This window comes from Aethalodelphis obliquidens, unplaced genomic scaffold, assembly GCF_003676395.1.
Source record: "Aethalodelphis obliquidens isolate GAN/ISIS:26980383/991018 unplaced genomic scaffold, ASM367639v1 scaffold12, whole genome shotgun sequence".
Classification (NCBI taxonomy): Eukaryota; Metazoa; Chordata; class Mammalia; order Artiodactyla; family Delphinidae; genus Aethalodelphis; species Aethalodelphis obliquidens.
In genome coordinates, this window is record NW_020837956.1 from 15,806,922 (window position 1) to 15,879,010 (window position 72,089).

General features: G+C 36.7%; 1 pseudogene; it reads right to left on the minus strand.

Annotated features, from left to right (window-relative positions):
• Positions 1–14,145: 14,145 nt before the first annotated feature.
• On the minus strand, positions 14,146–17,175 carry LOC113623856 (splicing factor, proline- and glutamine-rich pseudogene; annotated as a pseudogene).
• Between the last annotated feature and the right edge of the window lie 54,914 nt (positions 17,176–72,089).

The following is a 72,089-nucleotide window of genomic DNA, read 5'->3' on the forward strand; positions in this document are numbered from 1 at the left end:
TGATCTAATTAAATCCGTTTCCTAATAAGTTTCCCAGGATAGAGTGCATGGAAAACATGAACAAGGAAGTTGATTTGTAGTATCATTTAATATGGTATAATAACATGAAACAGCCTAAAAAGGGGAATGGCTCAATAAACTCTATTGTGATTAATATTACAGAATACTTTGCAACAATTAAAAAGAATAAAGAAGATTTACATGTTACCAAATATTTCCAAAATACATATTTTTGGGAAAAAAGAAAGTTTTAGAAAAATGTATATGATATAAAATCATTTATGTAAAATATAAACAACCACAGTGATAAAATATGTTCTATGGCTATATGTGTAAATATATAGAAAGCACATAGAAAATATGTATAACCTTTGTAACTAATTAAGGATTTGAAGGAGAAGTTTGGAAGAAAGTGAGGACTTGAGCTTATCTGACATAGCTTAGATTTTTATAAGGAAAACATATTAACATACTTCTATACAATTTAATTTGAAACTACTACAGAAGAATAAATACTGTTTAATCCATAAAATCAGTATATTAAATGGCATAATGTGGTTAACATGTAGCATTGACAATGCCTGGCTGACATGAGTATGTGATAATTGCATATGGCATGTATTAATATATGATAGTGTATATATATATATAATGGCATATGATAGTAGGCATATGATTGTTGAAAGATATGTTACAAAAATACTAATAATATTTTAGCCTTTGTATCAGAAAAAACAAAGTCTTTTGATATCTAAGAATGGAAAGATACACCTCTAATGATAAAAATAAATGGTTTTCTAAAACAAAATTATCACATCTTCCTTAAAAATCATCTCTACTCAAATCAAGACAAGATAAAGTTTCCCTATAATCACTATGCTTATATAACATTGTTCAAAAATTCTGGCCAATGCAGAGAGAAATAAATTGAATTGAAGCAATGAAAAAAAAGATTATAGGGGCTTCCCTCGTGGCGCAGTGGTTGAGAGTCCGCCTGCCGATGCAGGGGACACGGGTTCGTGCCCCGGTCTGGGAAGATCCCACATGCCGCGGAGCGGCTGGGCCCGTGAGCCATGGCCGCTGAGCCTGCGCGTCTGGAGCCTGTGTTTCGCAAGGGAGAGGCCACAACAGTGAGAGGCCCGTGTACCGCAAAAAAAAAAAAAAAAAAAATTATAGTCATATAACCACAGAAGAAGAGGCCCACATTTTATCTTTATCATTTAGTATGATTTTTTTTTTTTTTTGGAGTGGAAAATAAATGGGTAGAATTACAGGCACTGTTCTAAACACTGAGTCTAACCCTGACTGCTACCATCCCAGTATGTTATGTATGTGAATACCATCAATGATGACTTCTCTATAGGAAAACAAAGTTTAAAAGATTTAAAAGCCATTAATTAAATAATTCCATAAAACTTCCATGTAAGTACAAAGAATCTGTAAACATCATACAGATGTTTGTTTAGACATACAGATGTCTAAAATGTCCTGTATGTTCTTTCCCTCAGATACCACATGGATCGCACTGACTGTTGACATATTCCCTGAAATCCTTGTGCATTTTGTTTGAACCATTTTAAGTATAATACACAACCAGAAAAGAGCATACACATCTTGACATCTTCTGACATTTCCCAGTGTCTAACCTTATATCTGTCCCAACCCTGACTCTTGCAGACTGTATTTATATAAATAAGAGTGAGTCCAAGGTCTCTGACCTCAACCCTATAATTTCTCTTTCTGTAGTAGGAATGGATTCAGATTTTATGGGGTATTTATACTTTTTGGAGGGTCCTCTTTAAGAAAAATAATTTAACATTACAGATACCAAATTTAGTATGTAAATAAGTATGTATTTAGAAGGAGAAAAGAAACTGAACAAATTATAAATGTTGAAAAGCGGACAAACACTATGAACATCACCAAGTGAAACAAAGTTATTACTAATTAACTGCCTGGTACACATCTATATTATTTTCTATATTTTTGGATGCATTCTAATGATCATGTTCTCCTAAGGCAAATATTTTGTAAACTTTCCTCTGGAGAAAATCAACAGTTAATTCAGGCTTCCCTTTAGGTTGGCGAATAGAAATTTACTTTTTATTACTACAAGTTTAGAAAAGTATTTTTCAGCTTCACATCTGGTTATTGGTAAGGCCACACGCATGACTTTCTCAGCAGTTTTTTTCTTAGATAGTACGTCTTAGGGGTGGAGGAGCTTTCTGGGAACTACAACACTTTGCCAGTTTGACAGACTCCAAAGCCCCTCATGCAACAGCTGGTCCAGCTTAGCCAAGAAGCTTGGGTTGGAGTTGAACCCCCTCCCAGCAGGCGGCAGAGCAGAGCCTTCTCCAGGTCTCTTAGATCATTGCCAAGTTGTAGCTGGTCCTTTTCTCGTGTAATATGATTTATTATTTGGAGTGTGGGAGTATAGTAAAGGAGAATCTCAAATTTACCTTAGACCTTGGTCTTATAAGCATCGATTGAATTCAAAAAGTCTTGATATAAATAAATGCATGCTCATTATACAAAAAATTTAAAGTATAGAAAATATAATAAACAGGATGCTATTGCCTAGAGGCAATCACAGTTAATATTTTTATTTATTTCCTTCCAATTTTCTTTCTATTCAGTTTATATAGTCATGAAGATGCTGAACAAATATTTATCATTTGGTTTTATCACTTACCATTTTGTTATAAACTTGTTCCCAAGTTGTTAGAATTTCCTAAGTAATATTTATTTTATTATTTATCATACTATTTTATTAACTGGATGCATCATAATTTACTGTTTCTCTATTGTTGGATATTTCAGTTATTTTGTTATGTTAGCCTGTCATCTTTGTGCTTCAACATTTGTCTATATCTCTGATTATTTATTGCATAGACTTTTAAATATAGAACTATAGGTTTTAGAAATGGCAATTTTTCTAAGGTTCTAGGTGTATATTGTCAAGAGTCTTTCCAATACATTTTCTCTTCCACCTTCAGTATATAAGATTACCCATTTCATAACACCCTTTCCAGCACGACTTATTAATTAAAACACAGATTAATTTGAGAAACATAAAGTGACACTTCCTTAAATTTAGAGTATTTGATGATTTTTCATGTTTTCCTATGTTTTGTTTTCAACTGCATATAACTTTGCTTTAATACTTTGTTTTATGATGGGCTGATCACGGTGTACAGTAGATATCATCAAACTGTATCTTTTGCTATCAGTCATTCATTACAGAGATAAATATTACATCTGTCCAGACTTCCTTACTTCTATTTTCCATTTCAAAAAATATGCCCACTCCTGCTAGTCTAATCTTAATTAAAATATCAGTACCATAAATTTTGTTTTGTTTTGTTTTGTGGTACACGGGCCTCTCACTGTTATGGCCTCTCCCGTTGCGGAGCACAGGCTCCGGATGTGCAGGCTCAGCGGCCATGGCTCACGGGCCCAGCCGCTCCGCGGCATGTGGGATCTTCCTGGACCAGGGCACGAACCCGTGTCCCCTGCATCGGCAGGCGGACTCTCAACCACTGCACCACCAGGGAAGCCCAGTACCATAATTTTTAAACACTTTTTATATTGATGTTTTTTTGAATCTTAGGCTTACAAATAACTAAGAGATGCATTGCCAGCCTTCAAAGCAGCGGGAAATTAAATGTAGAGATAGGGTCTATCTATCTATCTATCATCTATCATATCTATCATCTATTATCTCTCTATCATTTTTACATGTATTAACGCAAAGTAGCACATGCTCCAAGTGAATCGCATGCAGCAAATACAGGTTTGAGAGGAGGAAGTTATCATTAAGGCTTCTATGGCCTCAGTCAGTTTCATAGAGGAGGAAAGTTGTGACTCTTGGCGAAAAGGTAGGTCAGAGAGTAAGAGAAAGGATTAAAAAGAAAAAGAATCAGAGAAATGAGCAAAAGTTTTCAGGTGGGTAAGTACCAGGCATGTATAGGTAAGAAGAGGTGAAATGGATTTGACTAGACATGTAACTTTAGTTGTTTTCAAATTCTGCTCCTTAGGGACCACATAGCATATTCTCTCTCCTACCCCCCTGGCGAACTATAGTGGAAAGGAGGGCTATAAGTGAGAGGCTGGTTACCAACGCTCTCCCTACCTCATCCCCCACCTTATTCACAGCAACTATTTTCATCTGTTAGCCTATAGCAACCCTGTGTAGGATTTCCTGTGAACATAGGTGTGCTTTGGTAAAAGAATTTTAAAAGCTCTGTTGAAGAGGACGAAGTATGGAAAGAAGCATGTAGAATAAGTGTAGAGCAATATACTGATAGGAGAAATCCAACAGAACAGCACAGGATAGATTTAACTGGAGGGAGCTTGTCTTAAAGAGGTGAACTTGAAGATTATTGCAAGTGTTCAACATTTACAATCACTGATTGTTGACAAGACATCGTTAGTCTAACAGTAAAATGAAAAGCTCACTCTAGAGTAACAGCAGTTTGAATTAAAAGAAATATATGAGACATTAACATAGATAGAAGTCCTAGATTTGATGACAGAAAAGGAAAATTTAAAAAGGACCTTAAACTTTTCATACCAGGGGATTGAGGAAAAATGTAAATAGAAAGAGGAAAAAAAGAGGAATATTGATAGGAATTTCTTGCATAATTAAAATGTTATGTTTGTATTTCCACAGTCTGAATTTGTTAGTTTGAAATTTATTAGTTTGAAGGAATGTCAGGATATTTAAATGGATTTGTTCAGCTGCAGCTAGAGATACAGGGCTGCTGCATATCTACCATCCAGGAGAATGGTTTTTGCAAATCTTTGTAAAGATAATAATAGAAGACTTTGGTGGATGTGTCTCCTAATCAGAGAGTTTAAAATGAAAAAGGGAGGTTATAATATATTGAGCCTTGAGATATTTCTTACTGAACACTGAGACATAAATAGATCCATTCAGGTAAAGGAGAGTAGGATGGATTCAACAACAATCACCCCTCTGCCCCTACCCCCTACACAAGTCTAGGCTTTCTTCTTCAAAAGCTTGGGTTTTTTGCTTGTTTCAGAGTAGAGGACAGGAGGCTAATTGCATCAAATCCTAACTCCTTTGCCTGACCTTCAAGTTATTGCATAACATGCTCATTACTCTAATCGAACACTTCCTAATTCCTTGGAGGTCTGACTCCTTCCTGTCCCTTCAGCACTGTGGAAATGTTCTAGTGTTCTCCTCTAAGTGAGGGCAATGTCTGTTAATTCTCTCCTGTGATTTTTGCCACAGTAGAGTCTGCTTAAGTGGCTGCTGGGCCGTGGTGAACTTCCTACCTCATCACTTCCCATGTGTCTCTCTTTTTGAAGATGATGGCCCGCCAAATAGAGGAAGACCCTTCCTTACTCAGGTTCACATCTATGAAACATCAGAGAAGCTCACCAAGATCTACTTATAGCATAATATGGGACAGTAAAATCTACATGTTCCAGTTTTACTAGGATGCTGTTTTTAGATACAGTCGTTGGACTTGCCTTCACTTTATTGCCTACCTAATCCTCGCTGAGCCCCAGTTCCAAGAGTATGCAAAAACACTATTATATCTAAGCAAATCAAATCTCTTTATTAGTTCTTACTGCATTTCATAATTAGTATCACATAGTTGAGCTCTCATTCTCCAAAGTCTGTGGGTCTCTAATGGCAAGAACTTTGTCTTAATCCCTTTTTATATTCTTCACAATGCCTGTTGTGGGTTTATGCATGTAGGATGTTTTTCATAAACACTTGTTCATTTAGGCATTTATTTAACGTGGGTTGAAATATCAGATAACTTAGAAAAAACTGAATCCAAAGATTTTTAATAAAATAGAAACTGCTGCTTTCTGAAACCTTTGGAAATGTAAATATGAAAAATTAATGATACTAGTATGTTATTATTTCTGCTTTTAATTTTAAAAACCTCTTACCTAGGTCTGTGTTTCTTACCACTTAGAGATTAGCCAGCAGTCTAGGGGATGAAAGTCAGCTGCAAGAGTTCTAAGCCACCAGATAATCCCTCTCCCTGTTCTCAGCTCTTCATTCTGCCCTTCTGCACTCTTATAATCTGCAGAATTCAGTGTCCCTGACTCTTCTGTTCCCCTTCTGCTACCCTGGGCTCCCAGGCTCCTTGATTCAGGCTCTTGTTCATGCCCAGATCCTGGATTATGGTTGCTCCATTTGTTCCACCGTTTTACACCAGTTTTTCTGATTCTGGGCTATGTCCTGACTATAATTAATCTTGTTGTGCTATCTTTGAAAGAGGAACCCAAGATTCTTTCATGGACTTATTTATATGTAACATTTGGACTGATTGTGACATTGCGAAATGATGGGATTGAGTTGTTACAAAATTAATCTATTTTTGTTCTCAAGGCAGGTGAAAAAAATGGCCACATGCAGCTATTTTAACCCTACTATTCTCTAAGTTTGATTGGCAGAGCATTGATAGCAGCGAGAAAGGCATCAACTGGAAAACTAATGGTTTGATGCCATATATAGATATAACATAAGATACTACAGCTAAATTGATTCAGGATGAAAAAAAAATCCTAGTGTACTACCTAATATTTCTCTTTATATTTTAAACTCAGCAAGATGAGACAGACCTTAGTTCTCTGAACACAAACTTAGGATATTCAGTATAATGTGGTAGAAAGGAGAGGAAATTTGGTCCAAAAGACCCAAATTGAACGTGCGTTCTGTCACTTAACGAGCTGAGTGACCTTAGGTAAGTCATTCATTTCTCTGAGTTTCAGGGTATTCTGTAAAATTCACATGATAAATAATAGAACCTTCCTCCCTCCCTCCCTCTCTCTCTCCCTCTCTCCCTCCTTCCCTCCCTCTCTTTCTGTCTCTCTCTCTCTACTTTTTCTTTTTTATTGTGATGCAATATTTTTAGCTTTTGAAGAGTTACCAGAATTACCATCCCATTAGCACGAAGAAATTCTCAATCCTAGAACCTTTTAGTTCTTTCCTCAAACCATAGATTTGCCTCAAATTTATCCTTTTTTAGGATCCTATATCCACACTGTGTCTGGATCTCCGTTATGCCATGTACTCTGCTTTGTGATTCAGCTGAGTACTGTCATGTACTAGGCTATCTCAGAGAAAAAGCAAAAAACAGCTTGGTGAATAAATTTTTTTTTTTCTGAGTCACAGAACAGAGTTAAAAGTTCACAGGATGCTGTCCTCCATAATGTGCCCATCTGTGCTTGCTGATTTATGAACTGTCTTAAGATAGGGTACCAATACTCTTCAGTTTATGTTAACATGGAATTAAATAATACAGCTGTTTAGAAATCTCTATGGTTTCAATTTCTTAGTAAATTATTGTTAAATCTATAATAGCAAAAGCACAGGGGACTACCCACTGTTCTTATACTAAGTTATATATGCACACATACACACACATGTACATGCACATACACATGCACTTACTTTGCATCTATACTGTATTAACAATGAAAGAAAACTTAATATTGCTAATAATTACTTGTAGAATCTCAAAGTATAAGATTTAATGTTTTAGACTTGTCAGCAGGTACTCTGTTAATGCTGAACTGAACAGTTATTCTGCAAAATCTTGCTGTGCCCTTTGGAAGAAAACCAAAAATAATGGAAAGGAAAATTAACTATTAAGAAACCTTGTGCAGATGTTCTTAAGATTCTGAATCTTAGCATTTTCTATTCTCTTTCCCTTGCCAAAGATTACACTTTGTACCAAGTTAAGAACTGACTGAAAAAGCAGTAAGTGACACATATTTTCTAAAGCTCCCTTGTGATTTTACTCAGCTCTCAAAATGAAGAACTGAAGCCAGAATTCTGTGCTTAATAAAATATTACCTATTTTTTAAAAGTAGCTATCCTCAAATAACTGACCTTTTTCTTTTATTTTTCTGCACTTTTTGAAAGTTCTCTTCCTTAAGAAGTATGTGGTTGGTTTTTTCTTTTTTTTTTCACTTTAGGTAGGATGCAGACAAAAGCAGTTTTCAGGGAAAATTCCCTCTAGAAATATTAACTATTGTTGAAGCATATTTATTTTTCTGTTTTGGCAATACTTTAAGATTAGTAGCAAGGACAATACTATCCATTGAAAAAGAGAACTGATTCATTCTAGGGGAGAATTTCTAAGCAGTTTCTAATTTATTGTCTTTGAAATTGAGAATTCTTCCCCTGGAAATGTCATCCAATTAAATACAAACAAAGTGAGATAAATGGAATATTATCATGGCATGATTATCTTGAGTCTGAGAACATAGATGGACCAGAATAAAAAAATTAAAAATAAGTTACCACCTCATTTTTGGCTGCTGGATACATTCCCCTTCCCCAACACCCAAAAATATGTATTGTGAAGTAGTCATTTAAAAATGGTGGTGAGGGATAGAGTAGACATTGAAAGTTCTTTCCTGGAAATATTTCATTTGATATACCTGTTAGATATCCAAGTGCAGTTGTCCAAAAGCAAGTTAGATATGTGAGTGTGGAACTTATGGTAGTGATTGTAATTACAGATACTATTATGGAGATAATCTTCAGATAAATAAATAACATATAATGATATAATGGATTCAATTAGAGAGCTTGTTTTAAGAAAGTCTTAGGAAGAGATAGAAATCAAGGATAGAGCCCTGGTAGACTACCATATTTTGAGTTCAATAGGGGAAGATGATTGACAAGGACATTTATCAATATTATGGACTGGAATGCTATATTAATTTTACAGTGATTTCATAAATCACCAAGATCAACCATTACATTCTGAAGATATTCCAGAGGACTTGGTCTTCCTGAGTCCTGTTAGCTTCTTTAACATCCAAGGGTTTTCATGCCAACAAAGGAACATTCATGATTATTTATGCACTGCTTAGTGCTCAACATATTAATCTCACAAAACTAGTAAAAATTTAAGACTTCTTTAAACATTAAATAAATGATTTTCTTCTAAATATTGAAATGCTTTTTTACTTGTAGTGCAAGACAAATGCAAAAACTTCATGTTTTCCCAAATATTAAAAAAAATTATAATTTTATTTAATTTCTTCTGAAAACTGAACTGAAATTACAAGTCTAACGTACTGATGGCCTAAATAGTTCAAATATCTTAAAAATCTGTTAAAACACATGCACTTATTGCAATGATTACAAACCATATTACTGTATTCTTCTTGAAAGCTATAACAATAAAGGTTGTTATTATTTTTTTCAACCTACTATTTTTTTTTTTTTTTTTTTTTTTTTCGGTACGCAGGCCTCTCACTGTTGCGGCCTCTCCTGTAGCAGAGCACAGGCTCCGGACGCGCAGGCTCAGCGGCCATGGCTCACGGGCCCAGCCACTCCGCGGCATGTGGGATCTTCCCAGACAGGGACACGAACCCGTGTCCCCTGCATCGGCAGGTGGACTCTCAACCACTGTGCCACCAGGGAAGCCCCGTGGCTACTTTTTATTATCATCATCACATCATAAAATAGTCATCATCATTTTTTACTCTTTTTGATATCTGTATATCTTACAGTTTTGGTAAGCTTTATAGGCGACAAGAATAAAGAATAAGAGAGTTGTAATCATTCCTTTCCCAAAGGAAAACTGGACTATATTTGTCCTTAAAGAAAATGTTGAGGCAGATACCAATAAAATGATTTTCTCCTTCTAAATTTAGGATTCAGTCTAGTAATATAATGGGCTAAACGTCTGTATTGTCCCATTGACATCGACTAACATCTAGAATACAAATTTTAAAAATCTTCATGAATTAATGAGCTAGCGGGAATGAAAGTAATTCTCAGATTAAAAGAGTAAGCGAAGGTGGGAACATAGTCAGATAAGAGAGCCTTGTGTCAGGTTTCTCAGTCTAAAGACGTTTGCTAAACAATGTGACCTTGAGTTTGGTTTGCACAGTCTCAGAGTACATAGGAAGCAAGAGGGCCCACACAAGTTGGATGATGTATAAAGAGTCTTGATCCATGAAGCTGGGAATAGAAAGTCTACAAAATTAGTACAAAAGGGAAAACAAAGGTGAAACCATTCTACCACAAACAGAAATACAAGAATAATCTGTTATTTCCAGTCTATTTATTAAGAACAGGAGGAAGAGGATGGGGGGAAGTCTCTGAGAAGTTGGAACTAGTGAGTCTCAGCCAGTTTTTTGGACCAAATATATACCATGTGGTGCTCTAAAAACACTCATGGGAAGAAATTAGTTTAAATGATCCAGCATTGGTATTCTCTGTCTCCTAGAAGAAGAAATGCAGTTCTCTGCAGGAAACCAACTTTGTCCCATACCTCAAAGATTTTTCATAAATAGAGTTTTATGGAAAAATGATCATCTCATACTAAAAAAATAAGGAAAGAAAGAAACAAAAAAGTAAGCAAACAGAAAAAGGGGAACACAGAGAATGAACAGTGTATGGTGTAGGGGAGGAAGTTTCAGGATGAGAAACTCCAGACAAGCCTTTGATTTCAAGAAGTGGCCAAAACTCCATTCTCCCCTGTCTCTGAGGTCCTTTAAATCCCCAATCTCCCTTCTAGAGATCAGATCACAGCCCCTTCTGCCTAATTCTGGTCTAAAGCTCATCAAGATCATGCATTAGCCATTTTTCCTCTTTGCTTTTCTATCCTTTTATCATTGAAAAATGTGTTCATCTTTTTACTTTTTTTTCTTTTACTCATTGTTATGGATTGAAGATTTGCCTCTCCTCAAAATTCATATGTTGAAGGCATAATACCCAATGCAATGATATTTAGAAACGAGGCCTTTGGGAAGTAATTAGGGTTAGATTAGGTCATAAGGATGGGCCCTCATGATGGGATTAATGGCCTTATACAAAGAGGAAGAGAGAGAGAACTCTCCCTTTCCAAGTGAGAACACCGAAGAAAGGCCCTGGTGAGGAGGTGAGGACATAGAAGTTGGCCATCTACAAGCCAGGAAGAGATTTCTCACCAGGAACTGAATCAGCTAACAGCTTGATCTTAGACTTCCCAGCATCCAGAACTGTGAGAAATAAATTTCTGTTGCGTAAGTCATCCAGTTTATGGTATTTTGATATGTTAGCCTGAGATGACTAAGACATATATGATTACACATTTGCTGAGTGTTTATAGTAAAGGAAGTATCCTCATCACCTATTGTCTTAATGAATAACTCTTCCTTGTTAATTTAGTGATAAATGAGCAAAAACAAGAACAATAAAACCAAGTCCTGGCTAAGGTACAGAAAGAAGTGAGTGCTCTCCTACTAGGACTATAAATTGAAATTTCTTTTGTGAAAATCATATTGGCAGTGTGCTCAAAACAATTTCACTTTCTAATCCCATCTCTCAGACTGTATCCTAAGGCTAGAGTCAGAGATGTAAATGATTCACTTCCTGCTCATGATCCAGGCAGATTCCCTTATATGTTGTTAAAACAAACTCTTGGCCAGCATCTAAAAACATAAAACCGGCAACATAAAATCCCCTCTAGCCAGCAGTAGCATGGCACATAGCTATGTTATTATTTGCTATCCAATACTGGATAAGTTACTACAGAATTAACTTATCCCTATATGGATATTTACTCACTGATTCAATAAACATATGTGAAATCTGGCTGTGTGCCAAACTTATATCTCTAGTCCAGACCACTTCTCTCATAGCCAGACTTGTGTAACTTTGGCCTATTAGACATTTCAATTTGAAAGTCTAATAAACATCTCAACTTAATATGCCCTGAACTGATCCCTTCCCTTCCCACGACTTCAAGTTGCTCAGGCTAAAATGCCGAATCATCCTTCATCCCCAGCATTATTTCACACTTGACATTCAGTATTTTGACAAGTGCTGTCAGCTCCACCCTCACTATTTAACCATCTCTGCTGCTACCAGACTTTTAGATGCTCCCAGTATATTTCACCTGGAGTAGTGCAGAAGCCTAACTGACTTCCTTATACATGCTTGGCACCTGTAGTTTATTTTCAGCACAGTCCACAGAGTGATAATTTTAAAACAAATCAGGAGAGGTTACTTCATATGTTGAAACCCTCCAAATAGCTCCCCAACCTCCTCAGCACAAAAGCCACTGTACTTTCAGAGGCATATGAGTCCTACATGATTGGGCTCAACAGCACTTCTGCCCTTTTCTCCCAAAACTTTCCCCTATGCCTTTTATGTTCAAAGCTATACTTGCTTCCTTGATATTCTTTGACTATCTTAAACACAGACCTGCCTTAGGGCCTTTTATTCTTACTTCCCCTCTAGCCAGAATCCTCTTCTTGATATCTACAAGACTTATTCCTTCACATCTTCTAGTCTCTGCTCAAATATCATCTTTTCTGTAAGATCTTTCTTTTCCACCCTATATATAATTGCACACACTCCCAGCTCTCCTTTTCTCCTTGCGGTTCTTTATATTTTTTTCATAATTTATACACCTTTATATATACTGTATATTTTTCTTTCTTTTTTTTTTTTTTTGTGGTACTTGGGCCTCTCACTGTTGTGGCCTCTCCCGTTGCGGAGCACAGGCTCCGGACGCGCAGGCTCAGCGGCCATGGCTCACGGGCCCAGCCGCTCCGCGGCATGTGGGATCTTCCCGGACCGTGTCCGTGTCCCCTGCATCGGCAGGCGGACTCTCAACCACTGCACCACCAGGGAAGCCCAAATCATTTTTTTTTTCTTATGTAATTGCTTAATGATTGGGTTTTTTCTGCTTCTACTGACTAAACAGAAAATCCATTTGTGCAAGGATTTTTTTTTCCTGCTTGCAACAAAACAGGTGTGTGCTAATTATTGGTTAGTGAATAAATGTGCCATGCACCAAGTAAAATAGTGGCTTATTTGAAGCATCTACTTTTTTTATAATGTCCTACTAAAAAACTTAATTCAGGAGGAAAACACACTGAAAATATAAAGGAATATTTTCAAACATTTTTATTACAGTCTTCCTTGTTTATACTTGATATGGAAGTTGATAGCCTTTGGCTTCAAAGGGATGATACAGACTTTGACAAGGAAAAATCACCTGGAAGCTGGTGGCTCCATTGCTTCAAAAACCTGGGACATCATTCTTGGTCCAAGACTTAAAAAGCCTTTAATTTCCCAGGGGGTGGTGATGGAGGAAATAGTGACTGAGATTCCCTTTCCACCAGTCTATAAAGAATGGAACTCAGGTTTAAATTTTGACTGATCATAGAAAATTAGTGTGACATACCTTGTACCATGTTTTGTTGTCACATATTTATACAGCTTATTATATTATTACATATTTATATTAGGATCTAAATTAAGAATTATATTAAGCACAGAAAGAATCCACGTAGCTAGCCATTTGCATTTCTTGAACTTCCAGAACTCCAGAAGAGCTATGGCTCTGGAAGCAACCTCTCAATCATTAGATCCATTTCAACTCTCTGAAAACATTCTTGATCTTGATGTGTATTTTCCAAAAATAAAATGTCTTGTCATAATCACTAACAAATTTCTAAATTTAACCAACTTCGTATATAAATTTGGAAGAAAAATAATGCTCTATTTGGTTGTAGGCATGTATAAAATTGAACCATCTCTCAGGTGAAATTATTCTGAGGTTAAAAAAAATAGTGTTGTTTCCATAACTGAGCCCTTAGAAAGAAGACATAAAGACAAATCTTCACATTACCCACATTTATATTTTTGTCAGCATCAGCTGTTTCAAGAATAGAGACCCTTTCTGGGGCCACGGGGAGGGTTCGCTGATAAATTTTCAGCACTAAGTCTAATGTTTGGCCCAGAAATATATGTTTATTAAATGAGTGAATGAGACCCATATGCTCTTTTACTCTGATGGTTTATCATCATAACACATTCAAGGAGGAGCTGAGCGGCAGGTTGCATCCTAATTAGATGTTGCCAAGAAATTGAATTCTCATGATCCTTATATGCAGTGCTGAAAAACTTCGTTTGTTTTCTTTGCCATATGTTATAATTAGTCCCATTTATTGATTAAGCTCCAACCTGTGATAGAAGGGTTTACCATTTTTTTTATTGGAATATGTCATGTGTAGCATTTCTTTTTTTAAAAATAATTTTTATTGAAGTATAGCTGCTTTACAGTGTTGTGTTAGTTTCTGCGATACAGCACAGTGAATCGGTTATATGAAGGGTTGACTTTTTTTTTTTTTTTTCATGTTTAACAATCTTTAATTCAGATGTGAATGTTCAATACAAGCCGTTCGTAGGGCTTGGGACTCGTTCTTTAAAAAACAAGAATGGAGGAATGCAACAAAATGATCTTTCCACTTGTTCTTCAGAAACTTTCAAGGAAAGGATAGATCATAGGGTGGTAAAAGATCCATTTAAGTCATACCCACTTTCTCCCCCTACCAATAGTCTTACACCCATTCCATAATCTTAATACACATTCCTGAATGAAGATTTATAGTTCAGCTTTGCTTACATAGCCATTTGAAAATACTGGCACCGGCTTGCTTCCTATAATGCCAAACAAATCAAATCATGAAACTATTCAATATGCATTTCTTCTTTTTAAAACAAGGGGGTACTTAAATGTAGAAGGCAATACTTAGCCTACAAATACATTTCCCAGAAATGGCATATGCCACTCAAAGGCCTAGACACTCTTATGCTTTCCAAGTGGAACACCTAGCCTAATGTGCATAGAAGCATGAATGGCAAAGTTGAAGATCAAAATCTTAACTATTTTTTCTATTTATTTGAAGCACAGTAAAAAAAAAAAATTGGTACACTTTGGAAATCAGTGGCACAAGGTACACTGCCATAAATTGAGGGACATTATACAGTTAAAAAAAAAAAAAAGGAAAAAAAGGAAAAAAAAATTCCCCTGTTTCAAACACTGCATTACATAATTTTACCTGCCCAAACAGACCATTTACAAATATTAGGTCAATAAACTGCTAACATCCATAAAAAGGTAGCTTTCTTACTAAAATGCAAGAATTTAAAAGATTGCTATCTAAACAAGAAAAGACAAAAACAAACTGGAATGAAAGCCTAGATATCACATCTAAAATCGGGATTTCTTGTTTGGGCCTTCATACTCTTCTCTCCCTCTACCATATCCTGCCGGAGTTCCAGGCCCCATTCCTCTAGGACCCTGTCCACCCACAGGTCCCGCACCTCCCTGCCCAAAGCGCTCAGTACGCATGTCGCTTCCCATCATGGAACCACTCATTGTTGCCGGTGGAACTCCAGGATTAGCTTCATAACCTATGCCACCACCACCACCTAGAGGTGGAAATTTCTGGCCTCCTGAACCATAGGGATCTCCCATGTTCATTGCTCCTCCACCGCCCATTCTCATGTCTCTTTCTCTCGGATCCATGTAGCCCATCCGGCTGTAACTTTCCTCTCTTTGGCGTGTCATTTGTTCTTCCATCTCACGTTGACGAATCATCATCTCTTCTTCCCTCCTACGTCGTTCCTCCTCTTGCCTCAATTGCATCTCTTCACGTTTCTGCATTTCTTGATTGTGAAGTTCTTCCATGCGTCTTAATTCTTCCTGGCGTCTCATCAGATCTTGACGCAAAAGATTTGCCTGATGCTCATGATAGGCATCTTCCATTTCACTTTCCAATTTGTCCTTTGCATCTTTCATGTTTTTTTCAACTTGTTCCCGCTGCTGTTTTTCCATTTCATCCAGGGACTTCCACCTCTGAGAATACTCATACTCAAATGTGCCATGCTGGGCAAAACGAGGAGGGGTTTCTCTCTCCTTTTGATACATTGGATTCTTCTGTGCAAGTTTTTCAGGAAGACCATCTTCATCATCTAACTGTTCAAGGGGTTCCACAATGACTGGACGAGGAGTTGTTGTTAGTAAGAAAACACCTTCACTGCATCTTTCAAATGCTTTTCTTGCTGCTGGTTTAGAAGCAAATTCAACAATGCCTTTCCCTGTAGATCTTCCACGATCATCCACAATTACAACAGCCCTTTCAATAGGACCAAACTGACTAAAGGCTTCTTCCAACAGTTCATTGGAAACATAAGGTGAAAGATTTCGAACAGAAAGGGCAGCAGCATGTGTGGCAAATCGAACCCGAAGCTGTCTACCTCTCATGGGTGTATCATCAAGTTCAGCTTTAGCAATTTCAGCTAATGCTCTAGATTCAAGCTTAATAAATCCAAATCCTTTGCCTTTGTTGATAAAAACTTCTCCTGGTTCTCCATATTTAGCAAATAATCTTTTGAATTCATCCTCCGTGATATCAGCAGGTAGATTACCAACAAACAACCGACAACGCTGCGTGTAAGTTTTCTCTCCAGGCCTCCTCAAGAGAGACAAGTTGGCTTTAAACCCCTCGGAGTCAGAGATCTTCTCCTCGCTGCGGCCCCCGGGCCCGCCGGGCGGCGGCCCTTGGTGGTGCTGCTGGTGGTAGGGCGGGTGGTGTTGCCGGCCCCCGCGGGGCTCCCCGCCGCCTCGGTGCGGCGGCTTGGGGTGGCCGCCAGGAGTGCTTAGGCCCGGGCCGCCGCCGGGCTTCGGCCCGCCTGGCATTTTGCCGCCTTTGGGGCCGCCGGCTCTTGGGCCCTGCTTAGGCCCGGGGCCCGGGACCCCCGCGGGTGGAGGCGGCGGGCCGCCAGCCTGAGGGGGGGTGGTGGGGACCCCGCTGCTCGGCGGCGCGGGCGGGGGCACCCCGGGGGGCGCCGAGGTGACAGCGGGCGGCGGGGTCGGGGTGGGGCCTGGCCCCGTGGGGGCCCCCGAAGTCGGGGGTGTGGCGGGCGGCGCCGAGCCGGAGGCCGGGGGAGCGCTGCCTACTCCGGGAGCAGGGCCGGGTCCCTGAGGGACGGCAGGCTTAGATGAGTCCTGTGGCGGCGGCGGCGGCTGATGTGGCGGCTGAAGCGGCGGCGGCTGAAGCGGCGGCGGCTGCTGTGGTGGCGGCTGCTGCGGCGGTGGCTGCTGCTGTTGCTGGTGCGGAGGCGGTGGCGGGATCGGAGGCTTGGGGCCGCCCTGGCCCGGGCCGGGCCCCAAAGGTCCGCGGTTCTGATTGAGGCCCATGCCGGGTGGCGGGGAGCGGAAATCGTGGAGGCCGCCGCGGCCGCCTCCCCCTCCGCGTCGGTGGAAACCGCCACCGCCACCGCCCCGACTTCGGAACCGGCCCCGAGACATGTCTGTGATCAAGGGGCGGTCGAGGCAGAAGCGAAGAAGACGTTCGGGGAACGTGGAGGCCACCTTGCTTCGCACAAGATGGCGGATGACACAGGCAGGGTTGACTTTTAAAGGCTATAACACTGTTTGCTATGTCCAAACTCCCGCATTCTTTATATTTTCTGCCATGTTTGTTTTCCAGTAAGGTTTTGAAATTAAGATTGTCATTGAAAACCATTTATTTGTAAATTACTCTTTCCTTCCATTTATGGCCTTAAGTGATCTATTTGCATAGGGTTATGAAAGTCTTCAATGTATAATGACTATACAGTCATATCTTGAGGTTGAGTTTTACTGGTTGTATTGTTCAAGATATCAACCAAGAGAGTAAATATGGCGGGGGAGGATGTTCAAGGAAAACAATATCTAACATGCCAATCATGAAACTCATAAGAGCATCGATTCACTGAGATGACGTCTTATCCAGGACTGGGGGCTGATTTGCTCCAGCAACCTCCCCTCCTGGGAAAAAAAAGAAAAAAAGGAAAAAGAAAAAACCCAAAAAAACAAAGCAAAAATACACTAACAAACTGCATCCCTTTGTTTTGTTACATTTATATAACATTTTAAATATTTCCCATAAAAATCTGGACATGTTATATCATATCTTCAGATGTCATATCTGAGAAAACCATATTCCTGATTGATAATACTTGAAATAAGTTGAAGAGCAGTTATCACCATTTAAATGAGGCAAAAATAAAAATTCCCCAAATCATCAAAAAAGAGAGAACAATTTAATCATGGATATTACCTGCCTGGACCTGGCATTTGAGTTTGCAGCCTACATTATGGAAATCTACAATCTCAGCTAAATCTCTAGTTTAATACAGTCATTTGTGAATTGGAATGTAAATAGAATAATTCAGAAAAGTTTTATTGAACACCTGCTAAAATAAAATGGATAGAACAAAATGTCTCAGTTCTCCAGAAGGTGAATTCCTTGAGAATCTTGGATAGGGAAAGCATCATATTCTATTGGATTTTAACTCAAGGAAAGCCTATAGCATCTAAGTTGAAACTGGCAGAAACAATTTGGAATACCACACAGATTTATATATTGATCTAGAGGAAACTGCAGTTTTCTCAAGAGATACTGGTTATAGAATTCTAACAACAATAAAGTACTGAAAATTCTTTTACAGCTACTTTTATGGTAGCCTAAATTGATTTAATAGAGCACTATCAAATCAATTCATTCTCTTAACTCTTAGACTGCATTATCTTAATTTGAACTGTTGGTAAACCAGGCCATCCAGCAATGGTAGGGATGTATGGTGTATAATATATTGTCCATAAGGCCAGCCACCTGAAGAAAGAAATCAGAGTTTTAAAATAAACTGTGAATTGAGTTCTCCATAAATTGAACACCACTGAATGATGATTCTATATTTTCAGGCACACTACATGCATATCTTTATATAAAGGAAAGAATTATCACACACATTTATATGCATAAAAGATTGGGAATGTAATAATTATAGCTCAGTAGTTAAACTGCATATACTGTTTCAAGCAATAATTTAATATTTATGAGTCAATCTTTAATATTACACATATACCTTTTATTCTCTTCAAGTTGAAATATTCTTTTGGAAACAAACAAGAATGTGTGATGAGAAAGGGCATGTGTTTAACAGATACACAAAATACCTTGTTAATGGTGAATTATAGCAGCTAATATATACTAAGCGTTTTCTATGTCCTAGATATTTTGCAAAAACTTTACCTGTATTGTCTCATATAGCATTATGAGTATAAGTTTTTACTATAGCTGAGAAAAATGAAGCTTGGAGAGGTGATATGACTTGGCAAAGGCCACAAAACTAATAGCCATTGGAACTGAGATTGATTCTGGCAGACTGCATGGCTGTATTGTGGACCAATATAGGTAATACTTCTTCAATATGTCATTACTGTAGAGTCAAAGACCATGACCCCTAAACGCAAATATTCTTTAGTTCTTTGTATGTTACCAGGTGGGTGCTGAGTACTCACAAAAGTCAGCTGGATGATGAACTGAGAACCTCAACTGTAACTTTTTGTTTCCCATCCGAAGTTCAAATGTTCGTATAATATTTAATTTTGTCAAAATAATTTTTAAAACTTTTTTTAGTCTTCAGTGAATGAGCTTCCTACTGAAGTGTGCTCCAAAATTTCTTTTAATAACTTTATTTCTTGAATTCTTTAAGTATTTTAAAGCATTTATATCCAGTCACAGTCTGGATACTAAAAATAAAAAGTAAATATACTACACATGGATTTAAACTTTTTTTTAAACATCTTTATTGGAGTATAATTGCTTTACAATTGTGTGTTAGTTTCGCTGTATAACAAAGTGAATCAGCTATATGTATACATATATCCCCATATCCCCTCCCTGTTGTTCCTCCCTCCCACCCTCCCTATCCCACCCCTCTAGGTGGTAACAAAGCACTGAACTGATCTCCCTATGATATGCAGCTGCTTCCCACTAGCTACCTATTTTACATTTTGTAGTGTATATATGTCCATGCCACTCTCTCACTTCGTCCCAGTCTACCCTTCCCCATCCCCGTGTCCTCAAGTCCATTCTTTACATCTGCATCTTTATAACTGTCCTGCCCCTAGGTTCTTCAGAACCTTTTTTTTAGATTCCATATATATGTGTTAGCATATGGTATTTGTTTTTCACTTTCTGACTTACTTCACTCTGTATGACAGACTCTGGGTCCATCCACCTCACCACAAATAACTCAATTTCGTTTCTTTTTATGGCTGAGTAACATTCCATTGTATATATGTGCCACATCTTCTTTACCCATTCATCTGTCGATGGACATTTACGTTGCTTCCATGTCCTGGCCATTGTAAATAGTGCTGCAGTGAACATTGGGGTACATGTCTCTTTTTGAATTACGGTTTTCTCAGAGTATATGTCCAGTAGTGGTATTGCTGGGTCATATGGTAGTTCTATTTTTAGTTTTGTAAGGAACCTCCATACTGTTCTCCATAGTGGCTGTATTAATTTACATTCCCACCAACAGTGCAAGAGGGTTCCCTTTTCTCCACACCCTCTCCAGCATTTATTCTTTGTAGATTTTTTGATGTTGGCCATTCTCACTGGTGTGAGGTGATACCTCATTGTGTTTTGATTTTCATTTCTCTAATTATTAGTGATGTTGAGCATCCTTTCATGCGTTTGCTGGCAATATCTATATCTTCTTTGGAGAAATGTCTTTTTAGGTCTTCAGCTCATATTTGGATTGTGTTGTTTCTTTGATATTGAGCTACATGAGCTGCTTGTATATTTTGGAGATTAATCCTTTGTCAGTTGCTTTGTTTGCAAATATTTTCTCTCATTCTGAGGGTTGTCTTTTTGTCTGGTTATGGTTTCCCTTGCTGTGCAAAAGCTTTTAAGTTTCATTGGGTCCCATTTGTTTATTTTTGTTTTTATTTCCATTTCTCTAGGAGGTGGGTCAAAAGGGATCTTGCTGTGATTTACCCAGACTGTTCTGCCTATGTGTTCCTCTAAGAGTTTGATAGAATCTGGTCTTCCATTTAGGTCTTTAATCCATTTTGAGTTTATTTTTGTGTGTGGTGTTAGGAAGTGTTCTAATTTCATTCTTTTACATATGGCTGTCCAGTTTTCCCAGCACCACTTATTGAAGAGGCTGTCTTTTCTGCATTGTATATTCTTGCCTTCTTTATCGAAGATAAGGTGACCATATGGGTGTGGTTTTCTCTCTGGGCTTTCTATCCTGTTCCATTGATCTATGTTTCTGTTTTTGTGCCAGTACTATACTGTCTTGATTACTGTAGCTTTGTAGTATAGTCTGAAGTCTGGGAGCCTGACTCCTCCAGCTCTATTTTTCTTTCTCAAGATTGCTTTGGCTATTCAGGGTCTTTTGTGTTTCCATAAAAATTGTGAAACTTTTTGAACTAGTTCTGTGAAAAATGCCATTGGTAATTTGATAGGGATTGCATTGAATCTGTAGGTTGCTTTGGGGAATATAGTCATTTTCACAATATTAATTCTTCCAATCCAAGAACATGGTATATCTCTCCATCTGTTTATATCATCTTTAATTTCTTCCATCAGTGTCTTATAGTTTTCTGAGTACAGGTGTTTTACCTCCTTAGGTAGGTTTATTCCTACACATTTTATTCTTTTTGTTGCATGGCAGATGGGAGTGTTTCCTTAATTTCTCTTTCAGATTTTTCATCTTTAGTGTATAGGAATGCCACAGATTTCTGTGCATTAATTTTGTATCCTTCTACTTTACCAAATTCATTGATTAGCTTTAGTACTTTTCTGGTAGCATCTTTAGGATTCTTTCGGTATAATATCATGGCATCTGCAAACAATGGCAGTTTTACTTTTTCTTTTGTGATTTGGATTTTTTTTTATTTCTTTGTTTTCTCTGGTTGCCATGGCTAAAACTTCCAAAATTATGTTGAATTATAGTGGTGAGAGTGAGCAAACTTGTCTTGTTCCTGGTCTTAGAGTAAATGGTTTCAGGGTTTCACCATAGAGAACAGTGTTGGCTGTGGGCTTGTCATATATGGCCTTAATTAATTTGAGGTAAGTTCCCTCTGTGCCTACATTCAGGAGAGTTTATCATAAATATGTGTTGAATTTTGTCAAAACTTTTCTGCATCTATTGAGATTATCATATGGTTTTTAGCCTTCAGTTTTTAACATGGTGTATCACAATGATTGATTTGTGTATATTGAAGAATCCTTGCATTCCTGGGATAAACTACACTTGATTATGATGTATGATCGTTTTAATGTGCTGTTGGATTCTGTTTGCTAGTATTTTGTTGAGGATTTTTGCATCTATGTTCATCTGTGATATTGGCCTATAGTTTTCTTTTTTTGTGACATCTTTGTCTGCTTTTGGTATCAGGGTGATGGTGGTCTTGTAGAATGAATTTGGGACTCTTCCTCCCTCTGCTATATTTTGGAAGAGTTTGAAAAGGAAAGGTGTTAGCTCTTCTCTAAATGTTTGATAGAATTTGTCTTTGAAGCCATCTGTCCTGGACTTTTCTTTGTTGGAAGATTTTTTTTTTTTTCTTAACATCTTTATTGGAGTATAATTGCTTTACAATGGTGTGTTAGTTTCTGCTTTATAACAAAGTGAATCAGTTATACATATACATATATCCCCATATCTCTTCCCTCTTGCATCTTCTCCCTCCCACCCTCCCTATCCCACCATTTTAGGTGGTCACAAAACACCTAGCTGATCTCCCTGTGCTATGCGGCTGCTTCCCACTAGCTATCTATTTTGCATTTGGTAGTGTATATATGTCCATGGCACTCTCTCACTTTATCCCAGCTTACCCATCCCCCTCCCCATATCCTCAAGTCCATTCTCTAGTAGGTCTGGCTCTTTATTCCCGTCTTGTCCCTAGGTTCTTCATGACCGTTTTTGTTTTTTAGATTCCATATATATATGTTAGCATACGGTATTTGTTTTTCTCTTTCTGACTTACTTCACTCTGTATGACAGACTCTGGGTCCATCCACCTCACTACAAATAACTCAATTTCGTTTCTTTTAATGGCTGAGTAATATTCCATTGTATATATGTGACACATCTTCCTTTCCATTCATCTGTTGATGGACACTTAGGTTGCTTCCATGTCCTGGCTATTGTAAATAGAGCTGCAATGAACATTGTGGTACATGACTTTTTTTGAATTATGGTTTTCTCAGGGTATATGCCCAGTATTGGGATTGCTGGGTTGTATGGTACTTCTGGTTTCTTTTTAAGGAACCTCTATACTGTTCTCCATAGAGGCTGTATCAATTTACATTCCCACCAACAGTGCAAGAGGGTTCCGTTTTCTCCACACCCTCTCCAGCATTTATTGTTTGTAGATTTTTTGACGATGGCCATTCTGACTGGTGTGAGATGATATCTCATTGTAGTTTTGATTTGCATTTCTCTAATGATTAATGATGTTGATTATCCTTTCATCTGTTTGTTGGCCATCTGTGTATCTTCTTTGGAGAAATGTCTATTTAGGTCTTCTGCCCATTTTTGGATTGGGTTGTTTGTTTTTTTGGTATTGAGCTGCACGAGCTGCTTGTAAATTTTGGAGATTAATCCTTTGTCCATTGATTCATTTGCAAATATTTTCTCCCATTCTGAGGGTTGTCTTTTGGTCTTGTTTATGGTTTCCATTGCTGTGCAAAAGCTTTGAAGTTTCATTAGGTCCCATTTGTTTATTTTTGTTTTTATTTCCATGTCTCTAGGAGGTGGGTCAAAAACGATCTTGTTGTGTTTTATGTCATACAGTGTTCTGCCTATGTGTTCCTCTAAGAGTTTGATAGTGTCTGGCCTTACATTTAGGTCTTTAATCCATTTTGATTTTTTTCTTGTGTATGGTGTTAGGGAGTGTCCTAATTTCATTCTTTTACATGTAGCTATCCAGTTTTCCGAGCACCACTTATTGAAAGGCTCTTTTTTCTCCACTGTATATTTTTGCCTCCTTTATCAAAGATAAGGTGGCCACATGTGCATGGGTTTATCTTTGGGCTTTCTATCCTGTTCCATTGATCTATATTTCTGTTTCTATGTCAGTACCATACTGTCTTGATTACTGTAGCTTTGTAGTATAGTCTGAAGTCAGGTAGCCTGATTCCTCCAGCTCCATTTTTCTTTCTCAAGATTGCTTTGGCTATTCGTGGTCTTTTCTGTTTCCATACAAATTATGAAAGATTTTGTTCTAGTTCTGTGAAAAATGCCAGTGGTAATTTGATAGGGATTGCATTGAATCTGTAGATTGCTTTGGGTAGTAGAGTCATTTTCACAATGTTGATTCTTCCAATCCAAGAACATGGTATATCTCTCCATCTATTTGTATCATGTTTAATTTCTTTCATCAGTGTCTTATAATTTTCTGCATACAGGTCTTTTGTCTCCTTAGGTAGGTTTATTCCTAGATATTTTATTCTTTTTGTTGCAATAGTAAATGGGAGTGTTTTCTTAATTTCACTGTTCAGATTTTTCATCATTAGTTTATAGGAATGCCAGAGATTTCTGTGCATTAATTTTGTATCCTGCTATTTACCGAATTCATTGATTAGCTCTAGTAGTTTTCTGGTAGCATCTTTAGCATTCTCTATGTATAGTATTATGTCATCTGCAAACAGTGACAACTTTACTTCTTCTTTTCTGATTTGGATTCCTTTTATTTCTTTTTCTTCTCTGATTGCTGTGGCTAAAACTTCCAAAACTATGTTGAATAATAATGGTGAGAGTGTGCAACCTTGTCTTGTTCCTGATCTTAGTGGAAATGGTTTCAGTTTTTCACCATTGAGGACGATGTTGGCTGTGGGTTTGTCATATATGGCCTTTATTATATTGAGGAAAGTTCCCTCTATGCCTACTTTCTGCAGGGTTTTTAACATAAATGGGTGTTGAATTTGTCGAAAGCTTTCTCTGTATCTATTGAGATGATCGCATGGTTTTTCTCTTTCAATTTGTTAATATGGTGTATCACATTGATTGATTTGTGTATATTGAAGAATTCTTGCCTTCCTGGGATAAACCCCACTTGATCATCATGTATGATCCTTTTGATGTGCTGTTGGATTCTGTTTGCTAGTATATTTTTGAGGATTTTTGCTTCTATGTTCATCAGTGATATTGGCCTGTAGTTTTCTTTCTTTTTTACATCTTTATCTGGTTTTGGTATCATGGTGATGGTGGCCGCATAGAATGAGTTCGGGAGTATACCTCCCTCTGCTGTAGTTTGGAAGAGTTTGAGAAAGATAGGTGTTAGCTCTTCTCTAAATGTTTGATAGAATTTGCCTGTGAAGCCGTCTCTTCCTGGGCTTTTGTTTATTGGAAGTTTTTTAAATACTTTTTCAATTTCAGTGCTTGTGATTGGTCTGTTCATATTTTCTATCTCTTCCTCGTTCAGTATTGGAACGTTGTGCTTTTCTAAGAATTTGTCCATTTCGTCCAGGTTGTCCATTGTTTTGGCATATAGTTGCTTGTAATAATCTCTCATGATCTTTTGTTTTTCTGCGGTGTCAGTTGTTACTCCTCCTTTTTCATTTCTAATTCTATTGATTTGAGTCGTCTCCCTTTTTTTCTTGATGAGTCTGGGTAATGGTTTATTAATTTTGTTTATTTTGTCAAAGAACCAGCTTTTAGTTTTATTGATCTTTGCTATTGTTTCCTTCATTTCTTTTTCATTTATTTCTGATCTGATCTTTATTATTTCTTTCCTTCAGCTAACTTTGGTTTTTTTTTTTTTTTGTTCTTCTGCCTCTAATTGCTTTAGGTGTAATTTTAGGTTGTTTAGTTGAGATTTTTCTTGTTTCCTGAGGTAGAATTTTATTGCTATAAACTTCTCTGTTAGAACTGCTTTTGCTGCATCTCATAGGTTTGGGTCGTTGTGTTTTCATTGTCATTTGATTCTAGGTATTTTTTGATTTCCTCTTTGATTTCTTCTGTGAGTTCTTGGTTATTTAGTAGCGTATTATTTAGCCTCCATGTGTTTGTATTTTTTTACAGTTTTTTTCCTGTAATTGATATCTAATCTCATAGCGTTGTGGTGAGAAAAGATGCTTGATACAATTTCAATTTGCTTAAGTTTACCAATGCTTGATTTGTGATGCAAGATATGGTCTCTTCTGCAGACTGTTCTGTGAGCAGTTGAGAAGAAAGTGTATGCTGCTGTGTTTGGATGGAATGCCCTATAAGTATCAATTAAGTCCATCTTTTCTAATATGTCATTTAAAGCTTGTGTTTCTTTTTTTATTTTCATTTTTGATGATCTGTCCATTGGTGAAAGTGTGGTTTTAAAGTCCCCTACTGTTATTGTGTTACTGTTGATTTCCCTTCTTAAGGCTGTTAGCATTTGCCTTATGTATTTAGGTGCTCCTGTATTTGGTGTATAAATATTTTCAATTGTTATATCTTGTTTTTGGATTAATCCCTTGACCTTTATGCAATGTCCTTCTTTTACTCTTGTAATAGTCTGTATTTTAAAGTGTATTTTATCTGATATGAGTATTGCTACTCCAGCTTTCTTTTGATTTCCATTGGCATGGAATATCTTTTCCCATACCCTCACTTTCAGTCTGTATGTGTCCCTCGGTCTGAAATGGGTCTCTTGTAGACAGTATATATATAGGTCTTGTTTTTGTATGCATTCAGCCAGTCTATGTCTTCTTGTGGGAGCATTTAATCCATTTACATTTAAGGTAATTATCGATATGTATGTTCCTATTACCATTTTCTTAATTGTTTTGGGTTTGTTATTGTAGGTCTTTTCCTTCTCTTGTGTTTCCTGCCTGGAGAAGTTCCTTTAACATTTGTTGTAGAGTTGGTTTGGTGGTGCTGAATTCTCTTAGCATTTGCCTGTGTGTAAAGATTTTAATTTCTCTGTTGAATATGAATGAGATCCTTGCTGGGTAGAGTAATTTTGTTGTAGTTTTTTTTTCTGTTTCTCCACTTTAAATATGTCCTGCCACTCCCTTCTTGCTTGCAGAATTTCTGCTGAAAGATCAGTTGTTAACCTTTTGGGGATTCCCTTGTATGTTATTTGTTGCTTTAGCCTTGTTGCTTTTAATATTTTGTCTTTGTATTTAATGTTTAAAAGTGTGATTAGTATGTGTTTTGGTGTGTTTTTCCTGTATGGAACTCTCTGCACTTACTGGACTTGATTGACTACTTCCTTTCCCGTGTTAGGGAAGTTTTCAACTATAATCTCTTCAAATGTTTTCTCAGACCCTTTCTTTTTCTCTTCTTCTTCTGGGAGCCCTACAGTTCGAATGTTGGTGTGTTTAATCTTGTCCCAGAAGTCTCTGAGACCGCCCTCAATTCTTTTTTTTTTTTTTGTGGTATGCGGACCTCTCACTGTTGTGGCCTCTCCCGTTGTGGAGAAGAGGCTCTGGACTTGCAGGCTCAGAGGCCATGGCTCACGGGCCCTGCCGCTCCGCGGCACGTGGGATCTTCCTGGACCGGGGCATGAACCCGTGTCCCCTGCATCGGCAGGCGGACTCTCAACCACTGTGCCACCATTGAAGCCCCACCCACTCAATTCTTTTTTTCTTTTTTCTTTATTCTGCTCTGCGGCAGTTATTTCCACTATTTTATCTTCCAGGTCACTTATCTGTTCTCCTGCCTCAGTTATTCTGCTCTTAATTCCTTCTAGTGAATTTTTAATTTCATTTATTGTGTTATTCATCATTGTTTGTTTGCTCTTTAGTTCTTCTAGATTCTTGTTAAACGTTCTTGTATTTTCTCCATTCGATTTCCAAGATTTTGGATCATCTTTGCTATCATTATTCTGAATTCCTTTTTAGATAGACTGCCTACTTCTTCATTTGTATGGTTTGGTGGGGTTTTACCTTGCTTTTTATCTGCTGTATATTTCTCTGTCTTCTCATTTTGTTTAACTCTCTGTGTTTGGGGTCTACTTTTAGCAGGCTGCAGGTTTGTAGTTCCCATTGTTTTTGGTGTCTACTCCCAGTGGGTAAGGTTGGTTCAGTGGCTAGTGTAAGCTTCCTGTTGGAGAGGACTGGTGCCTGTATTCTGGTGGGTGGGACTGGATCTTGTGTTTGGGGTGGTCCTTCCTGCATCCCGTGGTGTGTTTTTGGGTATCTGTGAACTTATTATGATTTTTGGCAGTCTCTCTGCTAATGAGTGGGGTTGTGTTCCTGTCTTGCTAGTTGTTTGGCATGGGGCATCCAGCACTGGAGCTTGCTGGCCATTGGGTGGATCTGGGTCTTTGTGTTGAGACAGAGATCTCTGGGGGAGCTCTCACCGATTGGTATTACATGGGGCCAGGAGGTCTCTGGTGCTCCAATGTCCTGGACTCTGCTCTCCCACCTCAGAGGCTTAGGCCTGATACCCGGCTGGAGCACCAAGACCCTGTCAGTCACACGGTCCAGAAGAATAGGAATAAGAAAAAAGGAAGGAAAATAAAATAAAATTAAAAAATAAAATCAATAATAAAATAAAATAAATAAAAAATTAAAATAAAAAGAAGAGAGCATCCAAACCAATAAATATATCCACCAATGATAACAAGCACTAAAAACTAAGCTAAGTTAAATATAAAAATCAGAAACAAATTGGTAGCAGACAGCAAACCTCAAGTCTACAGTTGCTCTCAAAGTCCACTGCCTCAATTTTGGGATATTTCATTGTCTATTCAGGTATTCCACAGATGCAGGGTTCATCAAGTTGACTGTGGGGATTTAATCTGGTCCTGCGGCTGCACAGAGATATTTCCCTTTCTCTTCTTTGTTTGCACAGCTCCTGGGGTTCAGCTTTGGGGTTCAGCAAAAACCCACTTATTAAAGTGCAAATTTTAAATGACAATGGGCATGCTTTTTAAAAATGGAAGTACATTTTTATATTGATAATGAGGATATATTAGAGTTGAATGAAGTCAGTCTGCTGTTTCACTAAACATTCTAAGCCTAGAAAAATCATTGATTTACTGTTAGAAACACTGCGTCATTAATATTGTAAATTGGACGTTGAAATCTAAAGAAGAGTGAGGAGGAGGAAAAACGGAGTAATAGAGGAACAGAAGAAAATGGATAAGGTTTTGGCAGATATATCCAATTTTCTTCCAAATATTTATAATATCCTGATCAATATCTGTCTATTACAGACCATTCACATACCTTTTCTCATTTCCCTTAAAAGGGAGATAATCCCTTTGAACTTCTGTTTTATTTCAGGTATACATCTTTTATGATATTTCTTAAAGTCAGCTTTATATTATAATTATCTGTGCACCTGTTTTACTTATTTTCTTTTACTGTACATACCTTGATGCCAGACTTGTTTTTGCATAATTAAATACATTTTTAATACATGGCATATTCCAATAAGTAGTTATTCCATTAAGTTCACCTAATGGGGTTTATCAGAGGTTATTAGAATAATCAAAAAAGGCATTAAAGTAAATTTTTTGGAGTAAAATTAATATAAAATTCAGCAAGGACCTGAAGTCTTCCACAGGAGTGAGCTTGGGAGTAAATTCTCCCCCAGCCAGCCTTGAGATGACTGCAGCCCCAGCTGATACTTTGATTGCAGCCTTGTGAGAGACTCTGAGCTGGAGGCATCCCCAATTCATGAGACACAAAAACTATGACATAGTGAATGTTTGTTGTTTTAAGATACTGAATGTTGGGGTAATTTGTCACAGCAAGGGATTACTAATACATAATTACATTTCATTTATACTATATTATATGGTATATTATACATTAAATTATATACTTTATAATATGAAATAGAAGCTAGCCTGTAGAAGAGATAATTTGCCTGAAGAGAAATCCTTGAATCTGATTTTACTAGAAAGTTGGTTAGGATAAAAACAGAGGACGGGAGGAATAAATATTGCTGTAGTCTAGAAAGAGCAGAACTTATGTGGTAACAATTATGTGCTTGAGAGCAGGGGTTCTGGTGTCAGACTTTTTATTTCAAAACCCAGATCAACCACTGGCTAGTTATATGACCAGGGCAAAAGTATCCCATTGTCCTATAACACAGTTTTATCAATTGGAAAATAAAAATATTAACTGTACTTATTTTATTGAGTTGTTTTGAGATTTAAATGTGTTGCTACAATCTAATCACTTGCCAAAATATCTGGCACATGATGGTTAATAAATGAGAGCTGCTATCATTAGGATAATCATCATTACCGTCACTGTTGCAGATAGGAGGCTTGAATTCTGCAGTTCACTTCTGGAAGCCTCAGTCTGTAAAAACTAATATATTTGACAAATTATTACTTCAATTGTGTACACTTTCTTCCTTGGATGTTATGAAAAACAATAATCTAAGATATCTTTTCATTTTATAGAGTCTTTCAGATACATTGTTATTCATAAAAATGTATAAGATCATTATTATTTTATAAATAAGGAAACTAAGACTCTGAGAGGTAGAAAACCAATATTTGTTGGGCATTTACTATGTATCAGAAAAGGGACTGGGTGCCTTATACATACTTGCTACCCAGTGATTTTTAACAGAATTTCTGGAATCTAAGCCCAGTCTCTTTCAATAATACTGTTTATCATTCTGACCAATAAAACATGTTCATTTGCTTATAAACAGCACATCATTTCAAGTTCCAAAAGTGAAAAAACAAATGTGGAATTTTTCATTATATATACATTTTTTCAATCATGCAAAAACAACAGAGTTGTAAAAAATTAGGTATGTTTTTATGATAATGAACAATGCAGTAAACTATAACTCAAGAATATGGGAGAGCTCAAAGAGAAATTCTTAGAGTATAATTATGAATAAAGCTAAAGAGCAGGAATAATAAGTATGTATATGATGAAATCAGAATGGATATTAAAAGAACTCTGATAGTCAACTTCCAAACAAGATTACAAATGATTGGGAGATGGAAACATTTTCAACAAATACAAAGGTCTATAAGAGAAGGTTAATAAGGCTAAAGAAAATAATAAAATGTAGGTTGTGAAAATTTTTGCACTCAGTATTTTAAATTTATGTCCAAAGTAAAAGAGCAAGAAATCTCATTACTGGGAGAGGATGGCATATTTTTAATGAATGCCAAAGAGTACCAAATCCTACTTGGCTTTCATCTACTTCAACAAGAAGAATGATCTTCAGATTTTTAAAAATAAATAATTTAAAGGAGGAATTGCAGAGCAATATCATCGACATGTTGAAATAAGAGTTTTCTACTGTCTTCCCTTCAAAGAACACTGATTTAGACAATCACCCATGGACAAGAGGTACTTTGTGAAAGTCAAGGAGCCCAGCAAAGAAATTTCAGATCATTGGAGCAAAATAAATCCAAGATTGGATGATTAAAAGGAATAGTGAGGTGTGCTGTGAGACTTGGATATTCATGTGTAAAAGAATGAAATTGGACCCCTATCTCATACCACTCACAAAAAATAACTCCAGATGAATTAAAGTCGTAAGCATAAGACATGAAACTAGAGGAAAGAGGGAAAAAGCTTCTTGACTTTGGTTTTGGCAATGGTAGTTTGGATATGATATCAAAAACATAAGCAGCAAAAGCAAAAATAAATTAGCAGGACTACATTAAGCTAAACAGATTCTGCACAACAAAAGAAACAATAAAATAGAAAGGCAACCTACAGAATGGGAAAATATATTTGCAAGCCATATATCTGATAAGGGGTTAATTCCCAAAATATACATCGGACTCACACACCTCAATAGCAAAAAAAAAAAAAAAAAAAAGCAAAAACAAAAAACCCAAACAATCTGATTAAAAAACGGGCAGAGAATCTAAATAGACACTTTTCCAAAGAAGACATACAAATGTCTGAAGATACATGAAAAGATACTCAGCATCATGAATCCTCAGGGGAATGCAAATCAAAACCACAAAGAGATATCATCTCATCTGTGTTAGAATGGCTATTATCAAACAAATAGATAACAAGTGTTGGTAAAGATGTGGAGAAAAGTGAACTCTTGTGCCTATTGGTAGGAATGTAAATTTGTTCAGTCACTGTAGAAAACAGTATGGAGGTTCCTCAAAAAAATTTTTAAAACTATCATATGGTCCAGCAATCCCACTTCTGAGTATATATCCAAAGGAAATTAAATCACTATCTTTAATAGAGTATCTGCATCTCAATGTCATTATAGCATTATTCACAAAAGCCAATATATGGCAGATAAGTGCATAAAGAAAATGGGTCATATATGCACAAAGGAATATTATCCATCCATAAAACAGAAGTAAATACTCTCACTTGTGGCAATATGGATGGACCTTGAAGGCATTCCTCTAAGTGAAATAAGTCACATAGAGAAATAAAAATACTATATGGTTTTACTTATATGTGGAATCTAAACAGTGGTTGTCTGGGGCTGGGGGTTGGGGAAGTGGGAAGAGGTTGGTCATAGCATACAAAATTCCAGTTATAGGTGAATAAATTCTGGGGACCTAATGTATATCATAGTGACTAGAGTTAACACTACTATAGTATATGCTTGAAAGTTCCTAAAAGGCTTGATCCTAAATGTACTTATCACCAAAAATATACAAAAAAGAAAAAAACACAGGAAAAATGGTAATTTTGTGAGGTTATGGATGTGTTAACTAACCTTATTGTGGTAGCCATTTCACAATATATATATATGCATATCAAATTATCACATTTTACACCTTAAAGTTACACAATGTTATATATCAATTTTATCTCAATAAAGCTGAAAAAGAAAAAGAAGAAATTATAGACCCAAATAATGGGGTATCCAGTGAGAGATGAAAATATTTAGTTAATTTAGTCACTTTTAATCTCAGTAAGATGAATCTCAGCATTTCTAGAGAAAATTACCATTCTGCTATTTGTGAAATCATAGAGAAAAGGAAAATAACCAGGATAATACAGGCATATACTTATTTTCTTTCCTTAAAAGAGAAAATTGTAGTTTCTAAAAACTGTACAAAAGTGTACTAACAAATATTTTGTTTTCATTTAGCATTAAATAATGTGAACATTGAGACCAAAAGGAGTTCAATAAGGACAGAGCATTTCTTATTTGTTTGTTTATTTATTTACTTTTGTCTGCTTTGGGTCTTTGTTGCTGCGTGCGGGCTTTCTCTAGTTGCAGCTAGTGAGGGCTACTTTTCGTCGCGGTGCGTGGGCTTCTCATTGCGGTGGCTACTCTTGTGGCAGAGCATGGGTTCTAGGTGCGTGGGCTTCAGTAGTTGCAGCATGTGGGCTCAGTAGTTGTGGCACATGGGCTTAGTTGCTCCGTGGCATGTGGGATCTTCCTGGACCAGGGATTGAACCCGTGTCCCCTGCATTGGCAGGTGGATTCTTAACCACTGTGCCACCAAGGAAGTCCCAAAGCATTTCAAAGTAACCTCATTTTTTCTTTTAAAATAGGTTTATTGAACTTCTAAGTGAAGGGAATAATAAATTAGAAATATTGTATCTCAACTTCAGTTTAGATACATATAAACTTCAAGTAAAAATGTTTTACATGACATATTTACAGAAAAGATGACCAAAAAATGTTGGTGATGATACTGTGTGAGGGATTTGTTGCTGGTTTCACAGCCACATCTGAAGATTATCAATTTATTTATTTGTTATCCCTGAGAAAGTTCTTGATTAACATGCCTTAGAGCAACTTCTCTGCATGTCTCAATTCTTGCCAATGGCATAAATATAGATTTCATATTTGTCAGCCAGAAATCTGAGAGGCAGTAAGTATATATAAGTGAAAAAAAAAACTTTGAGTGTACAGAATGAAACTACAGGTTAAAATCAACAAGATGAGATTTTATAGAAGCAGGTTAACAGGTGTTAAAATAATCAGTGAGCAACACTTAAGATGGAAAGAACCTTCACCACATAGTTATTCACATAGAAAGTTACAAAAATAACTAAGAAACTTAGAATGAGACTATGTATAGAGTTAACAGTGTCAAAAGTAATACAAAAAGAACTTTCTAATATTGTAACCTATTTGCAAGCAACAAGTTAACTTGCCACAGTTTCATGAACTCTGACAGAAGACAAGAGATTTCTAGGTCAGAGACAAAGAGTAGTTTATTACTCATTAATAAGCAATGACTCGAATATCATTTTTTGTAAGTTCCCTGAGGTCCAGTTCCCACAGGGTGAGGTAAAAAGGGGTAGGTGACAGGTGCATATGAAATGGGTTGCATTTTGGGAGAGAAACCAAGTTTGCAATGCACAGTAAGCAAACTTGCCCTTTGTCACAGAGGGAAACTATTTTTATTACACTGAACAGTAAACAAACCTGCCCTGGCTGTGAAGCATATATAATATCTCCCACAGCTATTTGCTATACAAACATCTTTGAAAAAGTAATCTGGACACAAAGGCAGTCAGCGCCTTTGCTTGCAAGCCGTGCAGAAATGTGAGAGTCATGGAGAATTGTATCCCAGCATCAGGGCTTTGAAAATACAAATACAAGACAGGCATCCAGATTTCAAATAATCATAATTTAACAGTACACTGTACTGGTCTCATCAATTGGATTATTTTGTTCCATTTTGAACACCACATTTTTGAAGCACACAAGCAAATTAGAGGACATTCACACCATCAAAGAAATGAAGTTAGTAGAAAGAGGAAATGGCTTAGGCAGAAGATACTAGAGCACTCTGTGTCACCAGGGGATGGCATGGATTTTAGTTATCTAGTGGAAGAGGCTCAGGTTTCACTGGGAAAGAGTTAAGGGGCTAATAGTCACAAGGACAAGTAAGAGGGGGACTATGGAAGACAAGCGGTTAATATGTCAATTCAACCTGGGCCTGCCATAGCTAGGATTAGACTTATTTTTTTTAAGTGTCTTGCCTAGATTGCCGTGATATCTGTGTTCACACTATAGGCGCCACATGCAATATATTGCTAGTAAGCATATAGATGGTGTGTTAGCAATTTGAGTTTCTAACCTCCCAGTAGTGTGACTTTATGTGTTTTTATTATAATATCTCAATGGAAATTGATTGTAGTCATTGTAATTTTAAAAATTCGTTAAATTTAAAAAAAGAGGTAAATAATGCAAAGGTGATTTATTGAATTTTTACATAATATTTACCTATATATAAGCTCCAAATTCATTCATATATTCTCTGATTTATTTTAACATTAAACTCTAGTCCATTTCAATGAACTGTGCACAGGGATAGTGGCCCAACTAATGAAATGTATAATGTTTATTTAAATCATTAGCTTAGTAAGAGAAAACCTTAAGGGTAATTTTCGGATACATATATAATCATTTATATGTGATATATATTTATATAACACATATAAAATTAACCTTGCTTTTTATTTTAAAATTTCTTATCTGCATTTTATTCATACTTTTTTTCAAATTAACCTTTTTACTGTGAGATCATTGTAAGTTTATATGTAGTTGTAACAAGTAATGCAGAGAGATCCCATGCATCTTTTACTCAGTTTCCCCCAATGGTAACAGCTCGCAAATCTTTAGCACAGAAGAGCTCTTCATGAGGAAACTATTATGATAGGTTGAAATCAAGAGTACACCCAAGCACGTGGCTATTTTACCTCATGGGAAGTTTTCTGAGAGATTGAGAAATACAAGAGTCTGGAAGGCAGAGTCTAAAAGGCAAGAGATTTCCCTCAGTCTCATGGCACTTGAGAGAGATAATCTGGCCGAAGGGAGGACTATACAACAAACACATGATAGATTTTGCACTCGAGATCACTGGAAAATATGTGGACAGAGGGTCATTTTATTTTCAACCCAGCCTCAAACCAGTTCAATGCTATAGTAAATGTTTTACAAGTTAGTTCATATAATTATTTGTATGTTAAAAATTTACAAAAATTGGATGATATGATGAATTAAATCAGCCCTCTTTGCTGTTGGTTGTTCATTTTCCTGCGTTTTATCATTTTTAAACAAATTTTCTGATTCTCTTAATTTGAATTAATGTGTTATGAATTTTCAGGCAGATACTTTTTTACTGCAGGTTTATCCTAAGAATGTTTCAATCTCCCAGTGTCTGCCCTGAAGGTACACTCTCTATAACACCCATATGGTGTTATTTCTTATTATCCAATAAATCTTAGCTCCTCCATCTAAATAATAGTTTTTCCTGTGAGTGAAAAATTAGTCTTTTGCTTCTGTCTTCCAAACTTCTTCTTTAACTAAACTATTAAAGTTATTGAAGCTAGGTGGCTGGGAAGGTGGGAGAAAAATTGATCTATAGTATTAGCTTCTTCACCTCATGCTTTGGCTTCAAAAACTTGTGGACTGAAACTGACCTTCAGTCAAGTTTGAAACTTGGTGATTTTGCTGCAGGAGAAAGGGGCAAGAGAGAATTGTCATGTCCTAGGTCTCTGGCGAGTTCCTAGGATGGGCTGCCAAGTGAGGGTCCTTGGCTTTGCACAGGAAAGAATTCAAGAGGGAGCCGTAGTGAAGTAAAAGAGAGTGCAAAATGTGTATTTTGAGAGATACACATTCCATAGGCAGAATGTGGTCCAGCTCAGAAGGCAAAAGTGGCTCCGGGGTGTGGAGGTGGTTAGTTTTTATGGGCTGAGTAATTTCATAGGCTAACAAGTGGGAAGATTATTCCAACTATTTTGGGGAAGGGGCAGGGATGGCTAGGAAATCCTTTTGGATTTTGGCCTTTTGGCCTTTTATGGTCAGCCTTGGAACTGTCATGGTACCTGTAGGTGTGTCATTTAGATGCTAACATATTATAATGAGCATATAATGAGGCTCAAGGTCTACTGGAAGTTGAATCTTCCACCATCTTGGGCCTAGTTGGTTCTAACTAGTTTTGTCATATCCTCAGTGGCTGTGTCATTCTTTTAACAGTTGTGCCCTGCCCCCTTCCTTCCTTTCTCAACTTATCCTAAATAATATAGACATAAATCAACTTTGCTGAATTGTCTTCCAGATATAATTGATTATTAATATCTTAATATTATTAGCAACAAAAATAGCAACAGTTTTGGGGAGTTTTGAAGTTACTCATGACCTGTGAAAGAGAAACCGTAGAAGAATGAAGTTCATTTCCTATCACAAGCAGCTTATTCTGAGTCATTTTTTAATTTCAAGAAATTGACCAAAATTTCTTCGATTTCTTTTATTTTAGAGTCTTTTGAGATATATACTATGTAAAAATTAATAAATAGAAATTTCAATTAAAATAGAGTTGAGAGGCCAGAAAGGGAAGCTCTCATGCCCTACAACAAGAGTAAAGCCCAACAGGAAGATGAAAGATTTCTTCTTCTTACCTGGCAAGACCTCAGCCAATGAAAAGCCACTATATTTCCAACTCTCAATTCCTCTAATGGACTCTTTGTTTACTATAGCCTTCCCAACCTCCTTTACCCCTCTTTAAAAGAGTTATCTCCTTGTTGCATGGGACTTGGACGTGGCTTGCCATGGTTTCAGACCCCAACCTGCAATTCTTTGCCAATCCCAAATAAACACATTTTTGCTGGAGAAGTAACTGGCAGTCTATTTCTTTAAGGTCAACACCTGTGACATCTGATTAACTAGATCTAACTTTCATCAAAAATAGCAATCGCAGAGTAAATAACATAAATCTCACCTCCTCAGGAAAATTTCTTGACCAGCTATGAAGAGATCCATTAGGCCATGTGGTAAACAGTCTGGACCTCAGAAGAAAGTGTCTAGTAAAAGGTCTTGTTATGGAAATTTTCAGAATGTGGTAGTAGTTGAAACTATAGGTGAGGAGGATAACACTCATAGTGCATGGGGTAAAAAGAGGAGCACATCAAATAAAATAATTTATGAAACAACTTTCTAACATTATAATGTATTCCAATCTATTAGCAGGTGTATCTTTCTTTTTCTTTTAGGTTATCTTTATTTTCTCTCAGTAAAGTTGCTTAGTTTTTGTGTAGAGATTTTGCAAGTCTCTTGTTAAGTGTATTCCTAAGTAATTTATGTTTCTTAATAAATTTATTTTAATTTATGTTTTTATAATAATTGTATTATAAAATAAATTATTTTTGAATGTCATTTTCCAGTTGTTTGTGACTAAACTATAAAAACACTGTTGATTTTTGTATTGACCTTGGATGTGGTGACTTTGCAGAGTTCATTTATGAGTTTCAATTGTATTGGTTAGGACCTACAATACTATGTTTAATAAATTAGATAATCTTGCCTTCTTAAAATCTTAGAGAGAAAGCATACATTTTTATCACTAAGTAAAATGCAATCTGTAGGGTTCTCTTGAATGTCCATTTGTTATTTTCTAGCTGTTTTTTTGGGTCATAAATAGGTATTGAATTTTGTCAAATCCTTTTTCAACATTTATTTAGATAATTCTATATTTTCTTTTTTTCTTTACTCTGCTAATATGATACATTTCATTGATTGATTTTCTAATGTTGAACCAACTTTGCATCCCTGGTACAAACTCATGAGATCATGATGTATTATGCCTTGATAAACCCTTAGTCAGACTCATGAAGAAAAAAAGGGATAGGATGCAAATCAATAAAATTAGAAATGTAAAAGGAGAAATCACAACTGGCACTGCAGAAATACAAAGGATTATAAGAGAATACCACAGACAATGATATGCCAATAAAATGGACAGCGGTGAAGAAATGGACAAATTGTTGGAAAGGTACAATTTTCCAAGACTGAACCAGGAAGAATTCAAAAAAATAAACAGACCTATCACAAGTAATGAAATTGAAACCGTAATTAAAAATCTTCCAACAAACAAAAGTCCAGGACTAGATGGCTTCACAGGCAAATTCTATCAGACATTTAGAGAAAAGCTAACACCAATCCTTCTCAAACTCTTCTAAAAAATTTCAGAGGGAAAAATACTCCCAAATTCATTCTGCAAAGCCACCATCACCCCGATACCAAAACCAGAAAAAGTTATCACAAAAAATGAAAATTACAGACCAATATCACTGATTAACATAGATGCAAAAATCCTGAACAAAATACTCTCAAACAGAATCCAACAGCACATTAAAAGAATCATGCACCATAATCAAGTGGGATTTATCCTAGGGATGCAAGGATTCTTCAATATACACAAATCAATCAATGTGATACAACACATTAACAAATTAAGGAATAAAAGCTATATGATCATCTCAGTAGATGCAGAAAAAGCTTTTGACAAAATTCAACACCCATTTATGATAAAAACTCCCCAGAAATGGGCATAGAGGGAACCTACCTCAATATAGTAAAGGCCATATATGACAAACCCACAGCGAACATCATACTCAATGGTGAAAACCTGAAAGTATTTCTACTAAGATCAGGAAGACGATGAGGATGTTCACTCTCACCACTATTATTCAACATTGTTTTGGTAAAGCCTAGCCACGGCAAGCAGAGAAGAAAAAGAAATAAAAGTAATAAAAATTGTAAAAGAAGAAGTAAAACTGTCACTGTTTGCCGATGACATACTATACATAGAAAATCCTAAAGATGCCACCAGAAAACTATTTGAACTAATCAATGAATTTGGTAAGGTTGCAGGATAGAAAATTAATACACAGAAATCTCTGGCATTCCTGTACACCAACAAGGAAAGATCAGAAAGAGAAATTAAGGAAACAATCCCATTCACCACTGCAACAAAAAGAATAAAATACCTAGGAGTACATCTACCTAAGGAGGTAAAAGACCTGTACTCAGAAAACTATAAGACACGGATGAAAGAAATCAAAGATGACACAAACAGATGGACAGATATACCATGTTCCTGGTTTGGAAGAATCAATATTGTGAAACTTACTGTACTACCCGAAGGAATCTACAGACTCAATGCAATCCCTGTCAAATTACAAATCTTAAATTTGTATGGAGACCCAAACGAGCCCAAATAGCTAAAGCAATCTTGAGAAAGAAAAATGGAGCTGGAGGAATCAGCCTCCCCAACTTCAAACTATATCACAAAGCTACAGTTATCAAGACAGTATGGTACTGGCACAAAAACAGAAATATAGATCAATGGTATAGGATAGAACGCCCAGAGATAAACCCACACACATATGGTCACCTAATTTATGATAAAGAAGGCAAGAACATACAATGGAGAAAAGACAGCTTCTTCAATAAGTGGTGCTGGGAAAACTGGACAGCTACATGTAAAAGAATGAAATTAGAACACTCCCTAACACCATATAGAAACTAAACTCCAAATGGATTAAAGACTTAAATGTAAGGAAGGCCAGACACTATAAAACTCTTAGAGGAAAACATAGGAAAAACACTCTTTGAGATAAACCACAGCAAGATCTTTTTTGACCCACTTCCTAGAGTAATGAAAATAAAAACAAAAATAAACAAATAGGGCCTAATGAAACTTTAAAGCTTTTGCACAGCAAAGGAAACCATAAACAAGGTGAAAAGACAACCCTCAGAATGGGAGAAAATATTTGCCAATGAAACAGCGGACAAAGGATTAACCTCCAAAATATACAAACAGCTTATGGAGCTCAATATCAAAAAAACAAACAATCCAATTAAAAATGGGCAGAAGACCTAAATAGACATTTCACCACGGAAGACATACACATGGCCAAGAGGCACATGAAAAGATGCTCAACATCACTGATTATTAAAGAAATGCAAATCAAATCTACAATGAGGTATCACCTCACGCCGGTCAGAATGGCCATTATCAAAAAATACAGAAACAATAAATGCTGGAAGGGGTGTGATGAAAAGGGAATCCTCCTGCCGTGTTGGTGGGAATGTAAATTGATATACAACCACTATGGAAAATAGTATGGAGGTTCCTTAAAAAACTGAAAATACAACTACCATATGACCCAGCAATTCCACTACTGAGCATATACCCTGAAAAACCATAACTCAAAAAGAGACATGTACCACAAAGTTCATTGCAGCACTATTTACAATAGCCAGGACATGGAACCAACCTAAATGTCCATTCACAGATGAATGGATAAAGAAAATGTGGCCCACATATACAATGGAATATTTCTCAGCTATAAAAAGAAATGAAATTGAGTTATTTGTAGTGAGGTGGGTGGACCTAGAGTCTGTCATACAGAGTGAAGTAAATCAGAAAGAGAAAAACAAATACCGTATGCTAATGCATATATATGGAATCTAAAAGAAAAAATGGTACTGATGAACCTAGTTGCAGGGCACGAATAAAGACATAGACATAGAGAATGGACCTGAGGACATGGAGTGGGAGGGGGAAGCTGGGGTGAAGTGAGAGTAGCATCGACATATGTACACTACCGAATGTAAAATAGTTGGCTGGTGGGAAGCAGCAGCATAGCACAGGGAGATCAGCTCAGTGCTTTGCGATGACCTAGAGGGATGGGATAGAGAGTATGGGTGGGATAGAGAGTATGGGAGGGAAGCTCAAGAGGGAGCATATATGGGGACATATGTATGTATATGGCTGATTCACTTTGGTGTACAACAGAAACTAACACAGTATTGTGAAGCAATTATATTCCAATAAAGATCTATTAAAAAAATAAAAATATTTTTTTTAAAAATAGAAAAAAGTCTGCATTTGAGTTGGTTAAAGTTTAACACATCTCTTGAACATTACTGATGACAATATTTGAGTTTTGGTAGCCCTCAAGATGAATAATTGTATGTGCTCTGAAATACGTGGCCTTCCATTAGGTCAGGCCCCCTACCGTATCTTCTGCTAGAACCTATCTATCTCTGTAGAGCCCCAAATTCAGGATTGTTGCTTTTGTTTGTTTTCATAGCCTATTTTATACTGACCTCATTCTGGAAAATGGGATCATAAGGAAAGTTCACTTGTGATTTTTCTTGAAAATAAGTTTTTCTCCTAAAAGAAACATAGAAAAATGCCTGTTTTCATCTTCCTAGATGTTGCCATGTTTCTTATATCTCATGGAGCAACCATCCTGTGACAATTAGAGAGGAGTCATGACCATGATTAGGGTTGCTGATGTAACAATAGAAACATGACTCATGGATTACACTTCTGAGCTGATGGAAACCAACTCTGGGATTGACATTTGCTTCTAGGAATATTACTTGAAATAATAAATGACCTAATTTTCTAAGCCACTTTTGGCTGGGCATCTTGTTATTTGCAGTCAAAGGCTTCCTAATAGATATAGCTCTATAAATGTGCAATCAAAATGAAAATTATTTCATTAGAGTCTCTTCATTTCTCTTCTTTAGAAACTCTGATTCCTTGTAGAATATGAGCCTTGCAATGTATTGTTGGATTCTGTTTGCTAATATTTTGTTGAGGATTTTTGCATTTATGTTCATCAGTGATATTGGCCTGTAATTTTCTTTTTTTGTGATATATTTGTCTGGTTTTGGTATCAAGGTGATGCTGGCCTCATAGAATTAGTTCAGAAGAGTTCCTTCCTCTGCAATTTTTTGGAATCGTTTGAGAATGATAGGTGTTAACTCTTCTTGAAATGTTTGGTAGGTCATATCTGGGATAACTGCATTTTGAAGAATTAACTCATGCTTTATTTAGTAAGTGTGAATTTTTGTGTCCAAGGCACTCTAATAGTACAAGGGTTACAGAGATAATAGAGTCATAATCTTTGTCTTCAGTAGGCTTAAAATCTAAATAAAAATGACAATAATCAAATAAATGCAATGAAATTTTTTATTGATATAGAAGCAAGTATCAACAGCCGGTATAAAGCCTGGCACGTAATAGCTACTTAATAAATATTTATTTAAAAACAAATAGTAGAACTGATGCAAGTATGTGCCTCGCAAATTGAATGACAGTTATGTGATCTGAGGAAGGTTTAGGAAGTATTTATTAGAGGAAGTTTGTATAGAAAAAATGCAGGAGTTGATCACTGGTGAGCACAGAGAAGGGTAACATTACAGGCACAAGGTATTTGACCAAAGACCCAGAAGGGTACATTGCAGAATTTACATTTGGTAGGAAGCCTACCCCAGAGGTTGCCTAGGCATTTTGCAAATGTGCAGAGGGAGTATTCTGGTGACTTCCCACCTTCACCAAGATAAGAAGTACTTGTAGTCAGTTGCCCATGGAAATTTTCTTAGTTACTCACATGTTGGGAATTTGCCTAGTTAACTCTGAGAAAGCTATTTGTTCATTCATGAAGTTGTACATTCTTGCATCCAAATATATATATTGAGTGAATATTTATGTGAATATCTGTGTTACTAAGTCTGTAAGGCTTTGCAGCTCAACATGTTTCCCAGGAATAAGAAACATCTGCATCACCTAGGAGCTTGTTAGAAATGCAGATTATCAGGGCCAACCTCAGATTTACTGAATCAGAATCTGCATTTTAACTAGCTCTCCAGGTAATTCACATGGCTAGATCTGAGGGAGACAAAGAAAACTTACTTAAAGCTTTCTAGAACTTAGTCCAATAGGGGAGATAAAATACATGTAGAAACAATTATACCACAATACAAGTGCCCACGTGGCACATGTCAATATGTGTGACACAACCTGACATACTTTGAAATCAGACAAACACTGATTTAAAGAATAATCTTAGATGCTTGTTTTCTGTGTGAATTTGGACATGTTATTTTTCCTTTCTCTGACTCAGTACCTTTACCTGTGGAGTATTAATGGTGACCATTTTACTAGGCTGGTTAAGAATTTGGAACGACCCATGTAAATCCTTAGCACGGTACTTGGAGCAGAATAAGCACTGATTAAATGATGATGAGTATTATGGAAATTTAAAAGTTCACAGTTTGCAGGTAGATATGCTGTTGTAGATATATCTTCATGGAAAGATAACATTATATCTGTCTCCTATAGATAGAATTTTAATGTAGGGGGTTAAGAATGCACAAGGAAGGAGATATTCAATCTTCTAGTTATGATTTTCAACTATGGGAAGCTATATTTCTTACACATACAAATAGTACTTGAGAGTCAAGGACTTTATATAACAGAACATCCATCATGCAATTTAGATCTAATTGTCAATTTAAACCAATTGTCCATCTGCAAATTCAATAATATAGCATAAACTACATATGTTGTTCAGATACATTACTAATTTTATTGTTTCAAGTTAGCTTTAAAACAAAATCCTTTTCAAAATAAACAAACTGCCTGTTATAGTTTATTTATTCAGTTTAGAATTAAAATTAAATATTTTGGCCTTTTTACTGTTGGAAGCACAGTGAGGCTTTATAAAAATATTGAAATTCAATCAAGGGTATTCACAGTGAATGGACAAATACAAATCATGAATCTTAGAATTTATTGCAATTTGTCAATTTAAGGATTCTTCTTGGCAAAATATAATCTATGTATTATGCATTGTTTGATTGAAGAAATTGTAACTGAGTGAAATCATTTAATCAAACTTACCTTGATTATCAAAGTCAGCATTCCTTCTCAGTATGCACTGGCAAGAACAGTCAGCTCTCACACCATGGACCAGACAGGGAAAGTGTCTAATTTCAGCTGATGAGACAGGGACTGATCCTTGCCACTTAATTATTTCATTACAATTTTGCTAAATTTTTTGTTAGAAGTTCTGTGGTTAATGCTCACTGTAGAATTGTCCAAATTATATGAGAAAACAATGAGAGTGTTACCCAGGGAGAAATGTGAGCATTGTTATTTACTATTCAAACCTTTCCTTTCTTTCCCAAAGCCCTGCCCAGCTGAAATGAAAGTGACTTCAGAGGACAGTAGGAAGTGCAAGGAGACCAGACACAGGGTAGAAAAGTGGACTTAAACTTCCTCACTGTATAACCTTGTGCCTCCAGGCCTTGTGCATTTCCACCTGTCTCAGGTTATGATTTTAGTCAATATACTGGTTTTCTTTTTCTTTCCTTCTTCTCCTTTGAGAGCCTGAAAGAGGGAATATTAAGGACTTCCATCTGCCTTCCACCTGGTTAGTCAAGAGAGTGGAAGTTTTGCTATAGGCAAGAGACATGAGTAGTTTGAGCTTCTGAAATCTTTTAGGTTTTGGGATTTGATGAAGGCTGTAAGGCAGGAATTTCCACAGTGTGTTTTGTGGGTTACTGGTAGACTTTCAATATTTTATATTTATATCTATAATATTATATGTATTATAAAATATAAAAAATATATTTTACATACAATGAAATATAAAATAAAAATAGATATATAATAAGTAATAATAAGATGAATAATAAACATATTTTTATAAGAGATCTATAAGCACCTTGTTGTTTTGGAGGAAAAAATGATGAAGTAATTTGTCCACAATTATTTCAAAAATTTTATTATATGTAAGAGTCAGATTTTCACCAAAATACCATCATAAGCTTAAAAACAGCACTTGTTTTTATCAAGGACCACTTGGGCAGTTTTTTTTACATAACTTTCAGTTTACAGGTTGCTCCTTATCTCAACCAAAGTATTTTCCCATCTTTTAAGTACTATTGTTTTTGTTTCCTAAATTGGCACTTTTGTTGTTTTTCTTATCTTATATCCTGAATTGTAATAGAGCTCCGGTACTCAAAAATAATACTTCAGAGCACAAAAATAGCAAAAGCATGATAAAAGCTAACAAATTCTATTAATCTGATAATAGAACATCATCTCTGTGTGTTCAAAACTGTAAATCTCCAAGTGGCGTGGCTTTATACAGATGTCCAAAACAGAAAGTGAATGAGAAATACAATACAGATTTCTGAAAATTAGACTTTTGTTGGTAAAGGCAACCATTGTGCCCCTAGTTACCACTGTCTTGTCTGTTAAAAATTTGGCCAAAGCCTTGAAGCCATAGATTATTTTCCTGAGATTTTCAAATAAAGCATAGTAAGCTCTCCATTGTGTCAGTAGATTTTCCTGAACAAGTGTAGAATAATCCTGTCCAGGATGATTTTGATATATATAGTCACTAAAAGTAGAGAAGATAACGAATCTATGAAGGCATCATTTGAAGTTGTTTTCTTTATGACAAAAATTAGTCAATTGCTTGCACAGTAGTTTATGAAATAACAACAAAGTTGTTGTCCTTGCAGAGAAACAAAATGAACTATTGTCATAATCCTTAATCAAATGACATTTTTGACCATCAAATATTAAGTGCTTTAAATGGGAAATGCAAGTACTATCTTGTGTACAGAATTGCAGATATTTAAATTTACATTTTGCTAAAACTGCAGTGTATGAATCTATTCTTGGCACATATGAGTATACATTTATTATTTGAAGCCTTTATGTAGCTATACACAGTTTTATTGGAATAAAGGCTGATGGAGCAGTGATGCAAAGAAGGGTGCTGTGACATGAATAAAGGTTTGCACCTGAGTGCCTGTGTATGCACTGCTTTAACCACAGAAAACAGTTGGAAGATAACAAAATATCTCATCTTGGTTCTGTATTAAAGAAAATAGTGCAAATTGTAAGTACAGTCAAATCACAGCCATAGAGCAGTCATCGTTTTCAGTGTACTCTTTGGAGAAATTGGCAGTAAGCAAAAGACTTTGCTTTTCCAAAGCAAAACAAGCCAATAACAAGCAGGCAAGGCACTCAGATAAGCATTGTAGATAATGGATGGGATAAAATTTTCTTAAAGGCATAAATAGTGCCAGTAAAGAGTATTTATATAATTTCTAATGCATTGCTCCAATGGAATAGTTCAGTAATATAATTGATTTCTTGAAGCGTTTTAACCTATTATTTTGACAGTAAAATATGATTTCAATGTGGTAGATACGAATAACTGGGCTTAGTAGGCAGACAAATACTTGATGCAAGTGACTCAGTTGCTGAGAAAGGTATTCTTTTCCACAACATGATAGTTGTTTTCATTCAACTGTGAATTACACCTGTGTGTTGAGACAGAATGTGATGAAATCCTTTCCAGAGCTGAAAGCAGTAAATAAATGGATTAGGAATCTATTCATCCCTATTTCCCAAGTTGAGCCATTTTAACTTGCCATTTTTTGAGTATAATAGGCTTATCAATTTAGTTTATGATGGATCTGTGAAAAGCGTTTTATGTAAGACTCATTTTTTTATGATTTCATGATTGATCCTAATACAGAGAACTATCTAATATAGCCATCAAATAGTTACTCCCATTCCAGACCACACATAAATTATACTACAGTATAATGCAGCAAAAATAAAGAATTATAAAAGAAACTAACAGGGGCTTCCCTGGTGGCGCAGTGGTTGAGAGTCCGCCTGCCGATGCAGGGGACACGGGTTTGTGCCCCGGTCCGGGAAGGTCCCACATGCCGCAGAGCGGCTGGGCCCGTGAGCCATGGCCACTGAACCTGCACGTCTGGAGCCTGTGCTCCGCAATGGGAGAGGCCACAACAGTGAGAGGCCCGCGTACCGCAAAAAAAAAGAAAGAAACTAACAGGATCATGGTCAAGGTACTCATCATGAAATCAGGTAAAGGAAATTTATAGAAATAGAAATTGTATTTACAGTTTGCACCATTTTCTGTAAATTATATCATCTCAGGAATCTCTTCCATCCACAGAAATCTTGCACTTCTGAATTCCTATAACATTTCTCATTTATATTGTCTTCTTATTTTCTGTGCCTGTCTTAGCTTTTCTTCTTTATTTGATTTATATGCATGTCATATGTGACTCTTAGTATCTATAGTAAAGGCAAACTACTAGAGCAAACTACAGCCCATGAGCCCAGTCTGGCCTACGGCCTATTTTTCAAAATAATGTTTTATTGTTACAAAACCACACCAACTCTTTACATATTGTCTATGCTTGTTTCAGGCCAATAATAAAGAATTGAATAGTTGTGACAGAAACCATATAGCCCAAGAAAACAAAAATATTTCTTTTTATTCTGGCCCTTTACAGACCCTTGTACTAAAGTATAAGTTGTTCAGAGATTTAGTAAGTTTCAAATACTTGATGAATGAGTTGTCTCAGGTTTAACACCATCTGATATTTTTATAATGAATTTATTCAACCATCTATAATTACCCTGATGGACACTTTGACCAAGAACATCACTCATAGTCAAACTACATCTTCAGTCAAGTTAAAACCTAGTTGGAAAATTATGAGCAGGTGTGAATGAATCAGAGGTGTTATCCTATTTACTGCTGGTTTGATAAAGTAAGCCTGGTAAGTTCTCATGGGACTGAAACAACACATTTTGACAATTTCTAATTAACAACCCCAAACTGATTCTCCAAAATAAGACTGCAGCTCCTCAGAAGACCCATGTTCTCTCCAGCAGAGCTGAGTTACCATAAATCATAGGGACACGGTGCACTCACCCATAAGACCTAATATAAAGATAGTCTCCTAAAGCACATTCCAAGTTAGCCTTATCATAAATAGCACCTTGAGGCACACTGAAAATCTATGGCCACTCAAATCTTTTTATCAGTTATAAGCGAATGATTTTTAATTGCAAAAGTTTTCTGTTAAGAGAGCAGAGTAAAACCAGCATGTTTTAGAACATTTTAAGATTGTCAGCTTTGAGGATGAGGCAGACAGAGTTCAGTATCATTACGTTTTCAGTCACATTCAGAACCTCCAATCTGTGAGATTAAAGTCAGCCTATTTTTAAATTCTTGCAGAACATCCCCATCCTAGTTTACTTGCAAGTAGGTGGATTTATGTCTTCATTTGATTATCAGAATAACGCGATTATTTCAGTCATGTGGCCATGAAACGTTTCCTTATTGCACATATCAAAAATATGTGTCTGATACCTGAAGAATTTCAGGAGCAGAGAGATCATTAGATGTTTAAGTATTTAAAAAAAATGATTACTAATATACATTTAAAATCATAGTTTTAGAGATAGGCAAGATATTAAGGAACATCAGAGATAGGCAAGATATTAAGGAACATATTAAGTACATCTGTAAAACGTACTCATTTTACAGATGGGGAAAGAGAAACGTAAAGTGATTTGTTGAAAGTCCAATAGCTAGTCGATGGGCAGACTAGGATGAGATAACTTTGCCCCATTTCCTCATCAAACAACTACACACTGCTGTCTTTATATGGTGTTAATCCCCAAGGAAGATTTCAACCATTTTACACATCTTTGAGAAAAACTGGATGAGATTTCCCTGAATCTGACTGGAAGAGAAAGGCACCATGATTCACACAAGGCAGCTAACAAAACTGAAGATTAGAAGTGAGAAGTGATTTGCCCAGAGTCAGTGTCACAGGTAAGGGCTTGAGCATCTTCTCCACTCATCACTGGAGTCACTCACCAGACTCCCACTGTGATTGCTAGTTCTTGTGTGAAAGTTTTTGTCAACAGTTTTCTTTTCGCAGACAATCAGATGTATTTTGTAACTAGATGGGCACAGGGTAGGATTAATTGCAGTATGCACTTAATGGATTCATTGAATCCATGCAATCATGGATTCACTGTTAATAAAAAAAAGTTCAGCTATCCAGAGGTGATCTGATGTAAGATCTCCCAATAGTGGTGTACCATCATAGATGGTAAAAAATGAAATCAGGAAATACTGAAGTGAGATCCACACAGAAAAGATAACAAGAGGAAAATACACCCTCTTCTGAAAAGATTGAAAGAAAAAAAAAAAAAACTGGGTCATTAGAGTTGTTAATATACCCTGAAGAACAATAAATAACTTTTCCTGTCATCCTTGACATTCTGACATATTCCAGTCGCTAAATTTCTGGGACCAAGGTGACTATGGTGTTGTGAATAAAATAGCCCCATGGTTCCTAGTTCCCCTATAACTCCTTGCAGTAACCCATATATATATATATATATATATATATCAGGCAATGGGACAAAAAACTGGGAAGTGTAGAAACCAAAGTCCAATTACTACACTTCAGAAGAACACTGATAAAACTGGAAGGGAACATAGATGCCACCAATGATAATCTGCTTATCTTCAAAAGTCAGAAGAAAAGGGAATACTAGAATCTACATTATCAATAATCTTTCCTTTACTAACCTAAATTTCTAGACTTATCTCAAGTTATAATTCCATGTTTCATTATTCATTTCAAAACAATTACTTGATAATGCATCCATAAATAATAGCTCATGACACACACACAGCTCCTTCTGCTCTAGCTCTTTCCAATTCTTCTCTCTTCTCATTATCTCTGACAAAACTCCACCCATCTTTTAAGGTCTGGCCAGAATGCCTTATTCACCAGCAAATTTTCCGTGATACATGGTTAAACCTCTCTTCCCCCGACAGTGTCTTTCGGTAATCATATATTGTCTTGTATCAGTAACTTCTACACTTATCTTCTTCTCTCAAGTGATTATCTGCTTTTTAGGGAAGCGACCCTAATTCTACTTGTCTCTGTAATTCACAGGGACTAAAACAAAAGCCCCTATATTGCTTGTCCTTCAAAATTATGATGAGTTGAACAGAGATGACTTGACTCTCATTCTTTCTGTCCAGTTGTATTGTGTTTGCGCTTATAGTAGTCAATGGGGTAAAAATAAAATGAACTTTATCCTTCTTAGGATGTCATATTTCAAAATAGTTATTTGTCTTTAATTCTCTTCAAAATATGGTCTAAGGAAAATGAAAATATTCTCAAAGAAAGCAATATATTAACTAGGAAAAAAAAGTACAATATTTCCTAACCAGATCACAATATAAAAATCTGTAACCACAATGTGTCTTGCCAATGGCACAATGAATCTCTTAATTTTATTGTGTCTCCTATTAATTCATTATCTTTTCAGCCAGCATTTACCACAAGCAGATTTCAGAAATTTCCCCCTGAATAATTCTCATGCTAAAAAATGAAATATTTAATTACTCATGAAAGGTTAATTGTATAATACTGTGAAAAAAATAATAATTGCTCTGCTTTGTCTGATTTCTTTTAAAGTTAAGTTGTTTTTTTTAAAAATAATGTATTGCAATTATCTTAGACTTCTTAGATTTTGAGAACTGCAATGGATCTTAGATAACATTTAGCTAATACTACACAGAGTTAGTAACTGAACAATAATAGTCTAAGGAAATATCTTTTTATACTTTTTTTTTTTTTGCCTCTCTTGATTACAGTGCTTTCCCTTGTGCACCTGAGGCTCCTGGTTCCTCACCTCCACTTCTCTGGAATAATTTGTAGTTGTTGGCTTGCCTGTCTGTTCCCTTACACTTAACTTTCCTTGAAATCTGGTACCATGTCTCACTACATGAGTATTCAGTATGTACCAGAAACCTACTGGACACTCAATAAATATTTGGTGAAGGAATGAAATAACTTGTTTCAAATATGTAAGATATGTATCGGATTAACGTCTCACTATTTCCAATGAATTGCTTAAATCCAAGTTGAAATAAATTATAAATGATATTTTCAAATATTCATTAGTCTTTCATCAAGCAGTAACTTATGTTAATCTTTTTTTGTCTTTTCTATTCTTACTCTAATCCCCTCTTTTAGTAAACCACACCCAATTCAGCAACCAAAGCAAAATGATAATAACCAAATAATTCCCAGCACTTTTTTCCCACTCTTAAAATTCCAGCAGAGTAGTTAAGACAGCATTATTTGACTTCTAAGTAATGAAACACAAGATTATTTCTAGAAATAATGTTATTCTAACCAAATTCAAAATGAAAACATATTTGATGCTTCCATAAATTTCATGGATTTTTTAATATAGTAGAATGTGTTCTCTAAGTAGTTACTGGATGTAAATCATGTATGAAATTAAACACATTTTAAATATTTCCCTTACATTATACTAGTAGCTTACAAATAAGCAATTATTTCTAAATATTTGTTTTGTGCTTTCATGTTTGCTGAAATGTGGTTTATCAGTTTTAGGAAATGACTGGAAGTTAAGACAACAGTTCAGTTGTTTTTGTTTTTGTTTTTGTTTTTTTTGACTAAAGGAGAAAACTCCTTGGAAAACTCCAAGGAGAGCTGGCCTTTGGATTTGTGCAGAATGGGCACAATGTCTGTCCACAACCTTGGCTTCCCCACTTTCTTTTATCATAGACTGAGCATCTATTGAGGAATGTTACTGAATACTCTCTGCAGCTGAGGTCTACATACTCCATGTGTAAACCTTCCTAGGATGCTTATTAGAGATAGAATTGGGAGATGGGATTGCCTGACAAGTGAATGCACAGCTATGATGAAGAAGGAAAAATATCACTAAGTACAAAAAATATAGAAATATAGAAAGTAGAAAAATATCCTACTAAGTACAAAAAATGAGTAGATCATCAGATTCTTTCTACCTTCCTTTGGTTTGAGGGTTATAAATTTCATCTCTTCTATATTTCATCGAAGGAGGAAGTAATCTCCATTAAGGCAGGGATTTTTTTTGTGTGTCCTATTACTACTCTATACCCAGGATCTGCAACTGCTAGGTGGCGTTTCAGGGGGCTCCAAAGACCTCTGGTTCTTTATGTCTCAATGCAGAAAGAATTCAGCGAGAGGCAAAATGATAGATAAGAAGTGATTTATTAGAACAGGATTCTTCCAAGGCTTGCAAGCAGGCAGGCAAGAGGGTGCCACACCCCCAGAACTTAGTGAGCTACACTTTTATAATCAGAGGAAAAGACCACCTTCTTCCTCATTCTTGAGTAGATGTCACACTTCCATCATCAGCTCCTCCTCCACGTCAGGCGGGGGAGTTGTCCCTACATGGTCAAGCCAGGACTGTCATGGCGCAATGGAAATGAACAAAAAGGTGGTAACATACGCTAAAAATGACAAATCACTTCAGGTTGCAATATAGTGTCACCCTTTCCTTATATTTTTGTTTTTGATGTGCCCAGAGGAGCATATCCTAGGAATCATTAACTTACTGGGCTCACTGGGCAGGATGTGGGGCTCATGCCACCATTGTTTCATTGTATTGGGGCATTTCTCATACTTCTGTTGCATGGTTTTGTTGCTAACCAAGCCAGCTTGGTTTTGTGGTTAAGCAAACCTGCTTTCTTCACTGATCATTAACTTACAGGAGTCTCCCATATTTTGTCTTTACTTACAATCACCTAGTGGGATTAACTATATGGTCACCTACTTTTTCCCTATCAGATCTAGGAAATGCCTATTAATGTAGGTGAAATAATATGAATTTAATGAAAAAATAAGTGATTTTATTATCTTCTTTGAATTAAAAAGATCACACCTTGTATCATTTCTTCTACAGTTCATATTCGTGACTCTATCTTGATTAAACTCTTAAATGAAGGCAATTTAGAAAGACATTTTATTCTTTTTTTTTTACATCTTTATTGGAGTATAATTGCTTTACGATGGTGTGTTAGTCTCTGCTTTATAAAAAAGTGAATCAGTTATACATATACATATGTTCCCATATCTCTTCCCTCTTGCGTCTCCCTCCCTCTCACCCTCCCTATCCCACCACTCCAGGCGGTCACAAAGCACCGAGCTGATCTCCCTGTGCTATGCGGCTGCTTCCCACTAGCTATCTGCCTTACGTTTGGTAGTGTATATATGTCCATGCCTCTCTCTCGCTTTGTCACAGCTTACCCTTCCCCCTCCCCATAGCCTCAAGTCCATTCTCTAGTAGGTCTGTGTCTTTATTCCTGAAGAACCCCTAGGTTCTTCATGACATTTTTTTTCTTAAATTCCATATATATGTGTTAGCATACGGTATTTGTCTTTCTCTTTCTGACTTACTTCACTCTGTATGACAGACTCTAGGTCTATCCACCTCATTACAAATAGCTCAATTTCGTTTCTTTTTATGGCTGAGTAATATTCCATTGTATATATGTGCCACATCTTCTTTACCCATTCATCCGACGATGGACACTTAGGTTGTTTCCATCTCCGGGCTATTGTAAATAGAGCTGCAATGAACATTTTGGTACATGACTCTTTTTGAATTATGGCTTTCTCAGGGTATATGCCCAGTAGTGGTATTGCTGGGTCATATGGTAGTTCTATTTGTAGTTTCTTAAGGAACCTCCATACTGTTCTCCACAGTGGCTGTATCAATTTACATTCCCACCAGCAGTGCAAGAGGGTTCCCTTTTCTCCACACCCTCTCCAGCATTTATTGTATCTAGATTTTTTGATGATGGCCATTTTGACTGGTGTGAGATGATATCTCATTGTAGTTTTGATTTGCATTTCTCTGATGATTAATGATGTTGAGCATTCTTTCATGTGTTTGTTGGCAATCTGTATATCTTCTTTGGAGAAATGTCTGTTTAGGTTTTCTGCCCATTTTTTGAATGGGTTGTTTGTTTTTTTGTTACTAAGCTGCATGAGCTGCTTATAAATTTTGGAGATTAATCCTTTGTCAGTTGCTTCATTTGCAAATATTTTCTCCCATTCTGAGGGTTGTCTTTTGGTCTTGTTTATGTTTCCGTTGCTGTGCAAAAGCTTTGAAGTTTCATTAGGTCCCATTTGTTTATTTTTGTTTTTATTTCCATTTCTCTAGGAGGTGGGTCAAAAAGGATCTTGCTGTGATTTATGTCATAGAGTGTTCTGCCTATGTTTTCCTCTAAGAGTTTGCTAGTTTCTGGCCTTACATTTAGGTCTTTAATCCATTTTGAGCTTATTTTTTTGTATGGTGTTAGGGAGTGATCTAAGCTCATACTTTTACATGCAGCTGTCCAGTTTTCCCAGCACCACTTATTGAAGAGGCTGTCCTTTCTCCACTATACATTCCTGCCTCCTTTATCAAAGATAAGGTGACCATATGTGCGTGGGTTTATCTCTGGGCTTTCTATCCTGTTCCATTGATCTATATTTCTGTTTTTGTGCCAGTACCATAATGTCTTGATTACTGTAGCTTTGTAGTATAGTCTGAAGTCAGGGAGCCTGGTTCCTCCAGCTCTGTTTTTCGTTCTCAAGATTGCTTTGGCTATTCGGGGTCTTTTGTGTTTTCATATAAATTGTGAACGTTTTTGTTCCAGTTTTGTGAAAAATGCCAGTGGTAGTTTGATAGGGATTGCATTGAATCTGTAGATTGCTTTGGGTAGTAGAGTCATTTTCACAATGTTGATTCTTCCAATCCAAGAACATGGTATATCTCTCCATCAATTTGTATCATTTTTAATTTCTTTCATCAGTGTCTTATAATTTTCTGCATACAGGTCTTTTGTCTCCTTAGGTAGGTTTATTCCTAGATATTTTATTCTAGGGAGTGTTTTCTTGATTTCTCTTTCAGATTTTTCATCCTTAGTATATAGGAATGCAAGAGATTTCTGTGCATTAATTTTGTATCCTGCTACTTTACCAGATTCATTGATTAGCTCTAGTAGTTTTCTGGTAGCATCTTTAGGATTCTCTATGTATAGTATCATGTCATCTGCAAACAGTGACAGCTTTACTTCTTCTTTTCCAATTTGGATTTATTTATGACCTGTTCTTCTCTGATTGCTGTGGCTAAAACTTCCAAAACTATGTTGAATAAGAGTGGTGAGAGTGGGCAACCCTGTCTTGTTCCTGATCTTAGTGGAAACGCTTTCAATTTTTCACCATTGAGGACGATGTTGGCTGTGGATTTGTCATATATGGCCTTTATTATGTTGAGGAAAGTTCCCTCTATGCCTACTTTCTGCAGGGTTTTTATCATAAATGGGTGTTGAATTTGGTCGAAAGCTTTCTCTGCATCTATTGAGATGATCATATGGTTTTTCTCCTTCAATTTGTTAATATGATGTATCATGTTGATTGATTTGCTTATATTGAAGAATCCTTGCATTCCTAGAATAAACCCCACTTGATCATGGTGTATGAACCGTTTAATGTGCTGTTGGATTCTGTTTGCTAGTGTTTTGTTGAGGATTTTTGCATCTATGTTCATCAGTGATATTGGCCTGTAGTTTTCTTTCTTTGTCACATCCTTGTCTGGTTTTGGTATCAGGGTGATGGTGGCCTCGTAGAAGGAGTTTGGGAGTGTTCCTCCCTCTGCTATATTTTGGAAGAGTTTGAGAAGGATAGGTGTTAGCTCTTCTCTAAATGTTTGATAGAATTCGCCTGTGAAGCCATCTGGTCCTGGGCTTTTGTTTGTTGGAAGGTTTTTAATCACAGTTTCAATTTCAGTGCTTGTGATTGGTCTGTTCATATTTTCTATTCCTGATTTAGTCTTGGCAGGTTGTGCATTTCTAAGAATTTGTCCATTTCTTCCAGATTGTCCATTTTATTGGCATAGAGTTGCTTGTAGTAATCTCTCACAATCTTTTGTATTTCTGCAGTGTTAGTTGTTACTTCTCCTTTTTCATTTATAATTCTATTGATTTGAGTCTTCTCCCTTTTTTTGTTGATGAGTCTGGCTAATGGTTTATCAATTTTGTTTATCTTCTCAAAGAACCAGCTTTTAGTTTTATGGATCTTTGCTGTCATTTCCTTCATTTCTTTTTCATTTATTTCTGATCTGATTTTTATGATTTCTTTCCTTCTGCTAGCTTTGGGGTTTTTTTGTTCTTCTTTCTCTAATTGCTTTAGGTGCAAGGTTAGGTTGTTTATTCGAGATGTTTCCTGTTTCATAAGGTAGGATTGTATTGCTGTAAACTTCTCTCTTAGAACTTATTTTGCTGCATCCCATAGATTTTGGGTCGTCGTGTCTCCATTGTTATTTGTTTGTAGGTATTTTTTTATTTCCTCTTTGATTTCTTCAGTGATCACTTCGTTATTAAGTAGTTATTGTTTAGCCTCCATGTGTTTGTATTTTTTACAGATCTTTTCCTGTAATTGATATCTAGTCTCATAGCGTTGTGGTCGTAAAAGATACTTGATACAATTTCAATTTTCGTAAATTTACCAAGCCTTGATTTATGACCCAAGATATGATCTATCCTGGAGAATGTTCCATGAGCACTTGAGAAAAATGTGTATTCTGTTGCTTTTGGATGGAATGTCCTATAAATATCAATTAAGTCCATCTTGTTTAATGTATCATTTAAAGCTTGTGTCTCCTTATTTATTTTCATTTTGGATGATATCTCCATTGGTGAAAGTGGGGTGTTAAAGTCCCCTACTATGAATGTGTTACTGTCGATTTCCCCTTTAATGGCTGTTAGTATTTGCCTTATGTATCGAGGTGCTCCTATGTTGGGTGCATAAATATTTACAATTGTTATAGCTTCTTCTTCAATTGATCCCTTGATCATTATGTAGTGTCCTTTTTTGTCTCTTCTAATAGTCTTTATTTTAAAGTCTATTTTGTCTGATATGAGAATTGCTACTCCAGCTTTCTTTTGGTTTCCATTTGCATGAAATATCTTCTTCCATCCCCTCACTTTCAGTCTGTATGTGTCTCTATAGGGTCTGAACTGGGTCTCTTGTAGACAGCAAATATACGGGTCTTGTTTTTGTATCCATTCAGCCCATCTGTGTCTTTTGGTGGGAGCATTTAGTCCATTTACATTTAAGGTAATTATCGATATGTATGTTCCTATTTCCATTTTCTTAATTGTTTTGGGTTCGTTATTGTAGGTCTTTTCCTTCTCTTGTGTTTCTTGCCTAGAGAAGTTCCTTTAGCAGTTGTTGTAAAGCTGGTTTGGTGGTGCTGAACTCTCTCAGCTTTTGCTTGTCTGTAAAGGTTTTAATTTCTCCATCAAATCTGAATGAGATCCTTGCTGGGTAGAGTAGTCGTGGCTGCAGGTTTTCTCCTTCATCACTTTCAGTATGTCCTGCCACTCCCTTCTGGCTTGTAGGGTTTCAGCTGAGAGATCAGCTGTTAACCTTATGGGGATTCCCTTGTGTGTTATTTGTTATTTTTCCCTTGCTGCTTTTAATATGTTTTCTTTGTATTTAATTTTGACAGTTTGATTAATATATGTCTTGGCATATTTCTCCTTGGATTTATCCTGTATGGGACTCTCTGTGCTTCCTGGACTTGATTAACTATTTCCTTTCCCATATTAGGGAAGTTTTCAACTATAATCTCTTCAAATATTTTCTCAGTCCCTTTCTTTTTCTCTTCTTCTTCTGGAACCCCTATAATTCGAATGTTGGTGCGTTTGATGTTGTCCCAGAGGTCTCTGAGACTGTCCTCAGTTCTTTTCATTCTCTTTTCCTTATTCTGCTCTGCAGTAGTTATTTCCACTATTTTATCTTCCAGGTAACTTATCCGTTCTTCTGCCTCAGTTATTCTGCTATTGATGCCATCTAGAGTATTTTTAATTTCATTTATTGTGGTGTTCATCGTCATTTGTTTCATCTTTAGTTCTTCTAGACCCTTGTTAAATGTTTCTTGCATTTTTTCTATTGTATTTCCAAGATTTTGGATCATCTTTACTATCATTATTCTGAATTCTTTTTCACGTAGACTGCCTATTTCCTCTACATTTGTTAGGTCTGGTGGGTTTTTATCTTGCTCCTTCATCTGCTGTGTGTTTTTCTGTCTTCTCATTTTTCTTATCTTACTGTGTTTCGGGTTTCCTTTTTGCAGGCTGCAGGTTTGTAGTTCCTGTTGTTTTTGGTGTCTGTCCCCAGTGGCTAAGGTTGGTTCAGTGGGTTGTGTAGGCTTCCTGGTGGAGGGGACTAGTGCCTGTGTTGTGGTGGATGAGGCTGGATCTTGTCTTTCTGGTGGGCAGGTCCAGGTCTGGTGGTGTGTTTTGGGGTGTCTGTGGACTTATTATGATTGTAGGCAGCCTCTCTGCTAATGGGTGGGGTTGTGTTCCTGTCTTGCTAGTTGTTTGGCATAGGATGTCCAGCACTGTAGCTTGCTGGTCGTTGAGTGAAGCTGGGTGCTGGTGTTGAGATGGAGATCTCTGGGAGATTTTCGCCGTTTGTTATTATGTGGAGCTGGGAGGTCTCTTGTTGACCAGTTTCCTGAAGTTGGCTCTCCCTCCTCAGAGGCACAGCACTGACTCCTGGCTGCTACACCAAGAGCCTTTCATCCGCACGTCTCAGAGTAAAAGGGAGAAAAAGAAGAAAGAAAAAATTAGTAGAAGCAGAAAGAGAGAAGGAAAGAAAGGAGGGAGGGAGGGTGGAAGGAAGGAAGGAGGGAAAGAAGGAAAAAAAGAAAGGAGATATAGTAAAATAAAATAAAGTAAGATAAAATATATTAAAGTTATTAAAATAAAAAATAATTTTTAAGAGAAAAAAATTTTTTTAAAACAACAACAAAAAAACGGACGGATAGAGATATCCCTTTCTCTTCTTTGTTCTCATAGCTGCCAGGGGCTCAGCTTTGGATTTGGCCCCGCCTCTGCGTGTAGGTCGCCGGAGGGCGTCTGTTCTTCGCTCAGCCAGGACGGGGTTAAAGGAGCTGCTGATTCGGCGACTCTGGCTCACTCAGGCCGGGGCGGGGGGAAGGGAGGGGCACGGAGTGCGGTGCTGGCTCACTCAGGCCGGGGGGGAGGGAGGGGCACGGAGTGCGGTGCGTGCCTGCTGCGTCAGAGGCCGGCGTGACGTTGCACGAGCCTGAGGCGTGCCGTGCGTTCTCACGGGGAAGTTGTCTCTGGATCCCGGGACCCTGGCAGTGGCGTGTGGATAGTGACCTGTGCTCGCACACAGGCTTCTTGGTGGCGGCAGCAGCAGCCCTAGCGTCTCCTGCCCGTCTCTGGGGTCCGCGCTGTTAGCCGCGGCTCGCGCCCGTCTCTGGAGCTCCTTTAAGCAGCGCTCTTAATAAGCCCTCCCCTCGCGCACCAGGAAACAAAGAGGTAAGAAAAAGTCTCTTGCCTCTTCGGCAGGCCCAGACTTTTCCCCGGACTCCCTCCCGGCTAGCCGTGGTGCACTAACCCCTGCAGGCTGTGTTCACGCCGCCAACCCCAGTCCTCTCCCTGCCTCCGACCGAAGCCCGAGCCTCAACTCCTAGCCCCGCCCGCCCTGGCGGGGGAGCAGACAAGCCTCTCGGGCTGGTGAGTGCCGGTCGGCCCTGATCTTCTCTGCGGGAATCTCCCCGCTTTGCCCTCTGCACCCCTGTTGCTGCGCTCTCCTCAGTGGCTCCAAAGCTTCCCCCTCCGCCTCCCGCAGTCCCGCCCGCGAAGGGGCTTCCTAGTGTGTGGAAAGCTTTCCTCCTTCACAGCTCCGTCTCAGTGGTGCAGGTCCCGTCCCTATCCTTTTGTCTCTGTTTTTTCTTTTTTCTTTTGCCCTACCTAGGTACGTGGGGGGTTTCTTGCCTTTTGGGGAGTCTGAGGTCTTCTGCCAGCATTCAGTAGGTGTTCTGTAGGAGTTGTTCCACGTGTAGATGTATTTCTGGTGTATCTGTGGGGAGGAAGGTGATCCCTGCATCTCACTCCTCCGCCATCTTCCCGGAAGCCAGACATTTTATTCTTGAGATCATTTATTTTCATGACTTAATCTCTTCTGCAAATCGGTTCCACCTCTCTGCCTTCTCTGCATCTCTCTCCTATGAGCATCAGGTGGGATCTACTTTTCCTTCTGAATCTAATTTTAGATTCCTTAATTTCAACAAGGCCCAGTTGGAATCCAGTCATTTTGTCCCCCAAGTTGATCTTCCTCTGGGTTCCCAGTTTGACCAATGGCTTACCAGATACCTATGCTAGTACATTTAAAAATACTTTTAGCACTTCCTTTTTGTCTTGTTCTACATTCAGTAATTCATCACATCCTACTCTATTGAGTTTAATATGTCTCTTCTCTGCCCCGTTATATTCACCATAGCTGACCCAGGCCCTAATCATCTTTATTCAGCTCTATTGCAATTGTCTCTGCAGTTAGTTACTGACATGCCCACTCTCCTTTTCTTCCTAAAAATATATATAAGGTAGATAACAACACTCATTTTGTTAAGACTCTTCAACATCTACTTATTGCCTGTAGAATAAAATCTAAACTATTTTGACTGGTCTTAAATGCCCTCTAACATTTAGCTAATTTTCCAACCTCGTCTCATTTTATACATACTAAAAAGCCAGAGGATTTTCCTTTAGTCTTCTCAATGGCTATATGTTTCAATACTTCCAGATTCCACTAATGGTTCAAGTCAAATGCTATTCTTGGATCAAGTCAACTTTAACTCCCTCTACATCATTTTGCTAATCCTCCATGATAGCACAAATTTCTTTCTACCTGACACAGTTATTTATTTATATATGACTATCTCTGTATTGCCTGGGAATCATCTGCAAAAGACAAGAATTATGTCTGATTTAGCCTTGCACCTTTTACAAAGAATATAGTGTTTTACATATAGTGTTCTTTGAAGAATTTATTTGGGTGTGACATTTCTTCCCCATGGGGACTAGCATTGTACATTTTCAATCCACTGATTAGCTAATTGAAGCTCTGCAAATGCTGTGCATGGCCCAGTTTGCCTTGTATAGCTGAACTCTGTCTTAGATATCAGTGCAAGTCTGCTGCTTTCTGCATTAGATAATCTGTTACAACAAATAGCATAATAACAATTAAGCCCACTATAATTTCCTCATCAAGAAACAGTATCTAGAAACAAATTTTATTTGTTAATTAAAGTAAGCATTCTGAGGTGTAACCACAATCTTAGCATGGAATGACAGCTTCTAAATAATTGCAAGGGTCCTATGGGAATTTCTGTTATTACAAATGTTTTAAGCATATGAACCTAATTACCCACTGGGGGTTACTGATGCCTAAATAGTGCCTCAACCAGTCCGTGCTACAAGAGCATTTTATGTTTAATTTTATTTTTAGATTTTGTTGTATTTCAATTTATAATGTATTTGTGTAATTATACGACAGTTCCAATGCAAAACTAAGCCAGGGAAAGCAACTTGTGGCACTCAGAATCTTGATATTTTTAGAGTGCTGAATGAATCAAATGTAAAGAAAAAAAACTATTTAATTTGTGAAATTCAAATAAGACATATTAGTCTGAGGCTTAAAGTGTATCAAAGCAGAGGCTTCATTTAAGGGTCATCTGTGGAGGTTTCAAACAATTTAATTGGATATAATTCAACTACAGTAACACAAAAAGAAAAACAAAATAAGTCTCTAACCTGAGGTGACTGAATGGAGAAGAGTTTCTGAGGGAGACCCTCAGAAAGTGAACCAAGGAAGAAACCATCTGATAATTGAACACCTTCTCCAGGAATCTAAAAAAAAAAAAAAAAAAAAAAAATTATAGGAGTATAGAATAAACCTTGAGTTCATATTAAAGATCCCAATATTGAAAGTTCAGTAAATGTTCCCCTACCTACTGGAGTCCATCAACCCCATAGAAGATACCCAGTGAATAACATATATTTATCAAAAGCCCTGACAGAATGTTTTGATGGTTGGGAGATCAGCAGAAACATTTTGACACAAAAATTCTCTTTGTAGAAATTTCGCCCTGCCCCAGACAGATTTGTTGCCCATTCTCCCCTGGTACCTGATACTTAGTGCTATGGTAAAGTTTCTCCCATTATCATATAAATACTTTTTACCTGTATGATTTCACCACTAAACTTCAAACTGTTTGGTTCATCTGGTGTTTGACATGAGATAACTGGATGAATAGAGAGAGGATTAATTAATTACTTCATGGCGTAGAAGGGAAATAGTTTGCAATATACCCTCCATTTTCATTCTGTCCTGTGTACGTGCCTGGTGTGTGTGTGTGTGTGTGTGTGTGTGTGTGTGTGTGTGTGTATGTGTGTTTATGAAAATGAGTCAAATAAACCAGCATTTGGTAAATAGCAATTATACAATAATCACCAGAGATACAAATATGTCTAAAAGATGAAGTTTATGTTGTAGAGAAAATAGGGTGTTTTATGGAATTGAAAGCAAACTTTCATACTCTACTAAAATCTAGAGGATTGTTTTTATATGAGATTAATAAATCCTCATTTACCTTCATTATTACAAAATTTACCTTGGAGAAAACCTACCCTAACATTGAAATCTGGCTTTAGGTACAGAAAAGTATTAAGACACCTACCAGGTCTTTACAAAGTAAAACATTAATAGATTTGTAATGAACATTGATCTTGTGTTGAGAACAAAGAAGAATAAGTATTCTGCCACTGGTTATATTGAAGCAATATTCCGAATTTCTGTAGTGTGATAAAGGGAAGATACTGTATTTAGGAAAATATTTTCTTCTTTTTACTCTCTGTGAATGATAAAGTGGTCAGTCTTTGAGATGTGTGTGTGTATGTGTGTGTCCATGTACTTGTTTGAAACAACACTGATGTTCCCAATTGGATGACCAAGAAGAATATGTAACACCCCTCGCAGTGAGGAAATACCTAAATTGACAGTTCCTATATTGGACTATTCTTCCCGCTTTCTCAGATAATAATCTAGACTGAACAGTTCAGGTTTGCAAAATATGACACTGAAGATTATTGCTTTTCAAGTGCCTTAACAAAAGGAAATGGCTGGATCATTTGCATAACCAGCACTTAATGTGGGAGGTGGGATTTTCTAAAAGATGCTGATACTTGTCTGGTAGAGCAGGGTCCCCAACCCCTGGGCTGAGAACTGGTACTAGTTGGCGGCCTGTTAGGAACTCGGTCGCACAGCAGGAGGTGAGTGGCCAGAGAGCGAGCGAAGGTTCATCTGCCGCTCCCCGTCGCTCGCATTACTGCCTGAACCTCCCCCCCACATCGCTCGCCTTAACCGACTGAACCCTGAACCATCCCCCCACACACACACACACCGTCCGTGGAAAAACTGTCTTCCACAAAACTGGTCCTTGGTGCCAAAAAGGTTGGGGACCGCCGTGGTAGAGGTTTGGAAGAGGCACTCGCTCATAGGAATAAAAACTCTGAGGGCACTAAGTATGTCCTGCGGTGTGCGTAAACAAATTCCCTGCACAAAGTCCATTTGTGTCTGTATGCTTTTATCTAGTCTATGGAAACTGTCCTGTGAATCATACAGTTCTTTATTTTGTCCATGTTGCATGGGTTCCCTTAATGTACTCCCGACTCTTGATACTAGTGTGTAAGGATCAAGAGCCAGTACAGGGACTGAAGCCCAGTAGTTGCAATAAGTGTAATCATCAAAGTGAAAAGTGGCCCAGAGCTGAACTGTGAGCAGTGGGGAAGCACAGAAACTGGGTAATGGCTCAGTAAAGGATGTGAGAAATTGTTCTTCTTTCCTAGATGCTCGGGTAAAAGACTATCCTGGCCAGACTGAAGGTAGTGGGGGTGGTAAAGGAAGCATGCTGGCGCTTGAGTTGCATACACATATAACTGAAAACTCTACAAGGCAGTAATCCTAGATGCCAAAGATGACCAGACCAGAAGTGGTCTGGTTGGGGAAAATTTCATGGTGGCTGTGTGATTATATGTGTACACAATGATTTTTTAAATATCTTTATTGAATTATAACTGCTTTACAATGGTGTGTTAGTTTCTGCTGTATAACAAAGTGAATCAGCTATACATATACATATATCCCCACATGCCCTCGCTCTTGCGCCTCCCTCCCACCCTCCTGTGTAAACAAATTTAACTACAAGAACTACAATGAGATGATCACCTTTTGTACAAGCCTTCTTATTAATCTAGGCCTCCTGTGTTTTCCTGTAGAGCCAGCAAGAATTTATGGATACGTCTCTTATATTGACTCCATGTGAGAGCAGAACACCAAAATAAATGAGACAAAATTAGGTAATATTTCTAGCTGTTTTATCTATTATACACTATATACTCAGATGTTAGTTCTATCAGGGGAATATACTACAAATAAAAATAATAATAACAGAGTACACATTTTTCCTATTCAGTAGCCATTGCCAGTTCCTTATCAAATAGTAAATCAAAACAGAAATGTAATCTACCCTGGGTACAAGATTTTCTAATACTGCTCACTTTTCCCTTTTAAAAATTTAGACCAGAATTGTCATAATGTACATTATTTTTCAAATGATACAATCTATTCATGATGATTCTACTACACACTTTTGAAATCTATCTCTATAAACTTTATATTGGAATATAAATTGGCCTTTCAAGTGATACTATTTGCTTTTCAGCATTTTTGCCTGAAGCCTTCTCTAAATCTAAAGTCTCTATAAAGATTTAAGAGGGTTGCATTTGAAAATTCCATCTGCTTTAATATGATATTTAGCTTTTCTTCCTTAATGAAAACATTTTCCACTTCTATGCAAGTCTGCAGTTTTTAAATTATCATAATTGTACATGTTAAGATGCATTGTGATGAAAAGCCATTTTATTAAACAATATTTTTTTCCCTCAGTGATAAGAAAGATGTATATATTTCAAATCTGAAAGTTTATAATATTCCTGCTTATAAGAGAATCGAAGCCAGCAAAGATTAAAAGGAGGCAATCTAGTTTAATGGTTTGCAATTAGAGTTGAAGAAGAAATGTGTTAATCAGGAAAAAGTAACTCGGATAACTTCCTTTGGAAAAAAATGAAATCAAAGGAAGTAAAATGAGAATTCTTGCCTTCAACTTTTTTTTTTTCCCCATACTGACAAAGTGGCCATAAGCTAGACGTAGATTAAGGAGTCCCATTCTAAAAATGCACTTAAATCGTTTGAAAGTATATCTTTATAAAAGGAGCAAAACTGTTTAGGCTGTTGTGAATATAAACACTAAATGTGATATCATAACTTATAAAATAGAAATAAAATGAATCCTTAAATCAAATTTATCAGTGTAAACTGAAGAGCATATTTTTCTCAGTAAGTCTCAACAATATGTTGTCTTGGATTATAAAAGATCATAATAGGATTTTTTTTCACACTGTAAAATGATGCACTCTTCAGAATATGAATTACTATTGCGAAAGACATAATCCAACTTCTATTCATGAGCTATGACTGTCAATTTTATTATGATGATATTTTATATTTTTTAAATGAAATTATATAGAGGTTGAACATGGAAAGTTAGAGAATTTTTGACCTTGCATTGTTTTGGTAGGTTGTCTTCAAGTGATAAATGAAACTCATTCACAAACAATGTAATAAGGCATCTGGAAAACATAGTAGCTCAAGTTCTCCAAAAGGTAAGAAATGCTTTTCTCATTGAATCGAAAATTATATGAAATGGAGATAGAAATGATTTAGGGCTAACAAGGAATGTAACAAGCCACTGAGCAGGACCAATGTAGAATATTTTATAGGTTGTCAAAATGACAATGGACACATGATAAAGGGAATGATAAAGAATTTCAGGTATCTAAGAAAATAAGTCGGGAGAAATCGTTGTATGCTTCATATTGGATTCAAGAACTGATTTTGATACAGCCTGAAAAAAATCAAGCATAGTATTGTTTTTAGTCTACTAACTTGAGTGAAATCATTAAAATAAAAATAAAGGTGACTTTCAACACTCATTCTTGCTACAAAAGTTTATTTGACCTATTATTCTAGTATCGAGTCAGAAAGGACTATTCTCAAAATTGTCTCCATCTCAAGACACTACCAATGGTCTATTTTGAGGACATGAACCATACTTCTCAGGACACATCTGTGGTCCCAGAATACTTACTAAGAGCTCCCCCTTCACTTTCAATCATGTTCCAATTTGGAAAATAAGGTCACTATATATTTAGGAACACTGAGGCTGGCATTTCCAAATACTAACCACACTCACCTTTTTTCTAGTTTGTCTACATTCTGTTTCTTGCTCTGTGTGTACTTCGGTCATATTGCCCACAAGAGATGCATAATAAACATCTGTTTAAAAAATGTTCATTAAGTTAAAAATGTTTAAGTTCCTCTAATGTGGAGAGACTTCAGATCTTTTCAACAAAAATTTGTTTTGTTATACCAAGTGATATATTTTTGTTGTTGTTAATGATGTTTATTTGTTTTTGGTCATCACAGATTCAGGACTAATTTCCCACCATATATTAAGAGCAAATATAAATCATAATGACAATCACATATTATTCAGCTTGCTATATAAGAAGCATCATGTATATGAATATAGGTATATATATGTAAATATGATTTATCTAAATCATGCATTGTTAATAATTTGAATGAGTTATATGAAGCCCATTGTCTCTAGTTGTTCATATAACTCCCTCACCCCTCTATGCATAGTCAATGAAGATATTTATATTATCTATCTGGTTCTTACAAATATTTCTTTGTGACAAATGACAAATGTTTAACATTTAAATTAGTAAAAACAATTCAAATTCAGTATAATAAAAGAAACAAAAAAGTCTTTGACTACAGTCTGAATTCTGGATCAGACTTTGCTACTAATTAGCTTGTTGACCGTGGGTATCTTAGTTAGTTCAGGCTGATATGACAGAATACTGTCAGCTGGGTGGCTGAAACAACAGACATTTATTTCTCACAGTTCTGGAGGCTGGAAGTCCAAGATTAAGGGGCTGGCCAGTTAGGTTCCGGGTAAGAACCCTCTTCCTGATTTGCAGAGGGCCTCCTCCCTGTGTTCTCACATGGTAGAAGGGGTTATGTATCTCTCTGGAGCCTCTTTTATATCCCATTCATGAGGGTTCCTCCCTCATGACTTAAGCACTTCCCAATAGACCCCACTTAGTAATACCTTTGGGGTTTACAATTTCAACATATGAATTTGGGGGGGACACAAACATTCAGACCATAGCAAACACTAATTCCATTCATGAGGGCTCCACCTAATGACCTAATTACCTTTCAAAGGCCTGACCTTCAAATACCATCACTTTGGGAATTAAGGCTTCAATATATGAATTTAGGGGGGACACAAACTTTTGGTCCATGGCAATGGGAATAGTATTTCTTGTATGACTGTCTCAATTTCTTCTTCTGAAAAATAACATCACCTACATTTTCCACTATATCCAGATTATTGGAAATGTGATGATAAAGCCCTACACAAATCATAGGTACCATTCTATTCTCATATAACTCTAGGAAGATTTCTATATAATAAAATGCAAGCGTAAGGAAATTTCCATCTTTCTGAACAAATAATCAGTCTGATATTTGGTGAGCAAGGCAAAGATATGTAAAAATAGAAGGTGAATCCACTACTTTTTTTTTCCCTCTAAGGGTACTCATTTTGTTGATTCTAGGGTTTTGTCCACCCACTCCACTTTATAGCCAGACTAGTTTCACATCAAATGAATTAAAGATGAGCTGGTAGCATGTGTCCTGCATCTGCCTCATTGAGGAGGTAAAATACACTACATGAGTCTTTCCAAGGACATGTGTCAGTGCCCCTTGTAATGAGAAGCGTCATCCCTTCCACCTCTTCTACGCTTTCCCTCCAGCTGAGTGCTGATACAGCATCAGGCATCTGACCCTTGTGCCCTGCTTTCCATGTCCAGGGGCTTGAATGCAGCTCTTTAGCCAGTATATTCTCTCATTTATTCTTTGTTCCTTTCTGCCCACATAGATGTAGGTAGACAAAGCTTGTACAAGCAGCAGTTGGGATGAAAAGGGTAAAAAACACTCAAAGATTTTAAAGAACACCTCAATTGGCCTTTTCTCCCTTTTGTTACATCTTACCCAGTAGCTGAACTGACATTCACTTTCTACCTCCAAGCCTACAAAAATCCCACCACTCTCCGTGGGCCTTCTGAAAAATGAGTCCAGGATAGGGCCTCCCTCCAGCTAGACTGTTCACATCATGAGCATTGATGCAGCTCCCTGCTTTCCATCTCTGTGAATAAAATTGGTCAACTCTTTTGTTAGTTAAGCTATCCTGGTTGGCTAAATGCCACAGTAATGTTTCCCAAAGATGTTCAGAGGGGAATTGAAAGGGCTCAGGGTAGGAAAAGGCAAATAAACTCAGTGAAGAGTGACAGACAAGTAATCCTGAGTCTGATTGCTTGCCCATATTTAAGTGTTGAAATACAAAATTCTCAATTCTACCACAATGCAGCTCCCTCCCTGAGACCTGTAAATTCAGAGGCAGTTGATGAAGCTGAATCTAAGTCATGGTGCGGCTGAAAATAAAAAGGCCAAGGTAGTTTTTAGTTGTTCAAAATTTGAAGTCTCACGTTTCCCTTATATTGAGATACAAATTTAATTATCATTTAAAAAATGAAAATTTTAGTTTAATGTTACCTAGATTAATGCTGGATAATAAAAATAAGCAATAAATAGTTAAACAAGATATTTTAGAACCCATCACATATTTTGATTATATTTTCTCAGAGTTAGTAGGGACCTCAACATTTATTTAGTTTAACCTGCCATCCAATTCTACTACTTTTGCAAAACTTTCTTATTCAAACTTGCATTGAAAATTTCAGTCTAAGGATTCATGATGTGTTTTGGCCGTTCTTTTAATATTTGAGAAATTTTTACCTGAAAGCTTTTAAATGTCATCATCTCTTCAAGATTAGACAGATCACTTCTAAACTATATATATATATTTTTTTTCTTTTTTGATTATAGAACACAATTAAATAACAAATAAAGTCAGGAAAATAATATGGCAAACATCCTTGTATCCATCACTCAGAATTAGCCAGTGTTAAAGTCTGTATTCACTTCAAATTAATTTTAACATAATGAGACAAGAGAAAAAGTGAAATTTTCCTTATAGTCCTCCCCAACCCATTCCCTTCACTTATTTCCCAGAGGAAAAGATTACTATAAATTTGATGTGTATTATTTTGGTCCATGTTTGTATACTTTAACAAATACATATAAATCCAGAACGTATAGTTTTACTTTGATTTTAATGTGAATCCTCTCACACCATAAGTATATTTTTGCAAATCTAGTTTGTTTTTTGGTATTCATCAATGTTGACCCATATTGATCTAGTTCATTTATTCATTTTAACTCTTTTCTAGTAGTGTACTGTGTGTTTATAGTGTGTCTTTTCTATCCAATTCATAATCAGTGTGCATTTAGGTAGCTACAATTAGTTTCAAATTAACAATTGTGCTATGGATAACAGATTTCAAGTATTTTAGACATGAAATTGCTGGACTGGTAGAAGTATTCTCAGTTTATTTGAAATTGTGAAAGTCCCTAAAAAATATTTGTAGTAAACTATATTTCCCTCAACAGCATATGAGTTCCTCTTATCTCACACTGTCAACAATAATTGACAATTTGTAAATTTTTCATCCTTATACATGTGGTAAAACATCACCCTATTGCTTGCCTGATTAATAGTGAACTTAGCATCTTTTTATTGTTTATTTTCTTTTTAAAATTATTTTCTATCTTTTAAAATTTTTAATTAATTAAAAATTTTAACATCTTTATTGGAGTATAATTGTTTTACAATGTTGTGTTAGTTCTGCTGTATAACAGAGTGAAACAGCTATATGTATACATATATCCCCATATCCCCTCCCTCTTACGTCTCCCTCCCACCCTCACTTCCCCACCCCTCTAGGTGGTCACACAGAACCGAGCTGATCTCCCTGTGCTATGCGGCTGCTTCTCACTAGCTATCTATTTTATATTTAGTAATGGATTTATGTTAATGCCACTCTCTCACTTTGTCACAGCTAACTCTTCCCCCTCTCCATGTCCTCAAGTCCATTCTCTATGTCTGCCTCTTTATTCCTGTCCTGCCACTAGGTTCGTCAGAACCTTTTTTTTTTTCTTTAGGTTCCATACATCTGTGTTAGCATACAGTATTCGTTTCAGTCTTTCTGACTTACTTCACTCTGTATGACACTCTAGGTCCATCCACCTCACTACAAATAACTCAATTTACTTTCTTTTTATGGCTGAGTAATATTCCATTGTATATATGTGCCACATCTTCTATACCCATTCATCTGTTGATGGACAATTGGTGGCTTCCATGTCCTGGCTATTGTAAATAGTGCTTCAATGAATCCTGTGGTACATGACTCTTTTTGAATTATGGTTTTCTCAGGGTATATGCCCAGTAGTGGAATTGCTGGGTCATATGGTAGTTCTATTTTTAGTTTCTTAAGGAATCTCCCTACTGTTTTCCATAGTGGTTGTATCACTTTACATTCCCACCAACAGTGCAAGAGGGTTCCCTTTTCTCCACACCCTCTCCAGCATTTATTGTTTCTAGATATTTTGATGATGGCCATTCTGACCGGTGTTAGGTGATACTGCACTGTAGTTTTGATTTGCATTTCTCTAATGATTAGTGACGTTGAGCATCTTTTCATGTGTTTGTTGGCAGTCTGTATACCTTCTTTGGAGAAATGTCTATTTAGGTCTTCTGCCCATTTTTGGATTGGGTTGTTTGTCTTTCTGTTATTGAGCTGCATGAGCTGCTTGTCTATTTTGGAGATTAATCCTTTGTCAGTTGCTTCATTTGCAAATATTTTCTCCCATTCTGAGTATTGTCTTTTCATTTTGTTTATGGTTTCCTTTGCTGTGCAGAAGCTTTTAAGTTTCATTAGGTCCCATTTGTTTACTTTGGTTTTATTTCCATTTCTCTAGGAGGTGGGTCAAAAAGGATCTTGCTGTGATTTATGTCATAGAGTGTTCTGCCTATGTTTTCCTCTAAGAGTTTGATAGTGTCTGGCCTTATATTTAAGTCTTGAATCCATTTTGAATTTATTTTTTTGTATGGTGTTAGGGAGTGTTATAATTTCATTCATTTACATGTAGCTGTCCAGTTTTCCCACCACCACTTATTGAAGAGGATGTCTTTTCTCCATTGTATATTCTTGCCTCCTTTATCAAAGATAAGGTGACCATATGTGCGTGGGTTTATCTCTGGACTTTTTGTCCTATTCCATTGATCTATATTTCTGTTTGTGTGCCAATACCATACTGTCTTGACTACTGTAGCTTTGTAGTATAGTCTGAAGTCAGGGAACCTGATTCCTCCAGCTCCATTTTTCTTTCTCAAGATTGCTTTGGCTATTCAGGGTCTTCTGTGTTTCCATACAAATCGTGAAATTTTTTTTCTAGTTCTGTGAAAAATGCCATTGGTAGTTTGATACGGATTGCATTGAATCTGTAGCTTGCTTTGGGTAACATAGTCATTTTCACAATGTTGATTTTCCATTCCAAGAACATGGTATATCTCTCCATCTGTATCATCTTTAACTTCTTTCATCAGTGTCTTATAGTTTTCTGCATACATGTCTTTTGTCTCCTTAGGTAGGTTTATTTCTAAGTATTTTATTCTTTTTGTTGCAATGGTAAATGGGAGTGTTTCCTTAATTTCTCTTTCAGATTTTTCATCACTGGTGTATAAGAATGCAAGCGATTTCTCTGCATTAATATTGTATCCTGCTACTTTACAAAATTCATTGATTAGCTCTAGTAGTTTTCTGGTAGCATCTTTAGGATTCTATGTATAGTATCATGTCATCTGCAAACAGGGACAGTTTTACTACTTGTTTTCCAATTTGGATTCCTTTTATTTCTTTCTCTTCTCTGATTGCTGTGGCTAAAACTTCCAAAACTATGTTGAATAATGGTGGTGAGAGTGCACAACCTTGTCTTGTTCCTGAAGTTAGTGAAAATGGTTTCAGTTTTTCACCATTGAGAATGATGTTGGATGTGGGTTTGTCATATATGGCCTTTATTATGTTGAGCTAAGTTCCCTCTATGCTTAGTTTCTGGAGGGTTTTTATCATAAATGGGTGTTGAATTTGATCAAAAGCTTTCTCTGCATCTATTGAGATGATCATATGGTTTTTATCATTTAATTTTTTAATATGGTGTTTTACATTGATTAATCTACCTGTATTTAAGAATCCTTGCATTCCTGGTATAATCCCCACTTGATCATGGTGTATGATCCTTTTAATGTGCT